The sequence below is a fragment of the Vigna umbellata genome, chromosome 5, assembly GCF_029865625.1.
Source record: "Vigna umbellata cultivar VRB3 chromosome 5, Vumbellata_1.0, whole genome shotgun sequence".
Classification (NCBI taxonomy): domain Eukaryota; kingdom Viridiplantae; phylum Streptophyta; class Magnoliopsida; order Fabales; family Fabaceae; genus Vigna; species Vigna umbellata.
In genome coordinates this window covers 2332106-2404194 of record NC_142169.1, presented here as the reverse complement: position 1 = coordinate 2404194, position 72089 = coordinate 2332106, and the positions used below count along the sequence as shown (strand labels likewise).

General features: G+C 35.1%; 4 protein-coding genes and 3 non-coding genes across 7 annotated transcripts; 1 reads left to right on the top strand and 6 right to left on the bottom strand.

The window, feature by feature from the left end:
- The first annotated feature begins 20576 nt into the window (after window positions 1-20576).
- Window positions 20577-22050, top strand: LOC124822016 (L-type lectin-domain containing receptor kinase S.4). Its single transcript, XM_047293974.2, has one exon. It carries the CDS (start codon window positions 20792-20794, stop codon window positions 21860-21862), a length of 1071 nt encoding a protein of 356 aa, XP_047149930.1. The 5' UTR covers window positions 20577-20791; the 3' UTR covers window positions 21863-22050.
- A 9015-nt stretch (window positions 22051-31065) lies between these two features.
- On the bottom strand, window positions 31066-31156 carry LOC124822018 (small nucleolar RNA snoR27). The gene has a single exon (XR_007027509.1). It is a non-coding gene; the product is annotated as a small nucleolar RNA snoR27 (small nucleolar RNA).
- Window positions 31157-31580: 424 nt separating this feature from the next.
- Window positions 31581-31670, bottom strand: LOC124822021 (small nucleolar RNA snoR27). Its single transcript, XR_007027512.1, has one exon. It is a non-coding gene; the product is annotated as a small nucleolar RNA snoR27 (small nucleolar RNA).
- Window positions 31671-31789: 119 nt separating this feature from the next.
- On the bottom strand, window positions 31790-31881 carry LOC124822019 (small nucleolar RNA snoR26). Its single transcript, XR_007027510.1, has one exon. It is a non-coding gene; the product is annotated as a small nucleolar RNA snoR26 (small nucleolar RNA).
- An 8035-nt stretch (window positions 31882-39916) lies between these two features.
- Window positions 39917-40615, bottom strand: LOC124826898 (uncharacterized). The gene has a single exon (XM_047299854.1). The coding sequence runs from the start codon at window positions 40613-40615 to the stop codon at window positions 39917-39919; it is 699 nt and encodes a 232-aa protein (XP_047155810.1).
- Window positions 40616-43561: 2946 nt separating this feature from the next.
- Window positions 43562-48101, bottom strand: LOC124826897 (chaperone protein dnaJ-like protein). Its single transcript, XM_047299853.2, has 7 exons — window positions 47899-48101; window positions 47576-47788; window positions 47024-47090; window positions 45540-45871; window positions 45283-45424; window positions 45022-45147; window positions 43562-44130 (listed from the first exon to the last, which is right to left on the bottom strand). The coding sequence occupies exons 1-7, from the start codon at window positions 47918-47920 to the stop codon at window positions 43746-43748; spliced, it is 1287 nt and encodes a 428-aa protein (XP_047155809.1). The 5' UTR covers window positions 47921-48101; the 3' UTR covers window positions 43562-43745.
- A 472-nt stretch (window positions 48102-48573) lies between these two features.
- On the bottom strand, window positions 48574-51047 carry LOC124826896 (uncharacterized). The gene is made up of 3 exons (XM_047299852.2): window positions 50267-51047; window positions 49164-49883; window positions 48574-48843 (listed from the first exon to the last, which is right to left on the bottom strand). The coding sequence occupies exons 1-3, from the start codon at window positions 50900-50902 to the stop codon at window positions 48676-48678; spliced, it is 1524 nt and encodes a 507-aa protein (XP_047155808.2). The 5' UTR covers window positions 50903-51047; the 3' UTR covers window positions 48574-48675.
- Window positions 51048-72089: the final 21042 nt, after the last annotated feature.

Below are 72089 nucleotides of genomic sequence, written 5' to 3'. Positions count from 1 at the left end.
AAGAACAAAAACAAATACAAAGAGCGCTTGAAGAAAAGCTGCATTCCATGACGCAAGGCAACATGGGGGCCGATGAAACTCCCACACCACCTCGTGTCAGCACTAGAGGATCATGCTCTGCTGTAGACCCCACTCAGTATAGCGGTCAATATGAGCTGTTGGTTGATGGGGATCCCCCACGCATTGTGGCTGTCGGACGAATGCTTGAGGAAGGGCAGACCATTCATGGTGTTGCCATATTACCCCAGCACGTACGTGTGACCATTGACGAGGTTCGGGATCCTCAGGCTCAGGTGCCAAATTGACTTTCAATCCGATTACATTGACAAAATTACCCAGATTGAAGAAAGAATCATTAGAACTATACTGGGATTTGAGGGTATTTGGTCTTCCCCCACATGTGCCAGTTTATATCACATTTTCTGATGCATTGGAGGTGATTGGGGGAGACAGGATGTTGAATATTTCCATCATTCAGCTGTGGTGCATGTAAGTTAGTCAATTTGGTCTTTCATATTACTTTTATTTACATTGTTATATAGTTTCTAACAACTTAACTTTGTTGTTTTAGGTACATGGACACAATCATTGTAGACCAAGGTCGGTCTTCCATGTATGGATTTGTTGAACCTCAGACCATTCAACCGTCTGGTAACACACTTCAAAACAGACAACATTATTTGCAAACATGGATGGATGAGTCAAAAAGATACGTATACCTTGTGCCATACATTGACGGGTAGGTGTTGTTATATGTGGTCAGCTCATTATTATAGTTTCCTTAATTAGTTGAATAACTATTTGTCCTTCGTCATAGGTCGAACTGGCAGCTGATGGTCATCATTCCCAAACAATGTAAAATTATATGGTTTTGTTCGTTGCACAGGAGGATGAAAACTGAGTTGAGAACCATGCTTCAAGGGTAAGTGTTTCTCCAAAAATGACTTTGAATTTGATGTTCACCTTCAACTTTTATGATAAAATAGTCATATTAATTATACTTTGTGTTTTCAATATGTACAGAGTTATTGGTAAATCTCGTGGTCAACTGGTTCAAATTTTGTATCCAAAGGTTGTAAGTCATTTATAGTTTCTAATTCATTTTCTATGTTATTGAATTATCTAAATTCTTAACTATTTAGTTTGTTATTTTAGTGTAACCAGCAGCTAGATTCATGGGAATGTGGCTTCTATGTGATGTGTTGGATTAAGACCATCATTCGAGCTGTCATTACAGATGACTGGAATGCGGTAATGATGTATACCTTCAATTCATTACAAATCAAATTCATCTTCAACTATATATGAAACAATAATGAATCTTTCTTGAATTTTGCAGCGCTTCAAGACTACATCGCCTATTACAGAGGACACAATTAAACAGATAAGGCAGCAGTGGACCGCTTATCTTCTGCAAAGATGGAGTTAGGAATAGTTATACTTCTTCTTGAATATTGTTTAGTTTTAGTTTAAGTTTTATGTTGATAGTTTGGTAGTGGATTGAACTCCACATTAAGTAGAACTTTGTTTATATAAAACGCATATTTATATTATTGCAAAATTGTTCTGGGACATTTTTCTGCTTTTCAGGTGTGGTTTTATTGAAAAAATAAACTAATTTTTAAAAAAAAACGCCCAGTAGACATCCGTTAGTGTACAGTCGAACGTCTATAGACGTCTGTCAGTGCACACACAGACGTCCACCCCCCAGCCCCTACCAAAAACAATTCAACCAGGTAGGCGTCCGGGAAGGGAGGAGGCGGACGTCTATATAGACGTCCGTCCTAACACAATGGACGTCTATATAGACGTCCAGTCTTGCACAACGAACGTCTATATAGACGTCCATCCTGACACAACGGACGTCTATATAGACGTCCGTCCTGTCACAACGGACGTCTATATAGACGTCCATCCTGTCACAACGGACGTCTGAGCGACGTCACCCACATAAACGTCGGGCGTACGTCGGACGTCAAAAGGCCAAAATATCGGACGTCTAAAGCCCTTTCTACACTAGTGGGGCATGAGTAGAAGGCACTTAGGGTAAGCTAGGAAGAAGAAAAGCACAACACGAAAGTGTGGCTGAGCGGTGGTATCGCAGATTGGGCTTAGGTTGCCCCTTAGCGGAACTCGAGCCCATTAGGGTCTTTTATACCCTAAGTCACGCTTTGGCCTCTATTTTCAGATTCTTCTCTACACACACACTCCTAAACACTTTTCCAAAGGTTCTCTACATTTTTCCTTTCATTCCTTTTTAGAAAATCTTCCTTCCACTCACTTTCTCACTAGTTTTCCATATAAGTTTGGGGTTGGCAGAGAGCATCATTGATGGGGCTGAGTTTTTCAAAGCACTAGAGCAAGATTTGTTTTATCAATCACTTTTGTTTTTAGAATAGGGTTTGATGTACTCAAATGGAAACTTTGTCTGTTATGATGGTTTGCTTATGATTGTTGTTTGATAAGTAATGCTTGATGATGCTTTGATATTGATTGATGTTGAGATTGTGCACATTATATGCTTATACAGGTGATTCACAAGCTTTGTGAACAAATGCATGATGTTGTGATTGTGATTATGATACTAAGCAGGATGTGTATATGTGGAATGTGAATGAGCTTATATGTGAGGTTTTGAGCTCCAGAGTTTTTGTCATTGAATGTTATTACTTTGAAAGCATGAATGATTTTGCCCAGGTTTTCTATGATTGAATCAATTGCCTTTTTGCATCATATGATCAAGGCCATTTATTGGTAACCCTTTTATTAGCCAAATGCATGATTTTAGCCCACAAAAGAGAGCACTATGTGTTCTATCCTTTGAACCCTTAGCCTTGAACATAATTTGAAAACCGTTTGTGAAAAGCTTTACCTTGAGTTAAGTAGAAAATATGTTGTGGTATTGATAAATGTTCAAGTTTGGGATTGTTGGGAAGTTATGAAAGGGAAATTGAAAGCATTGAGCTAAGAGCTAAGATCTAAGAATGTGAAAAGAAAAAGGAAAAGAAAAAAGAGAAAGATAAGATAAGAAAAAGCAAAGCTCAATGCAAAGGAAAGTTGGGAATAAGTAAGATTGATGGTGTTTATACGACTCTCTTAACTCAAGGATTTTGTGATCTAGAAAAACCAATTTTCTTCTTAGCCCAGCCACAATATAAGCCATTGAAAAGTCCTTGTGATGATGCATGCTTATGAATGTATTTGATTGTGGTTAAATGAAAGGCAAAGTCAATTCATGTAACATTGTGATAGTAAAGTGAATGAGTGATTACCTCTTATAAACTTGTGTTTGAGTGAAACACTTTATCTAGTGAGGAAAGATTCCATGAGCACATGAACATCCATACTTAGTTGATTGATCATTCATGAAAAGAAGCATTTGTTGGATACTAGGTGATTGTGTGAACACTAAAGCATGTGCATGTCTTGATTGAAGTTGTTGTCATGAGCTTAATTGAAGTACTTACTTATCTTGAAAAGAGGATTTTTAAATGGATTGAACCATTGTATTGATTGGTAGAAGATTGAGTTACATCTTGTTTGCTTGAGGACAAGCAAATTTCTAAGTTTGGGGTTGTGATAACAGTTGAAAAACTGTTACTTTTATGCTTAAAATTGATACTAAAAGCAACCTTTAACACTTAGAAACTAGCTTGAAATCATGCTTTTGTTTATATTTTTGGAAATAAGAGAGCTGGACAGGTTTATGCTTGATTTCAGTGTTTTATGCAGGTTTTAAGGTGAATTTGATGAAAGAAGTGAAGAAGGATAGAGATGGAATCAGAAAAGAACTAAAAAAGTGCAAATGAAGAGAAGCCGCAAGTACCGCTCAGCGCCAGTTTACCGTTGAGCGGCACTCATGAACTCCCGTTAGCTTCGCTGAAGGGAAGAATCAACACACGCACTTACCGCTGAGCGGTAGTTTGCCGCTGGGCGGCACTATTTTAGGCTTAGGCCCACTTTTCTGTAATATTTCGAATAGTATATAAGCTTTAGGACTTCCTAGGGTTTGTATCTTTGGTAGAGTACGAAGCAAACACTCACTTTTCCACGCCTTGGAGGAAGATCTTGGATGCTAAGGCTACCTACTCAACTTTCTAGGGTTCTATCTTTCATTCTTTCATTATTGTTCATCTAGTTTCACCATGAATATGGTGAACTAAACTTTGTATTGTTGTTGGGGAATCAATGTAATCTTTTGAAGCTCTCATTTATGGAATTTGTGTTTAAACATCTTATTTTGATATACATGCTTTCTTTCATCATTAGTTAGGGTTTTTGCTCTTTGCTCAAAGCATGCATTGTTTAACTCATTCGATGTCATGATTATTGATTTTGTCGATATGGGAACATACGGGGAAATCTAGATTCGGAGAAATTCTCCCAATAGCATATTGCCTAGGGATATGAGGGTTGGTTGCCTTTAAGCTTCTGTGCTTCAGAATTAATTATTAGGGATGCTAGGAATTGTATGAACTCGTAATTAAGGATAGGCTTTCTTGCAAGGTGATTTAGAGAGTGACATTAACATTGATGAAAAGAATGATGAATTCCTAAAATATATGAGAGTGGATAAGATGAAATTGATTACCCCAACAACATACTCATCCATCTAATTCGTTCAAGTATTTGATTTCTTCTTTTCCATTGATCAAAACTCATGCATACATGTTTAATTCTTGTCTTTTGCATTTGAAACTTATACCAATTTGTTCACAACTCTTAAATAATCAAGAAATCATATAACTAACTAGGCCGTGAGTCCTTTGGGAGAACGATACTTGGTCTTACCGAGTTTATTACTTGATACGATTCGGTCACACTTGCCGAGGGTTAAACAAGTTTTTGGCACCGTTTTTCGGTGTTCATAAATTTGTCATCAATAATGCATGAGTAATTGCTAGGGAGGCAAGACATTGTAAACTAGTGATTATGATTCGACTTTCTTTGCCGAGACATCGGGTTTAAGGTAATTTAGAAAGTGACATTAACAATTAATGAAGAAAGATGAATTCTTGAATACATGAGAGTAGATAGGATGAAATTGATAAACCCCAACAACATATTCATTCATATATTTCAAACCACGTGTTTTGTTTCTTCTTGCCCATTGATCAATACATGCATTCATATTTACTTTTCAGTATTTTGCATTTAAACCTACAATATTTTCGTCACAAGTCTTAGATAATCAACAAATCACATAATTGTCTCGGCCGTGAGTCCTTTGGGAGAACGATACTTGGTCTTACCAGGGTTATTACTTAATACGTTTCGGTTAAACTTGCCGAGGGTTTACACTTACCACGAGTCCCCGGCAACGGCACCAAAAACTTGTTGTGTGGTTTGTTGATTAGCTAAGACTTATAAAACCGATTGATTAAGATTTAAATGCAAGTACTAAAAAGTAAATATGTATGCATGGATTGATCAATGGTAAGAAGAAACAAAACACGTGAATTGAAATATATGGATGATTATGTTGTTGGGGTTTATCAATTTCATCCTTATCTACTCTGATGTATTCAGGAATTCATCTTTCTTCATTAATTGTTAATGTCACTTTCTAAATTAACTTAAACCCGATGTCTCGGCGAAGAAAGCCTAATCATAATCATTAGTTTACAATGTCTTATCTCCCTAGCAATTAATCATGCATTATAGTGAACAGAAGCTTAAAGGCAACCAACCATCATACTCCTATGTCTAGGTTTATACTACTATTGGGAGAGATTCCCCAGATCTAGATTTCCCCGTATGTGTCCATATCGACAAAATCAATGATCATGACATCGAATGAGTTAAACAATGCATGCTTTGAGCAAAGACGAAAAACCGTAACAATTAATGAAAGAGCATGTATCTTAAAGAAGATTTTGAAGAACAAATTCCATACATAAGAGTTTTAAAAGAATTACATTGATTCCCCAACAACAATAAATATTTAGTTCACCATATTCATGGTGAAACTATATGAATTACAATGAAAGAGTGAAAACATAGAACCCTAGAAAGTTGAGAAAGGAGCCTTAGCATCCAAAATCCTCCTCCAAGGGGTGAAAGAGTGTGTTTCTACATTGTCCCAGCCCAAGATACAAACCCTAGGTCAACTAAAACCTTATATAGCTTTCTAAAAATTACAGAAAAGTGGCTCAAGGCCCATTAAAATGCCTCTCAACAGTAATTACCGCTCAGTGGTAAGTGCGGGTCTTCAATTTTGCCCCTCAACTGCTGTTTTTTCCCCTCAGTGGTGATTTCGACACCTGAAAAGTGGCGCTTAATGGTAATTACCGCTCAACGCAACTTTTTCTGCACTCTGGTTGACTTTTCTGCATTCTGGTTGACTTGTTGACTTTTCTGGTTTCTGGTTGACTTTTCTGCACTCTTCTGTGCTCAAGCCTCAGAAAGAACGCCCAAGCTTCGTGCTTCTGGCGCTCAAGCGCCCCAAAAGGGACGCTCGGGCGATGAGCGACAATCTTCTACGCTTAAGCCTCCAAAAAGGACGCCCAAGTTTCAAGCACTCCTTCCTTCTGGTGCTTTTCCAAGCCTTCCTGAGCTTTATCTTCATGGCACTTCATCTCTACTTTCCATATTATCTCATTTCCTGCCAAAACAAGGTAAATTAGTCATAAAACATCAAATTCAACCTCAACTCTCTTATTCACACAACTTAACAGAAAAACATGACTCCAAGCAAGTTTCTAAGCAAAAAATGGTGCATTTAGTATCAAAATTACTTCACAGATAACAATATTTTCAACCATTATCAGTGATCAATGTAGATGATGGAGTTTTAATGCTTAAAGACCAAGATGAAGAGGTGACTTTGAATGTCTTTAATGATGAGCAACTGATTCAAGTGAAGAAGACTAATCCAAAAGCTATAGATGAAAATTTGTCAAAAACTAGTGTATCTGAACAAGCTGCTGACTCAGTCAAGGGAGGTAAAAATTGTTTCTTGTCACATGTAGAGGAAGAGGAGAAAGATATTAAAGAGAAGATAGTTCACCAAGACTTGGTGTGTGAAGATGAAGAATTCAAACCTGGCAAACAGTCAAGTACATGAACATGTTATGGGTTGTGAAGGAGATTAAAGTGAATGGAGCTATTGAGATTGAAGCTCCATATTCTAGAAGAGTCAAGAAGGTGGATCAGAAGTTGTTAAAGATAATTTGGTGTGATGAAAGCAAGAGGAACACCAACATCAAAGTTTTAAAGTGAGCATTATGGCATCAGGCTCGTGACGTTAAACAAGTGCTTGCTGGGAGACAACTCAGTGTTTTTGAAAACTTTTATTTTTGTTTGGTTTTGTGTGTTTGTTATTGTTTGATATGACTTAGCTGCATTAGGGATGTTTCTGTGGATGTATGGTTATGATGTGCATCGAGAGTTAATTATTTTAAGTGTAAGATGTTAAGCTCAACGCTGTTTGGACACTTTGGGCTTTTAAAGCTCAGCGTCATTTGGCTCAACCCATTCTTTTAACCCTAAAGGGCGCGATTTTTCCCTCATTTCTCACTCCCACATTTTCCATCCACCTAAGACCTTTGCCTAGGGTTCTCTATCACTTTCCCCTTTCATCCATTCACTCAAAATCATCATTTCCACTCCCTTTGCTTCATTCCATCCATCAAGTTTGGGGTTTTTGGTGTGTTGTTTCTAGTGTCCATAAAAGCCTTAAGTTTTCACAAGCTCTTTTTGCATTTTTTGAAAGCTTTGATTTTCACTCAATTTTTTCTTTTGAAAGCTTTGATTTTTTAATGTTTATTCATCATGTGTTGTTGAATCTGTTGGTTAAACTGTTGGAGAGGGTATATTGTTGAAAATAAATGGTGGAAGGCCCTGCATTGAAGGAGAAAAATGCCAAATGGTCATGTTTCATTTTCTAGTATAGCGCTGAGGACCCCTCTAGGGCGCTCAGTGCGGGCGTGGCTAGTGCATGGTGTTTGTTTTGTGTTGTAGTGGTTTTGATTGTGTGCAGGTGCCGCTGAGGGCCCCTGGTTTAGGGTTTAGGGTTTAGGGTTTAGGGTTTAAGGTTTAGGGTTTAGTGCTTTAAATTTAAGATGCTTATGTTTGATGTGTTATATTGAGAGTGTGAATTATGTTATGAGCAATAGAAAGCATTGTTGTAAGCACTAGTGAGTATGTGTTAAATGAATTGATATTATAGATGACTCATTAGTGGAATGTATTGTATATGTTTGTGGTGCAGGTATGGCTTCATCCTCTAGTAAGCGTATTAAGACCATTGCTTCCAAGACAGATAGAGGACAAAAGAGGAAAGAGCAAATATATTCTAACAAGTTCCTCTCGCACATGCATGAGACGCACTTTCAGATAGTGCAAAATAGGAGCTTGTTGATGGAGAGAAAGGTGGGACTAATACCTACCATGGCACCTGAGTTTGAGAGGGATCTTGGAAGAAGGCATTGGGAGAACTTAGCTTCTTATCCATCACCTGCCAACATAGTTGTGGTGAAGGAGTTTTATACGAATGCAAGGACATTCGTTGGTGCTACTTGATAACGGTTGAAAAACCGTTATTTTTATACTTAATTTTGATAATCAATCAACCCTTTTTTACTTAGAAGCTTGCTTGAACTCATGTTTTTGCTTTAGTTTTATGAATAAGAGATTTGAAGGTGAATTTAATGGTTTAGTGCTAAATTCCCTTGATTTTGTAGGCTAATTGAATTATTTGAAAGAAGAGTTAAAGTACCGACTGGTTGGAATGCACAAAAGTCAATCAGAAACCAGAAAAGTCAACCAGTCAACCAGAAAAGTCAACTAGTTAACCAAAATGCAGAAAAGTCAATCAGAGTGCAGAAAAAGTTGCGCTGAGCGGTAATTACCGCTGAGCGCCAGTTTTGAAGTACCGAAATCACCGCTGAGTGGCAAAACTACAACTGAGCGTCAATCTGAAGTATCGCACTTACCGCTGAGCGGCATTTTAATGGCCCTTAGGCCACTTTTCTGTAATTTTTAGAAAGCTATATAAGGTTTTAGTCGACCTAGGTTAGACATCTTTAGCTGAAACGAAGCATAATACACTTTATTCACCCCTGGGAAGAGGATTTTGGATTCTCAAGCTCCACTCTTCAAATTTTAGGGTTCTATCTTTCATTCTTTCATTGTTTTTCATCTAGTTTCACCATGATTATGGTGAACTAAACCTTCATTGTTGTTGGGGAACCATTGTAATCCTTTGAAGCTCTCATGTATTGAATTGATTCTTTATAATATATGCTTTCTTTCATTAATTGTTAGGGTTTTTCTTCTATACTCTATGCATGCTTTGTTTAACTCATTCAATTGCGTGATCATTGATTTTGTCGATATGGACACATACGAGGAAATCTAGAACTTGGTAAATTCTCCCAATAGTAGTATCACCCTAGACATAGGAATATGATGGTTGGTTGCCTTTAAGCTTCTATGCGAATTAATGCATGAATAATTGCTAGGGAGACAAGACATTTTAAACTAGTGATTAGGAGTAGGCTTTTTTCACCGAGACATCGGGTTTAAGGTAAATTAGAAAGTGGCATTAACATTAATGAAGAAAGATGAATTCTTGAATACATGAGAGTGGATAGGATGAATTGGTAAACCCCAACAACATAATCATTCATATTATTCATTAACTATTTTTGCATTGTTCAAGTCCATTGATTAAAACCTTGCATTCATGTTTATTTTTCATAGTTCAACAACAATATATTCGGTTACAAGTCTAAGATAATCAACAAATCACATAACTGTTTAGGCCGTGAGTCCTTTGGGAAACGATACTTGGTCTTACCATTTTTTATTACTTGATACGATTCGGTTACACTTGCCGAGGGCTAACAAGTTTTTGGCGTCGTTGTCGGGGACTCGTGGTTTAACTATTCTATTTGTGTAATTATTGATTAAGTTTGACTTTAATTTTTATCTTTTTATCTTTTTATTTTATCTTTTCATCAGTTTATCTTTTCATCTTTTCATATTTTCATCTTTTAATCTTTTTATCTTTTCTTCTTTTCATCTTTTCATCTTTTCATATTTTATATTTTTTTTTATCTTTTCATCATTTTATCTTTTTTATCTGTTTATGCTAACAAATGTTTTCTAGGGTTTTGTGCCTAATGCTTGCAGGATGCAATTTGGACAAGAATTTAACTATATGGGCACTCAATTCTACCAAGGTAATCTCAACCACTGGTGGGAACCTCACTCAAGCATGGATCAAAGTCAATTGTGGCAAGCTGCCGAAGAATTTGAGAATCAACCACAACAACAATGGCAACAACAAAGCTCTCTGGATGACGTTTTTCAACAATTTATGCAAGAATCCATCTCCACTTAGAAAAGAATTGAAGCATCATGTAAAAGGATGGAGATGGAGATTGGTCACATTCAAGCCATTATCACTGGAAGTGACAAGATTTTAGAAGAGCAAAAGATAGAGAGAAAAGAAAAAGAAGAGTTGAGTGAGGAAGATAAAGATGTAGAAAAAGAAAGAGAAGTGGTTGAGAGAAAAGAGAGAAAGAAAGTTTATGTGAAGATGAAGAAAGTGAGTGGAAAAAGAGAAAGGAAAAATAAAGTGAGAGAAAAGAAAACGAGGACGAGAAAAAAAAAAGAAAGAATCATATGAAAAACCTCTTACTCATCCAAAGAAGTATCATAGAAAAGAGGGGGATTTTGAGCGCTTTAAGGAAATCTTCAAGAAATTGGAGATTAAAGTTTCTATGATTGAGACATTGCAACAGGTTCCTGGTTTGATCAAATTCCTGAAGAAGTTCAGTAGAAAGAAGAAAAAAAGAAGATGGAACTTGAACTTTATTGGGTCAAGCTAGTGACGTTAAAAGAGCGCTTGCTGGGAGGCAACCCAGTGATTTAAGAACTTTTAATTTTTGGTTTGGTGATGTAATTTTGAACTATTGGGGTATTTTTGTTTTGGTTATAAGTTTGTTACAGGGTTTACATCTATTGATGGATGTTAGGTGGAAGAGTATCTACTAAAGGATACTATGCTATCAGACAGTTACTGATGAGTGTTGATGAAAAGTGTATACACCTATTGATGGGTGTTGGTAAGAAAGATTTGCATCTACTGAAGGGTGCTGGAGGATTTTGGGTCAGGCTCGTGACGTTAAACAAGCGCTACTTTGGAGGCTACTTTGGACAAGAATTTAACTATATGGGCACTCAATTCTACCAAGGTAATCTCAACCACTGGTGGGAACCTCACTCAAGCATGGATCAAAGTCAATTGTGGCAAGCTGCCGAAGAATTTGAGAATCAACCACAACAACAATGGCAACAACAAAGCTCTCTGGATGACGTTTTTCAACAATTTATGCAAGAATCCATCTCCACTTAGAAAAGAATTGAAGCATCATGTAAAAGGATGGAGATGGAGATTGGTCACATTCAAGCCATTATCACTGGAAGTGACAAGATTTTAGAAGAGCAAAAGATAGAGAGAAAAGAAAAAGAAGAGTTGAGTGAGGAAGATAAAGATGTAGAAAAAGAAAGAGAAGTGGTTGAGAGAAAAGAGAGAAAGAAAGTTTATGTGAAGATGAAGAAAGTGAGTGGAAAAAGAGAAAGGAAAAATAAAGTGAGAGAAAAGAAAACGAGGACGAGAAAAAAAAAAGAAAGAATCATATGAAAAACCTCTTACTCATCCAAAGAAGTATCATAGAAAAGAGGGGGATTTTGAGCGCTTTAAGGAAATCTTCAAGAAATTGGAGATTAAAGTTTCTATGATTGAGACATTGCAACAGGTTCCTGGTTTGATCAAATTCCTGAAGAAGTTCAGTAGAAAGAAGAAAGAAAGAAGATGGAACTTGAACTTTATTGGGTCAAGCTAGTGACGTTAAAAGAGCGCTTGCTGGGAGGCAACCCAGTGATTTAAGAACTTTTAATTTTTGGTTTGGTGATGTAATTTTGAACTATTGGGGTATTTTTGTTTTGGTTATAAGTTTGTTACAGGGTTTACATCTATTGATGGATGTTAGGTGGAAGAGTATCTACTAAAGGATACTATGCTATCAGACAGTTACTGATGAGTGTTGATGAAAAGTGTATACACCTATTGATGGGTGTTGGTAAGAAAGATTTGCATCTACTGAAGGGTGCTGGAGGATTTTGGGTCAGGCTCGTGACGTTAAACAAGCGCTACTTTGGAGGCTACTTTGGACAAGAATTTAACTATATGGGCACTCAATTCTACCAAGGTAATCTCAACCACTGGTGGGAACCTCACTCAAGCATGGATCAAAGTCAATTGTGGCAAGCTGCCGAAGAATTTGAGAATCAACCACAACAACAATGGCAACAACAAAGCTCTCTGGATGACGTTTTTCAACAATTTATGCAAGAATCCATCTCCACTTAGAAAAGAATTGAAGCATCATGTAAAAGGATGGAGATGGAGATTGGTCACATTCAAGCCATTATCACTGGAAGTGACAAGATTTTAGAAGAGCAAAAGATAGAGAGAAAAGAAAAAGAAGAGTTGAGTGAGGAAGATAAAGATGTAGAAAAAGAAAGAGAAGTGGTTGAGAGAAAAGAGAGAAAGAAAGTTTATGTGAAGATGAAGAAAGTGAGTGGAAAAAGAGAAAGGAAAAATAAAGTGAGAGAAAAGAAAACGAGGACGAGAAAAAAAAAAGAAAGAATCATATGAAAAACCTCTTACTCATCCAAAGAAGTATCATAGAAAAGAGGGGGATTTTGAGCGCTTTAAGGAAATCTTCAAGAAATTGGAGATTAAAGTTTCTATGATTGAGACATTGCAACAGGTTCCTGGTTTGATCAAATTCCTGAAGAAGTTCAGTAGAAAGAAGAAAAAAGAAGATGGAACTTGAACTTTATTGGGTCAAGCTAGTGACGTTAAAAGAGCGCTTGCTGGGAGGCAACCCAGTGATTTAAGAACTTTTAATTTTTGGTTTGGTGATGTAATTTTGAACTATTGGGGTATTTTTGTTTTGGTTATAAGTTTGTTACAGGGTTTACATCTATTGATGGATGTTAGGTGGAAGAGTATCTACTAAAGGATACTATGCTATCAGACAGTTACTGATGAGTGTTGATGAAAAGTGTATACACCTATTGATGGGTGTTGGTAAGAAAGATTTGCATCTACTGAAGGGTGCTGGAGGATTTTGGGTCAGGCTCGTGACGTTAAACAAGCGCTACTTTGGAGGCAACCCAGTTGATTGAATTTATTTTTGTTTGTTTGTGTTGATTTTGTTGTAGTTGCATTCTAGGGATTGAATGTTTGAGTGATGTGAGAACCTAAATACATTGAGTGAGTAATAGGCATTGGTATAAGACACCTAGGGCAAGCTAGGAAGAAGGAGAGTTGGTCCCGCAAATGCCGCTCAGCGGTAATTACCGTTGAGCGCAAACGTTGGAGAATGGGCTGACTGTTTTGTTTTAATTGGACTCAACGGGATTTGGCTCATTAGGTTTTTTTTATACCCTAAGGCGCGTTTTGGTAGGCACTTTTAGATCTCACTCCTCCCACACACTCTCAAGCACTCTCCAAAGAGTTCTCTTCACTTTTCCCTTCTTCCCCCTTCACAAAACCTCTCTTCCATTCATTTTTTGCATCAAGTTTCCATCCAAGTTTGGGGTTTGGTGAAAGCATTGCTATTAGGGGCTGATTTCTTCACATTCTTAGAGCATTCGTCACTCATCTAGCATCTCCACCCAAGTAAGTACAAGCATTTTCCATTCTAGGGTTTTGAAAGCATGAATTGGTATGAACATGGTTGTCTAAGCATGATTCTTTTGGGATTTTGATTTTTATGCATGATTAGATGAATTATTTGCTATTTGAACCGATTAAACTTCTTGATTTGGGTTTGGAACTAGGAAGAATGCATATGGATGGAGATTAGGAGCATTACCCCTGAGCGCGATTCTGGCAGAGTGGTTTTTTATGCTCTTTGGCTTGCTGGTTTGATGCACAGGTTGCACTGAGGGGTTTTGATTGCCCTCAGCGATGATAGGAATGGTTTTAGGGTGTTGTTTGTGGTTTACTAATTCTTAATGATGTGTCTTGTGGTTTTGTGAATTGTGTTTGATGTAGGGATGGCCTCCTCATTGGGCAAGAGATTCAAGACTATAGTATCCAAAAGGAAGAAGAAGGAACCAGATCGACCCTATTCCAACAATTTCCTTTCCCGCAAGCATGAGCAACACTTCCTCATTGTCCAAGATAGCATAGGAAGAGGAGCAGACACATGCCAGTATAGTTGGAGTAGCTGAAGCAACTGAAGCTCCAGCTATGGAGGAAGATAATGAGGATGATGATTTTGAAGATGCAAAAAAGAAATCCATCAGTAGATGCTATCTCAGCTCCTTATCAACCCCTACTATCATCAGGGTCTTCCTCCTCTCCTTCTTCAGCATCTTTAAAATCATCATCCTCATTATCTTCCTCCATAGGTGGAGCTTCAGCTGCTCCAACTCTACTGGCCTGTGTCTGCTCCTCTTCCATTGAATTGGTGCTAGTATGCTTAAAAGTAACAACATATCAATTTCTTTTTTGTTTTTTTTCATCTACCTTTTATTATCCTTTTCTTCTTGTTTTTCTTTTTTTCTTCCCTTTTTCACCATGTACCTTCTACCACCATTTTCTTCTTTCTTTCACTCTTCTTAACTATTTTCCAACTTGTATCATCTCCTTCTCTCCTCTGCCATCTCCCTAACTTTTGAGTCTTTTGTATCCATAAAGTGCTTGAATTTTGACCACTGAAAAATAGAGAATTAAAATTGAGTAAGAAATGAAAATATGGTTGATTTCAAATCATAAGTTGTATCATGTTCTTTAGTATCCAATCTATAATTAATATCTTTAGTTTTGACTTTTGTGTGTGCTTTTCTTTTTTACATTAGTGTTATAGTCATGTTAAGTATTATAATCAGTAATTGTTAATAATAATCGAAGTGTAATGTTAAGTCTTACATTGAGTACAAATGACAAAGTTAAACACCATATAAGAAAAAAGACGCATAAATACAAGTGGTTAGCTTGAGTTAAAGTGGTATCAATCTTATGTGGATTATGCTCATGTCATATTTTGTTAAATTTATTTCATGTTTCAAACGTGTTTCAAACGGTGTTTCTCAATTAACATTGAAGTGAAAATGTGTCAAATGATATAAACAACTCAAATGCTATTATCATGAAACACGTTTGAAATGTCAAATAATCTTAAATAAATTTAGTTAAAAAGGCTAAATCTATGCATTTTTTAAGTTAGGAACTAAATTAGACCAAAGATTTGAAGAAAGACTATTTCCAATTTTCACTAAAAGTTAAGGAACCAAAAACATATTTAACCCTTTTACATAATAACGATAAAGACATTATATTTTTTTTATTGATACATTTAACATTTTAGAACTCTTTTGGTAGGATTTAGTGAAGAAGAAAAAGTTGGGAGAATAAAGGAATATGAAAGAAGCAAAGATAGTGAGGCCAACACGATCTCTTACTTAGTTGGAGTAATTCCTTACTTAGCTAGAGTGATGTCTTGATTAATCAAAATTAACTTTGTGCTTAATCAAAATTAACTTTGTGCTTAATCAACCTTCTCCCAGCCAAATTATAAACCAAGTTTTGCCCAATGGTAACTAATTCTAGCCCAACAAGATCTATAAATAGAGAGCGTGAAAACATTGCTCATAAGCCTTGCCTAACAAGTCCAAGTTTTAACTCAATGTGTCACTTATGGAATGCTCTTCCTTTGACTTGAAATCACATATAAGAGAAAGGGGAAAGCATGAAAAGAAGGAGGAATGAAGTCGAGAAGAGGAGCTCATCCACTAGAGACACCATACATGACTTGCACCTTTATTTCTTCTTCATCCTTTTGTATAGATTTCATGTTATGAGTAGCTTAATCTTCTTTTTGTCAAAGTTATATATAATCACTAAAATCCCTTATATATTTTGATTATATTTACATACCATGTTATATTACGATGTTTAATCTTTAAGCTTATTGTTTATTGTGACTTGATCAACCATAAATTAGTTGAAGTCATAAGAGGTTAAAAATTCCTTATGAGTTATTGACATAAGATAAGATAATCAATAAATAATTTGTCTAGGAATAGAGAATAACTTGTTGATTATTAATGTGAGTTTATTTTATTGAATTGACAATAAATTGTAACTTAATAGGGTATACTTAGAGTTTTCTCTAAGACATTAAAGTATAACTTTTCTTGATAAGGATTGATGACCAAGAAGAGGAAAATCTTTATTCTAAGATTAATGAAACAAGAGAGTTGGGTGGTGAAGTCTAATCCCAACAATATCACTTTTACATATTTCTATAAGGCTAGCTTTCTCATTTTAATTTTTTTTTAAAGTATTGTAGTGTTTAATTTTAACTTTTCTTTAAGGTTTTGTATGTAATCTTACTTTTTTTTATTGTATGTCTAGGAGTATAAAGTTAGTATAGTTCTTAATATTACTTTAAATTTATATGGATTCAACACTTTTACTTACTTTTAAAATTGTACACATATCGGTCGTGTACACCTCAACCTTTAGAGGGACAAGGAAACCTTGGCTTGCATCAAGAAGCGAAGGAAACATACACCATTAATGCAGTACGAATTCACATAAGCAAAAGCACAAATCACAAAAGGATTAAGAATAAGTAAATACATTCGAAAACTCTAAAACAAGATAATCTTATATAGGAACCCTAGGCCCAACAAGCAAGAACAATCCAAGTACTATATATAGTTATTATTCACGAGGTATGTCAATAGTATCATTCATTGTAATTTTGTTATCTTACTATCAGTAATTAACTTGAGTGTCAAAGTATCTTTTTAACTGAGGTCACATCATCCATCCAAAGATAATATCTCGACATCTATAGTGAAAATGACTTATTATTTGAAGAAGGGAGAAAAAAGTGGAAGAAGAGAGAGAAGAGTGGAAACTAGAACTACCTGATACATCTCAACCTAGAGAGATATTTTGGTTACATCTTGACCCAACAAGAACAAAAATTATTAATAAAAAATTAATAAATATTAAAGTAATAATTTAAATAAAATATCATAAGTATGATTATTTTCTCTCTCCATTATATTTTAAGTTTAATTTTATAATATGAATTAACATTTTACAAAAAATAATTATCTACACTTCGGATAAATTTTCATAGTATTTCAAAAACAATACAATACTATTTATACTAGAGAAGTTTGTTAGTTGAACATTCACCTATTTTATAAAATAATTATCGATTAAGTATAGATTAATTCACATTAATGAGAAAACTTGGAATGATGATAAAAAGATAAGATGATAATAAAAGGATTGATATTGTGACCGTATATATAATCATTTTCTAGTGTATATTACTAAAAAATAAGGCAAATTTATCTTAAAACATCTAATTTCATACGAAGGGAGCTAAAACAAAAAAAAAATGTATCTAAGTTTTGTCTGAGAAATAATTCTATATGTGTGGAGTGAAGATGAAGTTTAAAGTATATCCAAATATGGGTTGTTCTGTTGCATGTGTTGGGTTGGGAAAGAAGACAAAGAAAGCACGCGTAGTAAACATGGTCATTTATTTTTGAATTTGATGGGTTAGCTGAGCTGGCATTGCCTTTGCCATTGTCACTTTCTCCATCTTTGGATGGATTCTTCCTCCACCTCACTCAATTCATAAAATCAAATTCTTCATATATTCTATCTTTTTTTTCTCCCTTCAATTTACAATTATTAGTATTTCAGTACTCACAGTATCGGACCACTTTCTTTATATTTATCTTTTACTCAACTTTTTCAATACAATCACTAAAAAAATAAGTAATTTAAAAAAAATATTTTTTAAACATTTAGTTAACCCAATTGACTAATTATCTACCAACAAATTCTTCATCTAAAGTGAAACTTATTGGTTATAGATTTGATACTACTTATAACATGATTTAATGATTGTAAGTTTTATATCTTTTTATATACCACTTAACTTTTTTATTTTGATCCAATATAGAAATCCCAAGTCATATTTAAAATTTAATATATTAGGAATATGTGAATTAATTTGCTTGTATATGGTCCCCTTTTGCATAAAGTAGGAATTCTGACTGTAACATTTGGCATTTCTCAATCACGCACAACTTTTTCTATGTTGCCATACAAAAAAGAGAAATTATCCTTTCTTAAAGAAAAGGTGGTTATCGCTTTGAGGAGAAGACAAGTATAGATACTTGTCATGAAAAAATAAAGACAAAGTATTGATACTCAAAGTGCTTGTCACATAATCTTACAAAAAAAATTTAACTTTACTGAAATTATTTCTAATGTTCAGATTATTGTTATCATTATTTTTTTTTTTGTGCATATTATACAAGGGTATAGTTATTTTACTTCGAAATTAAGATGGTAGAGTCCCTTTCAAGAACCATGTGAACTTATCTATCAAAAAATTATATTGATTTAACAATTATATTTTTCTGATATCTTTAGGAATTATATTGACTTTTTGTGTGTATTTAATTTATATAACTATTATCTCCTATTTCAAGCATATGATCATTTAAGAATGTATGGTAAATTATATTACTTAAATTGTGATATTTAATAATTTAGAAAGTAAATATTAGATATATTTTTTTACTAATCAAATTTTATTTGTGGGACACATATGAAGTAAGTAAAATTATGAGTTAAGAATAGCTTAGGTAGGGGATTTGTTTGATGTTGTCAAGTAGGGAGAACTATATATAGAGTCGAAGTTTAAAATTTTAGATGTAGCAGGTATAATTTACATGCTGTAATTGCAGTACATGCAATTATCAAATTATACAAATTGAAAAGGCATTTATTTAAAAATTTTACTAAAATTACTTTGTAATATATTACTATAATTAATTTAATTCTAATTGACCCTTAAAGCTCTTATTTGCAAACAAGTTACAATTATAGAGAGAGAGAAGTTTCAATAAAAAAATTTGTTTATAAATAAGCAAAACTTGTTATATTAATAATGCATTTATGGTTCTTAATTTTTGATTAAGAAGTAATAATATATTTGATCAAAATAGTATCATATTAATATCTGATTAAGGAGTAATAATATCTCTGTTTAAAATAGTATCATACTCTTTCTCACAATTCTATAAACAATAATATGGAACTTGTCATAAGTTACTAACCTAATAATAATTCATGTCAATGTAATGAAACACCAATATGTAAAATTTACCTCAGTGAAATATTTTTTCCTAAAATTAAATTTTACCAATTTATTTTTTTGTTTGATATATATTTAAAAAGTAGTCTTAAGGGGAATATTTATTCAGGCTTTCTTTCTTTTTATAATAAATGCTTGCGTCTTATATAGACTTTTGTTTTTCTTATAACATCTGGTAAAAAAATGTATCAATTTGTCATCATCTAATGTTGGATTAAAAAAATTTCCACAATAATGACATTTTAAAAAGACACTAGTTCTCTCAATTAAAATATGAAAAAAAAACAGAATATTACTATTAAGACCCTTAAATTTTACATGTACAATCAATTCATAAAAAAAATCACAAATTTTATTGTGGTTGGTTTAAATATGTAAGAGAAGTGCCAAAAACAGCATCTATTTGGGTACTGAAAACGACATCATGCGTGACATGGATCCTTGGATCCTTCCTATCATGTGAAGCAATTTATGCTCATCTCTCAAACATCCTTTCTTCTTAATTTCTCCTCCAAGACTCTTTTTTTCTTTTTATAATTAATGGAGTGCATTTATTATTGAGTCAGTGTGTGCTAAAACAAAAAAGTAAAATAAAATAGATGTAATTTGATAGAGTTAACCATAATGCAGGAAAAAAACACATAATTGGATGAAAGTAAAATGCGATTGTTACCATTTTAAGACTTGAAAGCAACTAGTGCCAACTATGATTTTCTTCTTCGTCTTTCTTAATCAAAAGAATTAGCATTTTTTTTTTACTTTGGAAAACGAGTGTTACTGTTCGTTGCAGAAGAATAATTGCTGTTTTTTCTTTACCAAAATTGACATATCACTGATTAAACATTTCAGAGAATGTAAGCTACAAATAGAATTTTCAACCAAATTATGACAAGATGAATAATTTTTCATTTAACTTGTATTATACAAATTTGAGTTAAATATATTTTTTAATCTTTGAATTATTTTGACATAAAATTAAAATTTATTTTTTTATATATTATTAAACTTTAAAAATAAATAAATATAAATTTTTTAACTTAATTATATTAAATTTATTTGACATATATCATTAAAATTGTTTTAATTCAGATAAAAATACATATTTGATACATAAAAAATTATATTTATTATTTTTTAAATTTAAAAACCAAAATATACGAAAATTTTAAAAAATAAATGAATGAATATCAATCTTTCATCAAAACGCATGTTTAAGTCTTCAAATTCTGAAAAAGAAAACAAGTATTATAATTTGTTTTAGAAAAATAAATAATATTTGATAGAAAAAGTTAAAAGAGCATTTATTATTATATTCCCTAGTTTGAGCTACTCCTACTACTGGGATAAAGTGAAAGTGAAGTGCACACTGCAGATGCATTTGCAGAGAACCAGTTAAACCGTATTTAATTTTCACAACCTCCAACTCCAACAACTTACCCATTATTCTTTACTTTCTTCCTCCGTCTTCTTTCTTCTCAAACCCTAGAAACAGCAAAATCCCCTTTTGATGCAAATGGGATCGACCCACCAACTCTAGAGGCGTACCCTTGCAGATTTAGCTCATGCCCACTTCAATTATGGCACCATTTTCCATTTCCCATCACTTCGCCGCCTTCGTCTTCCTCGTCTTCTTCCTCAAAACCCAAGCTTTTGATCCAGTTTCTTCCTTTTCTTTCACAGATTTTGAGAAAGACCCTGAGTTCAAGTCAAGTGTGGAGCTTTATGGCAATGCAAAAGTTATCAATGAGGGTGCTGAAGTCCTTCTTTCTGGGAATGATGGGAGAGTCATGTACAAGAAGCCCATCAAGCTTGTCCATGGTGGAGCAAGGGAATTGGTCTCATTTTCAACCTACGTTGGGTTTTCAATGTCCTTGAATAGTGGGAAGGGTAGCTTGGCTTTTGTTATGGTTCCAAGTGGTGTTGAAGGTGAGGTTTTTCGTAATAGTTCATATGGGTTTTCTTTTGGATTGAAGGAACACGATTTTAAGATTGTTGGTGTTCAGTTTAGTGTTGAGGGTAGGAATGGGAGTTCTGGTAGTTGTATTGTGTCCATTAATGTTGGTAGTTCTGTTCCTGTTAAGACAATCAATGCCTCATCTGTCATTATGGGTCTAAAAAGTGAAGGGAAATTGCATGCTTGGATTGATTATGAAGCGAGTTCAAAGCGGCTAGAAGTTAGATTGAATCACTACGGTCAATCAAGGCCATCTGATCCATTGCTTTGGCATTCAATTGACTTGTCGAATGTTTGGGGTACTGAAGAGATGTATGCAGGGTTTAGTACACTGAAAGGGAACATTTCTCAAGCATCCTTTCTCTATTCATGGAGCTTTATTGTGAGGCACTTTCCACACTGGATGCATTCTGAGCCTCTGGATCCAAAGGTCCTTTCTAAGAACGCTGAAACTCCTGCAGTGAAATCTAGGAGTGATTGCCTTTTGAGGGTTCTTGCTGCAATGATATTTGGTGCTGGATGTGGGGCATTGACTGCATTCATTGTGCTGTATTTGTGGACCATCTTTGGTAATAAACGACCAGTGGTGCCGGAGGAGTATGCAATGCAGCCTGTAGATTTTGAGTACAAGAAAGTGGACATTGTTGTAGATAAAACCATCAAAGATGCTAAGGAGTAGATCTACAGGAGGAATGTAGTTGGATGCTTGCATTGTAAATCTCTGTTTCTTGTATTCAGGTTTTGCTTTGTTGTAGTTTGATAAAAAAAACTATTTTATTTACTTGTGTTATTATCTATTTTTGAGCAAATTGAGATCCAGATCTAACTCTGTATTAAGGATTATTTGTCTTCCTTTTTTTCCCTGAATCGTGATCAAATGTCCAAATCTATCTTACTAATTTATAATATGATGTTGACACAGATTTTATTGAATGAAGATGACAAATAACTATAATCAGTCTGTATATTGAAATATTGGTTGGCTATTAGTAAAAATGTGATATCTGCTTGATGCTTGTTTACTGTAACAAATTAAAGTAAGAGAATTACTATAATGTCTATACATAGTTAATGAAGGCTGATAGTGTATGGATATATCATATATACCAATACCTTTGTTGTTGGTTTTCACAGTGATGGAAATGGATTTTTTTTATTTGAAAATATTATTTTGTAAAGTTGAATTCTTCTGTAACCCCTCCCTTTTATCTTTATTTAACATATTGTTTCCCATTTTCTATGATGAGATTAAACGTAAAAAAAAGGAAATAAACTCTGAGGAGTGAGGAGCACAGCTTCCATAAAAGGGAAAACATGGAAGGAAAGTAGAACGTTCAGAATTGGATCAATTCTTCATTTCATTACAGGTGTTTCTCATTTGTCAGGAAACTTTGTATCCCCTTTTATTGATATCTTGTGTGAAACCAATATTTAGAGGTAGCAGAAACTTGTAGCAGTATCATTGACAATTTGACATGTAGTTTGATTTGTTGTGCACTCTGCAGCCTTTCATTCATATTCAAGCAGTTAATGCTACGTAGGTCGGTTGGTGTATACTTTTTAGGCATCTATTATGTGGCTCTCTCTGCATTCAGCTCAAAATGTTTCTGCAATAAAAGGATCAACACCTGATCTGCTAATGCAGTAGATACTTGTATTAATGACTTAAAATTTATCTAGTTTAGTTATGGAATATCCTGGTACTTAAAAATGGTTCGGTTATTTTCTTGAGAGCTTTGTAGTGCTTGAGAATTATTGAGTTTTCTTGTGATGACACTCTTATTAAGGTATGTTCTTTGTAAGTCATACAATTTTTTGTGTAATAGTGATCATGGACACAGTAACAACTTGTTCTTTTTTTTTATTTATTTACCATGAATGTTTTTGTTTTCCATGATTCGATCTCATTGGATAAGTGCAGACAATAGTAACCTAACCTTGTCCTGGCTCTTATCCTTTGGTAAATTAACGAGATTGGAAATAGCTTTCCAAGTGGCTGCAATGATGAATATAATGTCTACAAGCTGAAGCTTACAAAGCCTGAAGTAAAGTTGTTTTAAATATTGTAGTTTCCTATTCCTCTGTCAACCATTTGTATTTGTAGTACATTCATAGATAATGAAATTTTCTTCATAGATGTGTAGTTTGCTTATGATTTCTCAAGTAATCTGATCAACATGTGACATTACCTGCGAAATATTGTGGTATGAAGTATACCATGCTTTAACTTTTCTTAATCTAGTAATGCTACACAGAAGTAATTTCTGATAGATTACACATCAATGATTGTGTCCTTTGCATGCATTTCGTGATAACTATTACATTTTGTAAGTGAGACGTCTCTATTGCCATCATTGTTTTCTTTTTATTTGAAACAGAGAAAGAAGAATGTCAATTATATTCTTCTCTAGAGAAAAAAAAAAAAGAAACTGCGCACCGTTTGAATATGATAAAATTTGGTGTTATTATTGCCACATGTAATTAGTTGTTTATTAGTCATTGCTTAGATGATGGCAATTGATGCTTCAGATTATTTAGCATGAAACAGTTCATTGCTCAGTCAAGGGGCATATTCACGGGCTAATTACATTTTTCCTTTTTTTGTCTCATTAGACATTTTTTATTTATGGTTTGTAGTGGGTTACGCCATTATAAGTGAAGTGACTCATCAAACCTATGCTCTACACATCACAAGGTAAACAACCCTAACCTCAATGAAAGTTGGCGCATAGACAAAAAATCAGTTTACGTCACTCCGTGGGTCAACCATATAGAAAATTAATTCTGAAAATTCTAAAAAACGATGTTAACCGAATGGTAGCTAATAGACTAAGGAACCGTTTGGTATCCTACATATCAAAGATTTGGTCAACCTTAATCAAAAGCTCATTTTGAAACCTATAAATACAGAGGTAAGGTAAGGTAAGGAGGTAAGTGATTGTATTTATTGGACATTTAAGATTTAATATTGATAATCGATCGATAACTAAAAACTAACTTGAGCTCTCACAGTGCCTTTTACATATGCCTACTCGCTCGGACTTCGACTTTATAGGAGAAGATTTGACAAGATATTGGAAGAAGAGAGATAAACTGAGATAAGTGACTATTAAAAGTGTGAAGGTGTAGTGTATATAATAGACAAAAATCACCATAAATGTTGTCAAAGATTCAAGTTTTTTTATTATAGACTTTTATGTTGAATTTGGTAGTGTCAATTTAAAACAATAATCCATTTATTTGAAAATTTTGAAAGTTTTTAAGTGTTTCGGTAGGATTGAGATCCTTAACTTAGCATTCAAAGTTGTCCGCTCCATCCTCCAATTGTGTTATCCTCTCTCTTCTCCTTGTCCTAGCCGTGAGGGAGGGTGCCTGCAAAAAACACTCCGACGCTCAAGTCAATGACTTTACGTAATAATCTTGTCATAAAGATTAGTCATCAGAGTTCAATTCCCTGTCTTTTCTGTCAGACAAATATTTATAAATTATTATAATGAGCTTACCATTAGGTCTGACTCATTAAGCACCAGTGAATGACATTATTCCTATTAATTGTCAATAAATGATAATTATTTTCATTAACTTCCCATTGATTGCTATTATTGCTCAGAATAATTTTTAGACCGGTCGATCGTTTTCTCACTGAATGGTCAGTCGCCCGGTCCTTTGGCTGACCGGGTGGTCCTACAGTACACAATACATTAAGGAAAATGACTTGTATGGATGAGCAAATTACAAGGAAATTGAAATTGAAATTGAGGAAATTTAAAAAGGTATTATTTATGGTTAGGAGTGACTCATCTTGACCTTTTATGTGGCCAACTTAGCTCAACATTTTGCTTGAGTTAACTCATCTTGATTCTTCAAATCAGGCCAATTGAGTTAGACCTTCATCTTGGGTGACTTGGCTCTATTTTCAACCCAAATCTACTTAACTTGACCTTTGACCTAGACTTACTCAACTCCACCTTCAGCTAGTGTCAAATCTTCACAAATTTTAGCCAGGATTGACTCATATCAACTTAGCTTGACTTCGACTAAAGCCAACTTGTCTTAACTTCCAATCCAGGCCAACTAGTCTCGACCTTCGATCATACCGACTCAACTCAACCTTTTGCCTAATTCGACTTCATTCGACCTTTCAACTTCGACTGATTGGGCTAAACATTTGACCCATAGTGACATGTCTCAACCTTCAACCCCTAATGGCTTGACACACCTTTGGTTGGGCTTACTAAACTGGCCTTCAGCATAGGTCTACTTAACTTGACTTTCGGCTTGTATCGACTCATCTTGAACTTCAACTAGTATCAACTCATTTTGAACTTTGACCAAGGTCAATTACTCTCGAACTTTGACCAAGATTGATTTGTCTCGACTTTCTGCTTGAGTCGACTTGGATCGTCCCTTCAACTAGGACCGATTGTGCTCGATCATCTACACGGACAAACATGACTCAACATAAGTCCACTTATGGCTCGGGTCCACTCAATTTGACCATTTCAACTCAACCTTTGACTTTGACTTACTCGTCTTAACCGTAGGCCCTATAAACTCATTTTGAACTTTGGTCAAGATCGACATCTAGACCTTCAACTCGACTGACTCGTCTCGAGCTTTAGCTAGGATTGAATCCTCTTGAACTTTGGTTAACATTGACTTATCTATACCTTCAATCAAGTCACCTCAACTAGACCTTGTGTTCGAGTCAATATTTCTTGGCCCGAGACTGAACCTTTAACCTAAGCCTAAAACACAGGAAAAACTCTAGACGGAGAAGTTGAATAAAGTTTTTAAAACTTTTCGCAAATAAGTGTATAAGCTCTTTTTCAGGGGTTAAACGGTCTACAATAAATATTATACACTTAAGTTTTCAAACAATACTTTAGGAAAGAGAACAAACAAGGCAAACTTATTTTTATATTGATTTACTCCAATAGAATTACGTCTAGTTTTCCCTTAAATACACATAAGGGATTCCACCAATCTTTAAAAAATTACAACGAGTTTTACCCCTCATGGTTTACAAACTATCTAATTTGGATAGACGGGTTTACCCACTCCTGGTTCAACACTAGTCTTCTTGACTAGACTGTTTAGCTCAACAGAACTAAACAACTAAGATGTTTTAATTCACTTCTGAGTATAGTAACACAATGAAGGTATTTTTGAAAAATAAGTAAAGATTCAAATCTCTCGAAGAGAGAATAATTTCAATAAAAAGAAATATGAAAACATGTAAAATATTTTCTTTTATAAAAGAAGCGTTAGATGATGAAAGCTTAGAAAGAGAGTAAAATTGTAAGATTCAGAGTGATATTCTTGTTGTCTTCTCTTCATCCAATCTTCTTTATATTGTCGAGAAAGATTTATTACTAAAAGATCTGACTTCGGTGAGAGTAGGTAGCCTTTTAGGTACGAAGTCAAGTGCTAGGTTGAGTCTCGGTAGAGTAATAGTGCTTTTAGCATAGATGGCATGTACAACTTGTTCAAAGCATAAATCGTTAAAGAAACATTCTGAGAATGTCTTCCTATCTCATAACGTCTTTCTAATCTGGTGCAAGACTTTTGAATAAAACTTGGTACTTTCATGATCTACACAGATAAAGAGAACAAAACACCACAGACAAAGAATTACAAAACATGCATGCCTTTAATGTTTTAAATGTTATAGACTCTTTAGGCATATTTCATGTACTAAGCGTTTAACACACAAGTTTGTTTTTTTATTAACATATCGCTTACAAGATATAGCATTTAACAAAACTTTATTTTAGACGATTTATAATTATACACGCCTTTTCATCAAACACTGATTGCTTATGTTGTTTCACACTAATTTTAACAAGCATATCTTTTAGACGTTTTAATTAATAAACATTATTTTGTTAAGTATTTATTTGTTAAACTTCAAAACAAAAGGTGTTAGAGTGTCTTGTCTCTTTAAACAATCTTTTCTTAAGAAAGTGTATTTGGCTTAACCTTCAGTTTGCATTGACTCTTCTTGATGTTCATCCTATTCTAATTCGATCATGGTCAAATTTTCTCAACCTTTAACTAAGGCTAATTAGTTTCAATCTTTGATTTGGGTTGATGAGTCCATATTTATGCCCACATTTATGCTTTAAAATTTAAAATTTAATGAGATTCTTGTGTTTAAATGATTGATTTAAAATGAATTTGTGACGATTAAATTTATTAGGTTTAAGAATTAAAGAGTCAAAAAGTTATTTTTAGCGTATAAATTATTCTTCAATGTTATAATGTTTGTTCATGAAGCTAAAATTAAAGTTTAATTGATGTAAAACATGAAAATAAGTAGTCTTAATTGCAATAGGCTTAAAATCAGATTTTGTTTAGAAAAAAAAATATACAAATGGCCAAATAGACAATATTTACTACTAAACTTTCCTAAATTTTCGTTAGGGTTGGACAAAAATAACTAATTTGTACTGTACTATAGTTAACTATACTATATTATACTTAAAAAAAACTGATCCACTTTTAATAAAAGTTCAGTATACTATTTTATGGTTTAGTTTTTAAAAACTGAACTTATAAGAGTTTCGGTTTAGTTAACCGTGAGAACTGTATCTACTCTTTTCTCTTCTCTAGTTCCAGTTCAACTGTTTCGTTTTGCCAAAAAACGTTATTTAATAGTAAAATATTAATAAAAGAAACCGTTCACATAAAAAATTAATAATGAAATTTTTAAGACAAAATTTTTTTATCACAATTTTTTATATTTTTTTAATCAATAAACATATATTACTTTTTAAATAATATTATTTTAAGTAATAAAAGTAAAATATTTTTTTTTAAATTTAATAATGATTAAGTAATAGAAATCATAAAAGAAAAAAAGACTATATAAAAAAAATAATACTTTAAATATATTATATTCTTTAACATGTTATTAAATATGTAAAAATATGTTAAAATTTTTTTTAATGATATTAAAATGTGTGTAAGCGCACATACTGAAATAATTATTTATTTTAAAAATCAACTTATTTTAAAATAAATATCAATATTATTATTTTTAAATGATAGTATTTTACAGAGTAAAACTAAAATATATTTTTAACGTTAAATTTTATTAAATGACTATATAATGAAATATCATAAAAAAATAGTAATATAACAAAAATAATTAATATTATAGAAATATCAAATGACAAAAAAATTAACAAAGGTTTATTAAGAGTAACTTTTTTAGTATCATCTTTTATTATATTATAATAATTAATTAATATTAGTTTAATTTTTACATAATAAAATATAAATAATAAATAATTGATTAATAAAACAATTTTATGAGAAAAAACTAAATATAAATAAAAAATTATTTTAAAATAAAATAAGTAGATAAAAAGATAAAATAAATTATATACACATATAAAACAAAAAATATAAATAAAAAATTAAAAAATAAATATAAAAGTAAAATAATATTCATGACAAAATAACCATAAATAAAAAGATAAAAAAATAAAATAAATAATAAAATAATTTCCATATATATATAATAATAAAAGAAATATAAATAAAATAGAAAATAATAATATCAAATAATTAAAAAGTTAATTTGTAAGACACTTATTAATAAAATAAAATAAAAATATTAAAATAAATTTCAATAAAAATATTATTGATTGTGATTAAAACGATCATAGTCAATAATGCTTGGAACCTTGTAAACCACACAAGTAATTCCTTTATTAGTATCACTACTGTATGGAATGTTGGTAATCCTCATAGATGTCCAAGGACCCCCTTAATTCCTGTGTATTTGTTTCTTGTTTCTTACTCTATTGCGACTACTATATTATACTTCTAATTAATACTACTACTTTCTAATTTCTACTTACTTTCCTTACTCTCCCATCCACGTCTTTCCTTTCTTCTTTCTTTTCCTTTCTCTTTTCATCCAATCCCAATTCTAGATACAAGAAAAGTAATGCATTTACTCCTCAAAACGTTTGCATTAAATGCACTATTGTGCTACTATTTCCCTGAAAATACATCTATTTGCCCCTTCTTTGACATACCAGTTTAATTCCTCTTTTATTGCTCACTTTCATATATAATTGATTTTATTATAATTCTTTCAAAATTTTCTATAGGTTCTTCACTTAAACTCAAACATTTTTCAAACATTAATTCTATTAGCATAATTTCTCACTTTTAATCTTGAATATTGCATATCATTCATAAGAGCCAAATATTGAAAAACAAATTCGTATTCGTTGAAAGACGACTTATCTACTTTATTGACTACTAACTTGACAATACTAAAATTACTTTGAAAAGTAGTATTAATTTGATAGCTTCAATGACAACATATCAAGAGCCAACTAGTCTCAACCTTTGGCTAAGGTCAACTAATCTCAACTGTTGGTTAAGATTGATTACCTTTGATAAAAAAGGATTAAACTTTTCGTTCAAATTGAGACTTAGACCGACTTAGCTTAATCTTTGACATTGTAGGTAAAATTGATTAAACTCTAAACAAAGGATAGATATAGTCAAGGATCAAACCACTTGACTTGAATAAAAAATCACATCAAATGACTTGAATCAAATAAAAAATCAAGATGATCTAACACATACCAAATGTCATGCCTAATTAGCCTAATAAGTTCAATTCGAATTACAAACCAAATATTTTTAAAAATATTTCAATTACTTTATTATCCAAAAACTCAATTATAAATAATTCAGATATTATGTAATTTAATTTATTATTAAAATTCTCGATTCAAACACCAGAAGTGAATTCATGTTTAGTTGAAGAGGGTTACTCCCTACACCATCCCACATTACTCCCTGCATCACCACACTTTTTTTAAATTCTAAAACTATCCTTTATATTTTAAAATATCCTACACCCCAACCTGTTGAGTTTTCTTTTTTCTTTTTTTAAATTTTTTAGTTTTTTAATTTATTATATTTTAAATTAATATATAAATATTATTTAATTTTTTTAAATTATTATTTAATTATTTCTAAATTAATTTTATTTTATTTAATAAAATAATTATTATTAATTTAATTTATGTACTATTATTTAAATAATAATTAAAATATTTTTAAAAAATTTATTAAACGGATGTCACGAATGTGCCACACCTTGAAGTTTTTCTTTTTAGATTTTAGCTTTTTAATTTATTATATTTGAAATTAATATATAAATATTATTTAATTTTTTTAAAATTATTACTTAATAATTTATAAATTAATTTTATTTTATTTAATAAAATAATTATTATTAATTTAATTTATGTATTATTATTTAAATAATAATTAAAATATTTTTAAAAAATTTATTAAAACATAGTTTTTAGTTTTTTAATTTATTATATTTTAAATTAATATATAAATATTATTTAATTTTTTTAAAATTATTATTTAAATGTTATAACAAGGCAAACTCTTAGATGAAAAGGAAAAAGCCCTTACTATTCGCAATAAGGACACACAATTCGTAAGATGGACCTGTTACGTGTACACAAATGACCGTGTTTTTGTTCCATTCGATTTCTCCCTGTTTAGAGACGAAAAGTGAGACACGTTCTGTAATCAGTTCAAACATAACCTTTCAGTACTTTTTATTCATTTCGTATTCGATTTTGAAATTACATTTTAAAAATTATCCGTTGTAACAATTCAATCCATTTCAACGTGAACAAGCCTATTAGAATAATTTCTTTTGACTGAGTTTACAAACAATTATATTTGAATTCCCACTATGAACTTTGGAACTTTAAAATAGATAAAAGTTTATCACAAACTTTTCCTATCAAAAAATATACTTGATCACAAATGTAGAGAAAATGGTGACGTTAGTATGCACGATGATTTAAAGGCACAATTCGCCAAGCAAGATCTCAGTAGATTACGATTATCTTCAGTTCTTTTGAAGAAACTACAGATAGATAACGCAGTTTTAGAACACCATCACAGATCCCATATATTTCCCATATATTTCCCAAGATGCAAACGTGCTACTGTGAAAAAACAAGGCAGACCCAACAAAATCTTAATAGAGCAAATACAAAACACAACAGAACTCTGAATCTGATATAGACAATCAATATTCAATAGCATCAAATAGCCTGAAGCAATACTTTAAAAGCTGCTGTGCAACTGTGATTTCGGCCACAACATTATGGAGTTTGTGACCCCAATTGTGACCACATCATGCAGTTATCCACAATTCCATGAAATAACAAAACCCTAACAAAATCACAATTACCACCACAATTTAAAGCTTTAGTCTGAACCCATACTAGTGAAGAAATCATACAACAATGCAACTCACTATACATACAAATGATCTTTTAAGCTCCATTATACGGATTCACATTGCATGACAAAAATCTAATAAGAACAACAATGGATCTCAGCGAGTAATGGTTATCTTCAATTCCTGAAGGAAGTTTCAGATAGATAACGCAGTTTAATTATAACATCACGGATCCATAAATCAAGCCAACTAACAAAAGAAATTAAAATAAATAAAAAAAATCAATTTTTGTGGCGTATGAATTGATAAAAAACTGATTTTTCTAGAAAAAAAAAATAGAGAGAGAGATTGAAGAAAGAGCATCTCAGAGTAATCATTCCCCATTAGTTTCTTCACTGGCAATCATAGTGCAAGGATAACATATTGGAATTGCTCATCACTGACGCTCGTAAAACAGAGACCTAACCACAACCTCTGAAGGTGATTGGAATCTAAAAGAGAGAATAGAATGTTTGATCCTCAAACTATGTTATTCAAATGAAATGGTAATGGGAATGGAGGAGGTTTCAAGTTCAACGATTTCTCTGCGGCGTGAGGGTTCTGAGAATTTAAAGAACTGCGTAGAACCTAGGGTTTTCTTGGGATGTGTTAATTTTTCCCAACTTCTTCAACAAGAAGTTATATGTATATATATATATATATATTCAATTGTAACAAAATAATTTGTCCCCAGCATTACATTACTTTATAATTGAGATACGATCTCTTAAACCAAATTTTCATTTTTAAAAATTATTTAAATTTAAATTTGACAATAAATACATAAAATTATTGACATTAACTATTATAAATTTTTTAATTTTTATGGAAACAAGTGCATACAATTTTTTTTCTCCCTAAACAAATAGACGGTGAAATAGAGATAAAATAAAATTATTAAAGCAAATAAAAAATATACTAAGAAGAAATATATTTTTGATATATGGAAAGATAATCTTCAAGATGTATTTCTTATATAACTTAATTTTTAATATAAGAATATATATTTTATCTCACTTCAACTCAAATGTTATTTATTAAAATTGAAATATTTTTTAAAATACAAAAAAAATATGTAACTTTGACAGAAATAGATTTCTAAAGATAATAATTAAATACTTTTAAAGTGTTATGCTACTTCATTCCTCTTATGTTCAAAATCCAGTTTGTTCGAGAGTAACAACTAATTTATTTTAAAATTCAATATCTAATATAATATTATAAAATTGGTTTAAATATATTTTTACCTTGCCTAAAATAAACTAATTTTAAGTTATAGTCCCTAATAATATTATGTAATATTAGATAGTTATATATTGGGAAGAAAAATTAGAATTAATTACATTTCATAATTAAACAGTGCAGTCTTTACACTAAGACCAGAGTTCAAAAACCAAAAGGCTTTAAGTACAACATTTACTACAATACTATAGAAGTACAAGTCAGAGACGAACGGTTTTACAAAACCAAAATAATCGAAAGTTCAAAAATCAAAAACTAATAACTAACATCTAAACAAACGAACGCTCTAAGGCTCGGCTTTGACCTCCACGTCTACCAGGTTTTCTTCTTCAATAACGTCCTCCAAAGTAGCCTCGCCTTCTGCTCACATCCACACGGATGATCATTGCAACGACAAGACGAACGTACAAAGACAACAGACAACACAAGGAAAAACGAAATGGTACGCTTATGTAATTTAATCCATACATCAACATATAAAATAAACATTTCAATCCACACAAACATATAGTTCAACATACAACATCATACGAAGTATATTACTAGACAGACTGTCCGGACTGTATGAATCTGTGTAGCTACAGGCGTTCTTGCACCCGGGTGATGTAGTAACTGGAATAATCTCATCAGCTGCCACCCGAGGTTAGCCCTATCCAAAGTACCCCTAAGGAATAGGACCTCCTGCCGTTCCCACACATGACCTACCCTCCTCTACGTGAGGACGAGTACTCATGGAACATCAGGATGAACAGCCAGCATTAGCATGCCCACAGTCATACTTTACAAAATTCCATATTCATCCATACATGAGTCGTTCCTCCCTGGAACGCTCGTTCAAATTCCACAACAATTATTTCATCTCATATACTGTTCTTTCATTATCATTCTTCACTTTAACCTCATTTTCGTCTTTCATTACAGTTACATAAAATAACGAACGTTCATCCCTCTTCATAACGAGGATGAACGTGAAAAACTAGACCGAGAGATTCTCGTTTCAGAACCGAATAAAACCGACACATCAGATTTACTGAACGTCATTTTCTACTCGAATCAGTTGAATGAACTGACTCTAGGAAGATCAACTCATTACTCAAAGAATAAGTTAAGTAGGAAGGCTCTTGACCGAATCCAAAATAGATAAAAACCCTCAAGACGTTTAGATGACCATACCGAGAATAATTTAATTATAAAAGCCGACTGTCAGTCAATGATCGAACGCGGTACACGGATTTACTGAAATTTGGACGAACGTTATTTTCCACCCGTTTGGTAGATTAATACTAGGACGAGCGTTTCGGTATAAGACCGAGCGCCACTCATAACGAACGCTTTGAGTCGAGACCCATCGCAGACTTGCATTCATAATAGCAAATAGAATTAAAGGTAATACAAGATGGTGAAGATAGAATTTACAAATGACTAAGTGTCCAAAGGTGTAATTATAAGCTTCTCAACTCCTTTCATAACACTCGGGTATCTACGTTCGGCCGAACGCTCAAACGTAGTACTAATACAAGAGGGCGTTCGTCCTTAACTAGGATTCTTTCCGAATGAAAGAATCCCTTACCAAATCATTTTCACTGGAAAAACCGAACGGTCAAAGACCGTCCAGTAACGTACGTACACAATCATAAGGGAAATTTCTTATCATAGTCAATATTATCAAATTTCAATTTTAACATATAGTCTCACCCATCTACAATCATACCATATTCAAATAATCATATCTTATATCATCAAATCACAGAAATCTCATACATTTCATGCATCATAACATAGCATCATAAATTTTCATATCCAATCAATTCAACGAACGCTCATGCAACACATAGTCATATAAATTAAATTAATAAGCTTCCTTTACCCGGATTTGAGACTGAATCGTTCTATACGTAAGAAGTGTGGCTCGACCAGCTAACGTTTTCCCCCTTAACAGTCACTTAACTCTATCTACAAGAAAGTTGAGGTACTTAGACTACACACTAGCATGCAGCCAAAACTTAGTTTTTCAGGGAACCTAAGAACGAACTACTAAGGGAGAAACTTACCAGTTTCAGCTTCTGAAACTGTTTGGTCCAACTTGTAGCTCACAGCTCAGAGAACGCTCCTACGGTTTCTGAAAGTTGATCGGAGAAGAGGGTGGTGAGTTACAGTAGAGAGAAGATGGGATTGTTCTAGAGAGAAGAAGGAGAATTCGAAAGATCAGGGTCTTTGGAGAAGAAGAGTGCATGCAGAGAGTGACGCGGACTTCAGAAAAATCAGTTTTGTTTAAAAACCAACGTCCGTTCTCCTGCTGACATCTGCATCCCACTTACTGATTTTCGAACCTTCCATACTCGACACCTGGCGTTAGCGCAGAGGGGTTTGGGTGCGTTTTAATTACTCTGAGCAAGTGACGTGGGGTGTATTAATTATGATTTGACAGATGGTTTGCAGTGTTAAATTTCCAAGGTCTTACATTCCCCCTAACTAAAAAAATTTTCGTCCTCGAAAATTAATACTTACCCGAAAATAAGTGGGGGTACAAGTCCTTCATAGCATTCTCCACTTCCCACGTTGAGTCGCCAGTCTTTGCGTCCCATACCATCTTCACTAGACGAACGTCTTTTCCTTTGTAGTACTTGGTGCGGCTGTCTTCCACACGAACTGGTTGCAACTCCAGCGTTCGGTCTTGGCGAAGTTGAACGTCCTCAAACTCCAATATATGAGAAGGGTTGGCTATGTACTTCCGGAGTTGGGAAACGTGGAAGACTGGGTGAAGGTTCGACAGTTGAGGTGGTAATGCCAACTCATACGCCACTGGTCCGATCTTTCTCAGAATTTGGTAAGGTCCGACAAACTTGGGGGATAGCTTCTTTGGACGAACGACTCTGCCTAATCTAGTGATCGGGTTGAGTCGAAGAAAAACATGATCTCCTGCAGCGAACTCCAAAGGTCTTCTTCTCTTATCTGCATAGGACTTCTGCCTGCTTAGGGACGTCTTCAACCTCTCTTGTATTAACTTCATCTTCTCGGTCGTTTGCTGGATAAGTTCGGGTCCAGTTAACACGTTCTCTCCTTCTTGAAACCAACAAAGCGGCGTTCGACACTTCCTACCATAAAGAGCTTCAAACGGTGTCATTCCAATGCTAGACTGAAAGCTGTTATTGTAAGTGAATTCCACTAGCGGTAAGACTTCATCCCAAGCGCCTAAGTGATCTAGGACGCACGTCCTCAGTAAGTCTTCAAGCGTCTGAATAGTCCTCTCAGATTGGCCGTCCGTCTGAGGGTGATAAGCTGAACTCATTTGCAGTCTGCTTCCCAATTCACCTTGCAAAGATTGCCAAAACCGAGATGTGAATCTCGTGTCTTGGTCAGAAATGATGCTCGAAGGGACTCCATGCAAACGAACGATCTCCTTGATATACAACTTAGCTAAGTTGGTCATCGACATCTTCAAATTGACTGCCAGGAAGTGGGCGCTCTTCGTTAGCCGATCTACGATCACCCAAATTGAATCATGATTTCTGACCGTGCGTGGTAGGTGGATCACGAAATCCATGGAAATGCTGTCCCACTTCCATTCAGGAATCTCCAACTGCTGAAGCAAACCGCCTGGTCTCTAGTGTTCAGCCTTCGCTCGTTGACAAGTCAGACATGATGCCACAAAACGAGCGACATCATTCTTCATTCCAGGCCACCAGAACGATTGTCGGAGGTCTTGATACATCTTAGTCATACCAGGGTGTATGCTAAGACGACTGTGATGCCCTTCCTCCAAAACAATCTGCTTCAGATCTCCATCGTTTGGAACGCACGTCCTACCCATGTAACGTAATAGACCGTCCGTTCCAGTATTGAATCCTTTAGCTTGATCCAAACCGAGCGTACTCAAAATCTTCACCAGTTCTTCGTCTTCTCGCTGCTTCATTTTGATCCGGTCAAAGACATTGCTAGATATTCTAAGGTTACAACATTTGATGCTGTTCGTTTCCAATTCGAACTGCAACCTTAGATCTCTAAAGCTCTCAACCAAACTGAGTTCCTTCACCATCATAACCGAGACTTGAACTGCCTTCCTTCTTAGGGCGTCCGCTACTACATTAGCCTTCCCAGGATGATACAGTGATAACAATTGAAAAACTGTTATTTTCATGCTTAAAATTGATACTAAAAGCAACCTTTATACTTAGAAATTAGCTTGAAATCATGCTTTTCTTCATATTTTCATAAATAAGAGAGTTGGATAGGTTTATGCTTGATTTCAGTGTTTTTGTGCAGGTTTTAAGGTGAATTTGGTGAAAGAAGTGAAGAAGGAGAGAGATGGAATCAGAAAAGACATCAAAAAGTGCAAAAGGAGAAGCCGCAAGTACCGCTCAGCGGCAGTTTACCGCTGAGCGGCACTCAGGAAGTCACGGGAGGTCCGCTGAGGGGCAAAATGGCCGCTGAGGGGAGAAAACTACTCACGCACTCACCGCTGAGCGGTACTTTACCGCTGAGCGGCACTTTTATGGGCTTGGACCTAATTTTCTGTAATTTACGAATAATATATAAGCTTTAGGGTTTCCTAGGGTTAGGTATCCTTGGCAGAAACGAGGCAAACACTATCTCTTCCACCCCTTTGAAGGAGGATCTTGGATGCTCAGGCTACCTCTTCACCTTTTTAGGGTTTTATCTTTCATTCTTTCATTATTGTTCATCCAGGTTCACCATGAATATGGTGAACTAAACCTTGTATGTTTGTTGGGGAATCAATGTAATCTTTTGAAGCTCTCATATATGGAATTTGTTTTTACATCTTATATTTAAGACCTATGCTTTCTTTCATCATTAGTTAGGGTTTTTCCTCTTTGCTTAATGCTTGCTTTGTTTAACTCATTCAATGCATGATCATTGATTTTGTCGATACGGGAACGTACGGGGAAGTCTAGATCCGGGGAATCTCTCCCAATATTATATTGGTTGTCGTTAAACTCCTGCACTTGATGAACTAATTATTAGGAATGCTAGGAATTGTATGAACTCGTAATTAGGGAGAAACCTTCTTGAAAGGTACTTTAGAGAGTGGCATTAACAATGATGATTTGAATGTTGAATTCCTAAAATATATGAGAGTGGATAAGATGAAATTGAACCCCAACAACATATTCATATATATATTTCATTGAAAGTGATTGTCTTTTGCTTTTGCCATTGATCAAAACCTCATGCATACATGTTTATTTTCGTCTTTTGCATAGTATAATCCAAATATTTCGTTCTTAAGTCTTAGCTAATCAACAAACCACACAACTAAACTAGGCCGTGAGTCCTTTGGGAGAACGATACTTGGTCTTACCAAGTTTATTACTTGAACGATTCGGTCATACTTGCCGATTGTAAAGCAAGTTTGTGACATCATATTTTGGTGTTCATAAATTTGTCCATCATACAACAGTTCAAACTCATAATCTTTTAAGAACTCTAACCAACGCCGCTGCCTCATGTTCAACTCCCTCTGATCAAATAAGTACTTGAGGCTATTGTGGTCACTGAAGACTTGGAATGTGGATCCGTACAAGTAATGCCTCCAAATCTTCAGTGCGAAAACGACCGCTGCCAATTCCAGGTCGTGCGTTGGATAATTTCTCTCGTGAATCTTCAATTGACGAGACGCGTACGCTACCGCTCGCTTCTCTTGCATCAGCACACAACCCAAACCTTGGTGAGAAGCATCGCAGTATACCTCGAACGGTTTGGCTGTGTCTGGAATAATCAAAACTGGAGTGCTCGTCAATTTCACTTTCAACTCCTGGAAGCTCGCTTCACACCAATCGGTCCATGCAAACGGCTGATCTTTCCGGGTCAACTGAGTTAGCGGAGCCATTATCTTAGCAAATCCTTCAATAAAACGTCTGTAGTAGCCCGCAAGCCCCACAAAGCTACGAACCTCAGTGACCGAACGGGGACTCTCCCATTCCAAAATCGCTCGTACCTTAGCTGGGTCTACCGAGATACCTCCAGCTGATACCACGTGCCCCAAAAACTGAACTTCCTTCATCCAGAACTCACATTTTGATAACTTGGCGTACAACTCCTTCTCCCTCAGTACGCCAAGTACAATTCTCAAGTGTTCCTCATGTTCGTCCTGGGTCTTGGAGTAGATGAGAATATCATCTATGAAGATGACTACAAACTTGTCCAAGTACGGCCTGAAGATGCGATTCATATATTCCATGAACACTGTTGGGGCGTTCTTTAGGGTGATACGCTCCCTAGGGTGATACGCTCGGCCTGATGAACTGCTTTTCCATCAACTCTTCAATCTGCTCCTTGAGTTCAGCTAACTCCGCAGGCGACATCCGATAAGGCTGAACAGAGATAGGAGCTGCCGTCGTCACCAAATCAATGGTGAATTCAACTTCGCGAGGAGGGGGAAGTCCAGGTATTTCTTCCGGAAAAACGTCCGGGAATTCATCCACAACCGATCGTTCCTTATTGTCACTACTGGACGATCGTTCTTGCTCCAACCTGCCGAATTTCTGATCTTCGTGCGTCATAATCAGGAAACAGTTGGCACCTTCCATGATGTCCTCCTTCAATTGACCGAGCGTTACTGACAACTCTTCTTCGTCTTCATCAGGAAATACTAATTCCTTCTTACCACAATCTATGAGAATGCGATTGGTAGCCAACCAATCCATCCCTAAAATCACTTCTAACTCTTTTAAAGGTAAACAGATCAAGTTCACCTTATAACTACGCTCCTCAACCACAATAGGACATCTAATGCATACGGTAGACGTCCTAATCTCTCCAGCCGCTGGGGTTGACACCACCAAGTCGAACTGCATCTCCCTCTCAGTTATTCCCAATTTTTCAACACACGCCTTCGAGATGAAGGAGTGAGTCGCCCCAGAATCAAACAACACACGACAAGAAATTCCATACAGCAAGCATTCACCGGTTATAAGGTTACCTGAGCTTGCTGCTTCTGCGCCCGTTATCGCATATACACGCCCAACCGCTTGGGCTCGTCCACCTCTTGGCTGATTCCTCCCAGCATTCGGTGGTCTCATCACTGCCCGTCCTCCCATATTGCACTCGCTCTTCAGATGTCCACTTCTTCTACAATGAGCGAAAGTTTTCCTCCTATCAGTTGAGGACATGACGATCGGTAGTGTGGTCCTCCACACTGGAAACAAGTCACATTTCCTTGTTGCCCAGATTGTCCGGCAGTAATTAGTGCTTGAGATCCACTCGTATTTGGACGGGCGTAAGGTGTTCTTCTCTGATTAACATTTCCTCTGGAGACGATCGGTCCCCTAACCACCTGTTGTTGCTTGAGATCCACTCTGCCATATTCTTCTCCAATACTTTGGCCCTTTCAACCATCGCAGGAAATGAGCGAATACACAGGCTAGAAATTAGCACCTTCAAATCACTCCTCAGCCCATTTTCAAACTTTCTGCATTGCCACTCCTCACTGGTAGCCATAGTGTTGAAACGAACCAAGTGCTTAAACTTGTTCGTATATTCAGGATCGGACATTCCACCTTGAACCAGTTGCAGAAACTCCACTTCCTTGGCAAAACGAACGCTGTCAGGGAAGTATTCTTCATAAAATTTGCTCCGGAATACTTCCCATGTGATGGGATTTTGGGCGTCCGTCAGGATAGCTCTCATGCTCGCCCACCAGTGGCTTGCTTCTTCAGTTAGTAGGTATTCTGTGAACGCCAACCTGTTCTCATCCGGGCATCTCTTGGCGTTGAAAATCCTCTCCATGTCTCTGAGCCACTGATCTGCCTCATCAGGGAGGCACTTCCCATTGAATTTGGCCGGATGGTGTTGTAGAAAACTCTCCAAGCTCCACTCGGATGGATGGTTAGCGTTGGAAGAGGACGCTCCTGGTGTGCCTCTGGTGGCAGCGATAATTTCCATCAACTGCCTCTGGGTCGCCTCAGAGTTGGCGCGAGCGGCCTCCAAACTCTATAGAGCAGCTGCGTTCTGCTCCATTAGTATAGTGAAATGTCGTTGTAGCCTCTCAATCACTGTTTCCAAAACCAAAATAACCGAACGTTCAAAAATCAAAAACTAATAACTAACATCTAAACAAACGAACGCTCTAAGGCTCGGCTTTGACCTCCACGTCTACCAGGTTTTCTTCTTCAATAACGTCCTCCAAAGTAGCCTCGCCTTCTGCTCACATCCACACGGATGATCATTGCAACGACAGGACGAACGTACAAAGACAACAGACAACACAAGGAAAAACGAAAGGGTAAGCTTATGTAATTTAATCCATACATCAACATATAAAATAAACATTTCAATCCACACAAACATATAGTTCAACATACAACATCATACGAAGTATATTACTAGACAGACCGTCCGGACTGTATGAATCTGTGTAGCTACAGACGTTCTTGCACCCGGGTGATGTAGTAACTGGAATAATCTCATCAGCTGCCACCCGAGGTTAGCCCTATCCAAAAGTACCCCTAAGGAATAGGACCCCCTGCCGTTCCCACACATGACCTACCCTCCTCTACGTGAGGACGAGTACTCACGGAACATCAGGATGAACAGTCAGCATTAGCATGCCCACAGTCATACTTTACAAAATTCCATATTCATCCATACATGAGTCGTTCCTCCCTGGAACGCTCGTTCAAATTCCACAACAATTATTTCATCTCATATACTGTTCTTTCATTATCATTCTTCACTTTAACCTCATTTTCGTCTTTCATTACAGTTACATAAAATAACGAACGTTCATCCCTCTTCATAACGAGGATGAACGTGAAAAACTAGACCAAGAGATTCTCGTTTCAGAACCGAATAAAACCGACACATCAGATTTACCGAACGTCATTTTCTACTCGAATCAGTTGAATGAACTGACTCTAGGAAGATCAACTCATTACTCAAAGAATAAGTTAAGTAGGAAGGCTCTTGACCGAATCCAAAATAGATAAAAACCCTCAAGACGTTTAGATGACCATACCGAGAATAATTTAATTATAAAAGCCGACTGTCAGTCAATGATCGAACGCGGTACACGGATTTACATAAATTTGGACGAACGTTATTTTCCACCCGTTTGGTAGATTAATACTAGGACGAGCGTTTCGGTATAAGACCGAGCGCCACTCATAACGAACGCTTTGAGTCGAGACCCATCGTAGACTTGCATTCATAATAGCAAATAGAATTAAAGGTAATACGAGATGGTGAAGATAGAATTTACAAATGACTAAGTGTCCAAAGGTGTAATTATAAGCTTCTCAACTCCTTTCATAACACTCGGGTATCTACGTTCGGCCGAATGCTCAAACGTAGTACTAATACAAGAGGGCGTTCGTCCTTAACTAGGATTCTTTCCGAATGAAAGAATCCCTTACCAAATCATTTTCACTGGAAAAACCGAACGGTCAAAGACCGTCTAGTAACGTACGTACACAATCATAAGGGAAATTTCTTATCATAGTCAATATTATCAAATTTCAATTTTAATATATAGTCTCACCCATCTACAATCATACCATATTCAAATAATCATATCTTATATAATCAAATCACAGAAATCTCATACATTTCATGCATCATAACATAGCATCATAAATTTTCATATCCAATCAATTCAACGAACGCTCATGCAACACATAGTCATATAAATTAAATTAAGGGTTAAATATGTTTTTAGTTCCTAAACTATTGACCGTTTCTGGTTTTCGTCCCTCTTTCAAAATAAGGTACAATTTGGTCCTCATTCTTTTCGAAACGTTCGTTTTAGTCCTCGGAATTTTGGTTTTAGTCCTCATTTGTTGCTAAATGAGGACCAAATTTTTAAACATTGTTTAATTTTCGAGGACTAAAACGAACGTTTTGAAAAAAATGAGGACCAAATTGTACCTTACTTTGAAATAGGGACGAAAACCAGAAACGGCCAATAGTTTAGGGACTAAAAACATATTTAACCCTTAAATTAATAAGCTTCCCTTACCCGGATTTGAGACTGAATCGTTCTATACGTAAGAAGTGTGGCTCGACCAGCTAACGTTTTCCCCCTTAACAGTCACTTAACTCTTCCAATCAAATCTATCTACAAGAAAGTTGAGGTACTTAGACTACACACTAGCATGCAGCCAAAACTTAGTTTTTAAGGAAACCTAAGAACGAACTACTAAGGGAGAAACTTACCAGTTTCAGCTTCTGAAACTGTTCGGTCCAACTTGTAGCTCACAGCTCAGAGAACGCTCCTACGGTTTCTGAAAGTTGATCGGAGAAGAGGGTGGTGAGTTACAGTAGTGAGAAGATGGGATTGTTCTAGAGAGAAGAAGGAGAATTCGAAAGATCAGGGTCTTTGGAGAAGAAGAGTGCATGCAGAGAGTGACGCGGACTTCAGAAAAATCAATTTTGTTTAAAAACCAACGTCGGTTCTCCTGCTGACACCTGCATCCCACTTACTGATTTTCGAACCTTCCATACTCGACACCTGGCGTTAGCGCAGAGGAGTTTGGGTGCGTTTTAATTACTCTGAGCAAGTGACGTGGGGTGTATTAATTATGATTTGACAGATGGTTTGCAGTGTTAAATTTCCAAGGTCTTACACACATATAGTCTCAAAATGAAAGTTACTGATAAATTAGATTCATAAAAGGTTGAAAGACAAAAATGTGTTCAGTATTTGCTAACTTTGATTTTTCCTTTTACAACACATGTTTTGCTGTAATTATCTCATGAAGGGCTTGTGTTTAGACTTGAAACTGCTCTTCATTACTTCCATTCCATGGAGACGAGAAAGCAAGGAATGTCACAAAGATTAGCTTTAATAAAACCAGCTAGAAATCCTACTAGGTGATGATTTTTTATGAAAAATAGAAACCAAGTACATGATTTTTATTCAATGGCAAAAACGATAAATAGTACACTGTTCATCTTCACACCTCTCAAACCCAGAAATCTGTTTCTGTATCAAACTGAACAAATAAACACAACTCATAATCTTGTAGATGGAACCTGGTGTACCCCTTAATGCTGCCAGTATGACAAGTTTCAAACATTACAACTTCAACCACTCCAGACATGGGCACAGGCCCCAGCAAAATCTTGCAGGGTAATAATCCTTAAGATACACCTCCCTGCCATATTCTATGATATAGAAACTGAAGGATTGCCGACTGTGACACATGGTTACACGAGTTACTGGCACAACTGAGATTGTGTGCCTCTCACATATGACCCTTGCAGTGGCAGGTACTTGTGCTCTTTCAGCAATTACATCAGAAGAAAACTTGTTGAGAAAATAAGAATCTGCAAAAAAGGCTGGTGTGCATTGGTGTGCCTGAGTGTTACACAATTCCACCCCTTTGGACCTATTGAAAACCTCATCTGGTACTGATGCTGCTCCACTTGTTGCATTTACTTTCCGAGTTGAAAGAGTCTTCCTGTAGCAGCGCAAACACTGGTCTTTTAGAATTGTAAATAAACGGAATCAATGTTATTCACATCAACATGACTCTCTTAAACTAGATTATATAATAGAAGTGCCGCATCTATAGTGACAGATAACATTTCTGCACAAGGATTGAGCAGTAACGCTCAAACATCAAATTGTGACACTGGCCTTGACCTCTAACTAAATTTTGGATTCACCGCTTTAAACAGTACAAAATCTTTATGATGCATACTGCACAATGGCCATTCAAGTACATATAATCCATGTTCTACAAAGTCTGTTAGTATTATTTCAATTGATTTCGTGCATTGAATCATCTTTTGTGTATTCAAAAGGTCTTCCTCAGCTTTTCCTATCTTGGGTTACCTAAACAACACTTTAGCGTTCATATCCTTCTCTTCTAACTATCAACCATACTTCCAAATCACAATAAACAGCAAAGTTTCATTTCAAAAAGTTGGAGCCAACTTTAGCTTCAAGAGGATGATTAAATTACATAAATGTTATTTTACTTGTTCTCTCTTTATATCAATATTTTACCATGTTTGAAACTCCCTTGCTTTGACAGAGCACTTGTATTTCACAAAATGAACATCACCCTTTTGGGATAAAAAAAGGTGGAGGCAGAGGGCTATGGAGCTAATAAATGCAGGATTGTCTTATTCAGCCACAGTTACAGAGAAATCATAAAACGGTTCATAATTACTGCTGATGCAGTTCATTCTACAGAGACTTTTTAATGCATATCACACTGGTTTAAATTATAACTAAAGCACGCAAATGATGACAAGGTGTGCCTGCTAAAGTAAGTAACTACTCCAGATAATATATTATTATTATGTACAAGTTTGAGTAATATTAGACAGCCAGATTGACATACCATCGAATAATAGCTATATTGCGTGCTAGAAGAGAACCACCTCCATTACATGTTACACACTTAATTAGCCCACGTGATCCACAAGTCACACAAGGAATCTTTCCCCTGCCCTTACACTTCACACATCTGCAAGAAAATGTAACTTAAATAAATGAATTACAACTATAAACTTCCACCTTGAGAGAAAGCAATTATGCCAGGGCTTTTGACTACTGCTTCAATTCAACATTGATCTATTATATGAACAAACAAATTACTCACTCTGTGTCTGAACCATCTTTATGAGCTATTAAACCCCTTCCATAACAAGTTGCACACTGAGTCATCTGATTTTCCTTATAAAATCCAGGTTCTTGGTCTGCATTGCATGTAGCACAGACTGTACTTCCTCTTCCAGCACAAACTGAATAATTTCGACAATTTTGTTAGGAGAGGTAAAAGGAAATAGTGGTGAAATAGTAGTATATGAGTGTACATATTTTATTTGTGAATCTTGGAAATCAAAATCGAGAATTCACCTGAGCATTTCTCAATAACTTCAGAATGAGGAATCTTTTGCCGCACTTCATTGTAGGGTACAAATAGAATAGGGAACTGAGATCTTAGATCCAATTCCCAAATACCAAGTTCAGGTCCATTATCTTTTCCATCAATACTGCCACCAAGGTATGGTTCAGTCTCTCTTATGATCTCTCTTTCCTCTATAAATGTATCCAGTGTTCCTACATAAACATTACAGTCTTCCACTGCATGAATCTTCCACGTTCGAGCAGGACGGCTACCCCAACAGCAACGATGACCAACATGATCAATGAGCAACTCTCGTATCTCCACTTCATCCAGAATTTTCCTAAAAGAGGATCACCCGGTAAACAAAGATTATTTGCCAATATATTATTGACCTTGAGAAGTTCATATCAGAATGGCCTTTATCAAAAGGCATGCATCTTAGACACACGTCACATGCGGAAGATACTTTTTAAATAAACAATCATAATATGCCTCACCAAAAAATGCGGTGCCAATTCCTTTACCTATTAGAGGAAAGAGTCTAAAAGTCCTTCCATTTCATATTGATTATTGTTTTAGCTTCGAGAAAAATCATACCAATTGACATTTCAGTAACTAAGAAATTAAAAGAGTAAAGATATTTCAGTAAAATTGGTCCCTAACAAATATTATTGTCTTGAAATAATTTTTTTTTCTTAATTTATGTGAAAAAACCATAAACGCCAACCAATAATAAAAGGAGGGAAGTAACATTTTAATGAAGTCATTAACGATGACAGACATTTATCTCGATGAACCCTCCTAATTTTTCTCCCCTTCAAACCCCTTTTGAGCTATTGCTATTTACTATTTTCTCAAGCACGTAAAGGGGGAGATAACCTATCTTATTTTCACTGTAAAATAGACTCTAGCATATAAATTAGTTGCTTTCTGCTGAATATGATTTCACTTATTTCCGAATGATTCCTAAAAGTGCTGCATAACACCACCACCAACATCAGATACATTTAGTTACACATTTTCAGGTAGCAAATGTACCTTCGTTTGATGCATGTTCTCTTTAATCAAAGCGACTTATAAATTAGCCCTTAAATATCAAACTCCATACATCTTTGTTTCTGTTTTCTGATCTGAAATCTTAGCTAGACCCCTCCGAACACTCAAAAAGCTAGCACCTAGAAAGCACTTTGTAACTCTACATTGTACACCATAACAATTAACAACATTATTTTATTTCCACCATCTAATTTGATTCTCCATTTTTCTGCCTCATAAAACATTGTCTACCTGTCCACACTTCTATACATTTATTTTATTTCCACCATCTAATTTCGGTAACAACAAGGTTTGAATCATTGTTATAATAAAACCCTCCATTAATTCTTTCCGACAATGAAACCAAAACATTAAACAGCTTATTGTACAGCCCAGTTCCCATATGAGAAGCTACATGAAAACACATGTTTTATGGATTTTTTTGCAGATGTTATACCTCTGGAATTGGGGTCTTGGTCCACTATAATCTCCTCCATATCCACCTTGATAGACAAGAGCTTGCTCTGCAACAGGTAATAATGTATTCAGCATCCAGGTTACAAAGGAAAAGTATCTTCTGGCAATAAACTTAAACTAGTAAATCTCCATTTGTCTAAAAATTATAATAGAAGACACTGCTAAAGAAAAACCAGAAAAATCCCTCTACCCAATCTCCAATGGCAGCCGTTGTACAATGACTATTACTTTAGAGCCCACAACTTTTTAATTATTACACAATAATGAACACATATGGCTCAAAATTTGAATGAATTAGTGGTGCAATGAAAAAGAAAATACAATATAAAAACCAAACACAAAGGTAAAAAAACAGTAAATTACAGCCACAACAGCAATGTCTTTGGGGTCTTTGCGAAAGCAACTGTGGCTACTTTAGCCGCATGTATCCCCAATTTCAAGGGTGGAAATGAAACTGCGGCTGTGACTGCAATTGAAAACCTTGGCAATCATCATAATTGAAACGAGAATCAGGAACCACAAGAGAACACACCTGTAGGATCAGGCTCAGGTGAACCAACCAAAGCCCCGTGAAGAGAAGGAGGATAGTAACCAGAAGAGGAAGCAGCAGCTGCGGATCGTATCTCATCCACACTTACCTCAGTTCCAGCCAATGAAGCAGTTGGTCTAGCAGAACCGGTTCGACCCACATACTGATACGAGCTCCATTTTCCACTGTCCGCTTCAATCGATCCACTTCTCTTATCTAATTCAAACCCAAGAAAAATTAAAAATTACCCAGAATCAGAATCGTTTCAAAAATTCAAAATCAGCCATTAAAATTGAAACTTTGCCATCAAAGAAGTGAAATTGTACCTGATAGCAGAGGCTCCTCCATGGCGGGATGGAGAGTTTAGAGTTGAGAGTTGAGAGAGGTAATTGACTTTGGTGCCTTATAATCGAGATAATAACTTTGCCATTAAGGAAATAGAATTGTGGATACACAAACACGCGAGTCAAACGGTGTTATGATTTGATCATTGTGAATGACCCTGCGGGTTAACACACCGCGTGCCCCACTTGCTGTTATACAGAAACGGAAGTTTTTGGTGTGGAAATTTATTATTTCTTCATAAATTATATATTTATTAAATTAAAATCATATTGGTTGCTCCAACTTAAAATAACTTATTAAATTAAAATAAATTTGTATTCACCACTCGATTTCAATGGTAAATAGACAGGGAAAAAAACATTGATTATGCAATCACGGCACGTGGATACAACTATTTTTTTTTTTTAAATTAAGGATCCTATTAAACACAATTTTGTATCACGATACGAAATATCTATTGTAAATCTAGGGTGTAATTTATATGTTCAAGTTATTGATTATAAACTTTAATTATATTATTATATAAGTTAGATACTTATTATAAACTTCACTACATAAACATGGTATTTTTCCAATACATTGATTTCTTTAATCAACAGAAGATTTTATTTTATATTTTCAAAATCCTTGCAAATTTCAACTCAGATCTGTTTACAGAAGCCGAAACAAAAATAATTTTTTAATCCTTTCTTGCAAGTGTCGAAACCGTGTCCAACCATGACAAGCCCCTGTTCAAATTAAAACAAAAAAATAACAATTCAATAATTTTCTTTTCTGTTTCCATCTTTTTTCTTTTCATCTCCTTCTTCCTTCCAGCCAATACATCTCAAAATACACATTTCCTTTTTCCTTCTCTTCAGTAAGTAGAATAGGCTATCTGTTAAAGCAGCTTTAGATGTCAAAGAAGCTCTCAACAGGTTTAGCGCCTGACCAAAATAGACACAATTAACATATTAAGAATTGAAAAACAAGTGTCAATGGAAGAAAAGTTGTAGAAAGTTTCATTATGACCAACTATTTGTAAAATTATTTTGTTTAAACTGACTTTAAAATAATGTAATCTAATTTTGGATAATTTCACTGTAAAAGCAAATTTGATGTAAATGTTAGTGTAGACTTTCAACCTAAAGTTACTTCGTAATAACTTCACCATATATATGATCAGATTTTCATACAATGTATGAATAAATTTCCTTATAGCAACGCCAAAGAACAAGTCTTAAGAGTGGATTGTGAGCATGATTACCTCGCGTGAGTTCTTAATTTCCACCAAATGTTCCTCAAAATCATCCAATGGCAAATGAAACTCTTGTACGAAGGAAATGCTAGAAGTAGTTGTCATTGGTGACACTTGAAGATCATCCCTCACAACAAATATACAGGGCCTCTTCATAAATCCCACGGCAGGTCCTCTTGCTCCATCAGAACATCTTGGTTCAAAAATTTTCATAGCCACTGGATCTTGTAACACGTCTTGATTCTTTGAAATCGCTTCACGTTTGATATTGGCATTCACTACCTTAGTGCCATACCAATAACTGGGACTGTCTTCTTCTGGAACATGTATTGGCTGGCATGTACAACCAAATTGATGAGGGACACATGGATTCAGTAAGGAATTGTTTGCTGATCCTATGAACCATGATGAATTAAGATCCTTCACACTTTTATACAAGTTATCAATGCTTCCAAAGGATGATTTGCCATTCATGAGGTTTATAATAGATCCAAGAGGTATGGTAAGGAAGCTGAATAGAAAATCCACAAAGTTTCCCTCTGCTTCAGCAAACAGAATCTTGTTCTGTGATTTGCTCACTGTTATCTTGACTTCTAAAGAACATTTATGGTGGCTTAGGCCAGAATCTAGTGAGAAGGAAGGGAGTGTTGGCTTAGATTCTCTGTTTGCCAAAAATACATCACTTAGAGGAGATTTGGAGGTTAATGCTTGCTTTAGTATGCTAAATATCTGAAAAAAACAAAGTGTTATACTGAAGGTAATTTCCTAATACTATCAAAGAATTATACTAAAGGAATGCTCCTCTCCATAAGGAATTGCACAAGGTTATCAATAATGCATACAAGACAGGACCCAGTTGGCATAGTTGCAACCTGAAATAATGTTACAATTATGATACCTGGAAGATAAAATAAAACAATACAATTAAGCCTAATTTATTACAAGTTTGATTAACCATATTTCTTCATAATCTAAAATTAACTCATGCATAAATTAAAAATCATTTCTTAAAGAAAATAATGATAAAGAAGTTTTCTCTAAAATAGCTATTTCACCTTTGGGGTCTCTAATAGCATATAGGTGAGCAAACATCATTATCAACATATTATTACCTCCTTCATGCCAACATTTACAGAAATTTCTTTCATCTTGTTGAAGTCTTTGTATCCAAGTTGGAGGAGTTGCTGAACAGTGTTACCTGGAGAGCTGTTCAGCACTCTCAAATCATCAAAGATCAAGAACATGGCATCCCCTTTAACAAAAACACCATTTCCCCAAGAACCCTCTTCCTTTGACTCTTCCAGCACTTTCATCTCTTTGGTCATCAACTTCCCACAGTAGCAACTTGCCCCACCAAAAGTACTCAGCAACAAATCACTGCCCTTTAAACAGTACCCACACACGAAATACTTTGTGGGCACTGTATCATCCACCTTCAGTTTCAGTCTCTGGCAAGAGGTTTCCGAAGGGTTGCGCGGAGAGAGCAGCATTTGCCGGCAGATACGGTTCCAGAAGACGTTAGTGTTGAACTTTTCCACACTCTGGTAAAGGTTGCCGATGCAACCGATCTCTAACGGTTGGTGAGGTTGGTTTTTTGACACAAGCCTGATGATGGTTCCCAGTGGAAGGGTGAGGAAACTGAAGAGAACATCAACGAAGTCTCCACTCGCTTCTGCCACAATTACACTGTTTTGTTCTTCGTCCACCCAAAATTTCAAAGGGATTGTTGCTTCTTGATTTGAAGCCATTTCTGAAACATAAAATTTCAGAAAATTAATGAAGCGAAAAGGGTTTTATGTTCTGTTCTTATTTTTGGTGAAGGGTAAAGGAATGAAGTGGAACCATGAAAAGGAAAATAATGCAAGCTTCTAACAAAGTTTCATGCTTTGGAATTCACTAAGATTGAAGGAAAGGTGTATGGGTGGGTCCACTATACGATGGAACATACCTTACCTCATTGATGCTTAAAAGGTTATGTATGACTAGTGCAAACCTGCATAATAATAAAATTATGGGTTAAATACGTTTTTAGTCTCTCAACTATCAAGCGATTTTGTTTTTCGTCCATATTTTAAACTTTTTACGTTTTGATCCCTCTCCTTAAGGAAACCATAATTTTTTATCCTCCAAAATAAATGGCGTTAAAAATTAGGTGAGGTGGATAACGTTTGGCCACGCTGGAAACTTTGAAACTCTCTCTACAACATTTAATATTTTTTAATGCAAAGTCAGTGGTCACACACGAACGTCAACACACCTCCACTAACTTGGGCTATCGCCGGCGACGTTTGTTACGGCCAGGAAGCCATTGGAGTTTCCCTTCCTTTTCTTCTAATCATTAGGGTTTCTTTCTTCTTTTTCAATCTCTGCAACGCTCATCAGGAACGATAAAGGCACCATCACTGTCCACTCCAACCAGATTCGCCGCGGGTGGCATATGGAGCCATCGGGGTGTCGTCAACGCCAGCGTCTCCTTCTTCGGTCGGTCCGCACCGGCCGTCGCAGCTTCAAGCCTCAATCCCAAAACAAAAAACAGTCAAATCTTCCGGTCAAGCTTTTCTCTCGCATCTCCCATCACCATGAACTTCACTGGCTTCAATTAGGTTGGTCTACAGTAAAGAAGATACCTCGATGTGGGAAGGTTAAGATCCAGATTAGAGGACAAAGTGTGTGCCATTTGTGAAGAGTGTCGTGTTCTTTCTGTTGAGACCGCATAACAGAAGAAAAATTAAGGTTATTAATCTAATGAATTGGTGAAAGTGTGACGTTTGAATGTGGAGAAGGAAGGTTTTGTGTTATATATATATATATATATATATAATAGAACTTTGAAGAAGGAGGTGTGGAGAATTCTGGAAAACACGACATCATGGGCGGGGTCATGAGAAATGAGCACTGAATCAGAGTATCATTTCGTTTTCCAGAATTTTCCAAAACCAGACATGTTACAGAGGATGAAACCTTTCAAGATTCCAACTTGTTGGATAAGCTTTTGATCATGTTTTCTGCATAATGAGATCCCTTCGTGTTCCAAGTCCAAATCTTAATTGCGGATATCTTATGTATCTGGTTACACTCCAATGTGTCTGCATGTAGATCAACTATAGTGTATCATGTTGGAGTAATAAATATTTTTATATATTACATATTTTGGAAATTAATTTCCGATGTATTATTATAATAATTTTTTATTTAAACAAAACCATCTGTAATACATTATATAAGTAGTCTCAATATTAAGGAACAATCTATATAGTTAACTAAAAGTCAGATTAAAAGTTATTTATAATTATTTTAACTACGCATCTATTAATTAAATTAAAAAAAGGAACTATTGAATTGAGTGAAGAAGAGGGTAGAGTTGAGAAAGAAGAGAAAATGTGGTCCAGTGTGAGGTGTGTGCAAGGCAAAGCTGTAGTGCACTTTCTCTCTCAACCAAACAAACAACAAGGCATCGTGGTTGACATAATTTCTTGGAAGTCCACCCCTTCGTTTTTCCTTGTTTTTTTTGAAAGAAAAAAGTAATTCAAGCTCGTGGTTCATAAAGCTCAATACATGTCAAGATTTAATAAACGACCTTCGATTTCAACTATAGGCTGAGACTTCTTGGTTGCTTTTGTCTGCAATTTCCCGTAATCGTACATTAAAACCTTGGTAGATGTCAAAACTGGGTCATACTTGCATGATGCTCGGAAGAAAAGGAAGGGAAACTCCGGTGACTTCTCCGGCGGCAACAAACGTTGCCGGCGACAGCCTGAATTAGTAGAGGTGTGTTGGCGTTCGTGTGTGACTAGCGTTCTGATTTTGCATTGAAAAATATTTAAAGTTGTAGAGGGAGAGTTTCAAAGTTTCCAGCATGACCAAACGTTAGCCACCTCACCTGATTTTTAACGCCGTTTATTTTGGAGGACCAAAAATTATAGTTTCCTTAAAGAGAGGGATCAAAACGTACAAAGTTTGAAATAGGGACGAAAAACAAAATCGCTTGATAGTTGAGGGAGTAAAAACATATTTAACCCTAAAATTATAATTTAAAAATAAATATAAATAATTTTTATAATTTAATTATGAATAGTTTTTATTTATTTTGTAAATAATTTTATTTATTTAGTAATTTTATTTATTTATTTAATTTTAAAAAGTAATTAAATTTTTAAAAATCTTTTAAATTTAAATAAAATGATAACCAAAGATAAAAGTAAAAAAAAATACATTATAATGATAAATTCTTTTTATATAGGTATAGGATGTAAAAATAAAATAATTTCTTTAATTAATAAATTCTTTAACTAACTGATACTAGAAACAACTCACAAATTTTTATGAATATATGTGTGTTTATTTTTTAATTTTACAACATAATTCTTTTATACGTAAGTCTATGTTTAGATTCAAGTGAGTAATTTCGTAAATAATTATTTTCAATTTTGAAAAGTTAACATTATTTCATAAATAATTTCTTTATTCATAAAAAATGTAAGAATTAAAAAAATAGAGTATTAGAATTTGTAAGTATTTTAAATTAATGAGACCAGATTATTTTAATGTTAAAATTTTTTATAAACGTGTCTCATTGTTTACAACACTTATTATCTCTTTAGAACATTTTCTCTGGACTTTTTCTTCCTTTCCTCTAAGTTTTTTAGTTCCTAAGTTATATGTCTCAACGGTAGTGAGGTTTATAATTTCATTTGATTATATTACTTTATAGAGTAAGTTAGTTTCTACTCTTTTTTACTTTGATTAGTTATTTAAGACACATGCAAGTAATCTTGTCGCATGTATCATCCAACTTTCTTTTTTATGTCTCAACGGTAGTGAGGTTTACAATTTCATTTGATTAGATTACTTTATAGAGTAAGTTAGTTTGCACTCTTTTTTACTTTGATTAGCTATTTAAGACACATGCAAGTAACCGTGTCGCATGTATCATCCAACTTTCTTTTTTAGCTCCTTGTTAATCAGTGGTCCTAATAACCTACCCTGATTATCATTCTACAATTTGAAGGTATAGATAGAGTTATCAGAACTTAAGTAAGAGTGGTTTACTTTGTTAGAGTTGTGTGAGTTTTCCAACCAGATATGGGAAACTAATAATTTCTTTAAATTCATGTTAAGGAGTATGATTGTATGTATGATAGGTTGTTAGATAATGTTGGTTGAATATGTTATCAATTGAGATGCTTGTTGAGTGATGTTTGTATATTGATGATTGAATGTTGTCCATTGATGAATATTGCTATTTATGATTGTGAATTGGTACGAGCTTGAACCTTTAATATTGTTATTTTGAAGTTTAATTAGGTACGAAACTATTGTAGAATTGAAAGTGATGAAAAGGGAGTGTTGTGTGTTAGTTTTTGTCTAAAAAGATGGGTTTTGATAGGTGAACTTTTGAAGAGATGGTTGAATGGGTATACTTGATGATTAAGGACTGTTTTTGGGTCATTTGAGATTTGTATAGTTAATTAGTTCACTAAATTATGGTTAGTAGAGTGTCAAATTTGTTGCATGTGTGTTTGGATAGTTAGGGTTGATCTAATGGACTAAGACACTAATCAAATGAGTCAATTTGTATCAAAGATGAAGGATAAACATGTTTTAAAATCAATTGTCGTGTTAAAGATGCAAATTGGATAATTTTAAATAAGTATTGAGGGCATATAGATCAAAATTTGAAGTTGTTAGACTTCTAGTGTGGCGTTCAACTGTAGGCAACAATGCTTAAACGCCAGAAAGCCAAGAGCTTTGGCACTCAGCTGCACCAAGGTGGCGATCAGGCGCCAATTTTGCGCAACAAATAACGCTTAGCAGTAAGGATGTGCCGCTCAACGTCATGGTCTTTTCCAAATTCTCTTTATTGTGCAATTCTTTTTCTTTTGTGGTTTTCTTTTAAGGTTTGTTTGACACTTAATCTTTCTATAAATGATCTCGATATACTTTTTAAAGTATGTATGTTTAAAATACTATGTAAAGTTTGAGCTAATTTTTTTTGTGTGGTAAGAAGAGAATTTCATGGGAAAAATCCTAATGTGGTGTTTAAAGTAATGTATTGATGTAGGGAGTCAATTTTTTGGAAGTTATCCTGACGCTTAAATAATCACCCTATTTCAAGTAGAGAAGGGAATTATATGGTGAGAGTAGCAGAAGGTCCTAATCTATGGTCTGATATTCTTTGGCCATAAGTGGTAGACATACTAATATTATGTGGTAACTTGGGAGGGGGGAGGGGCAGATGTTCCATCACTACAAGTGTACAATTTGCAATAGTATGATATCAACACATATATTTGGATTGGTCAAGTCTAGAATTTATTTGTATTCTTAGGTTTGTTTTGGTTTGGAAGTGAATTGTGTTATTTAATGTTTATAAGTGCATAATTTGATTATTTTTATAATATTAGTATACCCTCGTTGTGTTATTATTTGTTTGTATTTGTTGTATGACTTGAATGATCATCTAATGGGTGAAAGCAAAAGGAGATGAAAATTCTTTGGAGCAAGTCCTAATGGGTGAAAGCAAAAGGAGATGAAAATTCTTTCGAGCAAGTCTTAGGAGGCGAAAGCGCTGATGAATAGTTTTACTTAGTGTAGTTAAGATACGTTTTGGGTTGTAATATAAGAAACGTTTTGTACATAAGTAGATAGTTTTATATTAGAGTTGTATATATAAATTCGACTTATAGTTATGTTTTGGATAACTATACGGGCACTTTTATACATTACCTTTTACTTGGTTAATTGTTCTAGTTTATTGAATATGTGATATTTCATTAATAATATATAGAAATTGAAATGGAATGTTATGAAAACAAAATTTATATAAATTCTATTTTAAATAAATTTAAAATAATATTTTTGAGATCTAGAAATGAGTAAGAGTAAGAAAAAAATTTATAAAATAAACATTTAAATATTTTATTGTTAAAGGAAGTTATTTATAATTAGAATTATATTAGAAATAAATTATTTTATAAAAAAATCTATATATCTTTATAACCTTTTTATCACAACTGAAATCGTAATGGGACGACGAACCACAAAAGAACAAGTTTTAAAAAGAGGTTTAAGATTCGTCACCCTAATTTATTATGAAAAAACTAATGATCTACGAAAACTAGATTTTGGTTTAGGGAGTAAGTTATACATAGGAAAGGTATTAACACCATATTTCTTTTGTTTGGAAACAATACCTTTAATTAAACGTACAAAGTTATTATAGTTTTCAAAATATTTGATTTTCCCAAAAATAACACTATAAAGAAACAAAAATATTTTTTTTATGGGTCTAACAAAGATTGACCTTACTCCTATGTATTCTCATTAAAAAATGACAATTTAGCATAGTTTTTTATCTAGAAAAATTGTTTGGAAATTATTATGATTTTTTTAGATTTTTGAGAAATGAACCGACAATGACCGACCTTTTTTATTAAAAATATTGATATTTTTTATTTTGAAATTTTTTATATTATAGAATTATTTTAAAAAAAATGTCATAGTATGTGAATGATTCCCACAAACATAAAAAAAAGTAATGGATAGAACTATATTCCCAAATAATTTCAAAGTATTACTAGTAGTAAACACCAAATTAATTCGATATCTAATAACCAAACTTTATTTCAATTTATCCAAAGTATGGTTCCAAACTTACAAACTTTAAACAATATAGTCTTCACCACTTAACATAAGTTCGAAATTAAACTTACAAGTCTTACACAACATATTTTTCTAATACAAATTTATTCTTTTTACACAAATCTCTGAAAGTTTTTCCAAGCATGTCTCTCATAATTTCTAAGCTTTTTCAACCGCATCTGCAACATTATCTGCTCATGTATAACATAAGTTATGCGATTATAGCACACACAAATAAGAGTAAGCTAACCATAACATACAATCATTAAACTTATTTATAATATATAATTGAATAATGTATTATTACAAATTATAAACACAATTATCCCGATGTCATTAATTCATTTTTTTTCTTAACTTCTTTTAAAATATAATTAATGATTGCTTATATTCACCCCAACATTTCCTAAAATCAACAAATCATATCATCTCATCCACCTAACTCAATTATGTTCGTTCTCTAATCATAAATTGATAATAACTCATTTTCGTGTCAATATCCAAAATAAAATAAACATATTGCCAGATATCATACTCTTCTTATAATCTTATCATTCCCATAACGAGTACAAAGTCAACACAATTTCACCAATCAAAGGTTATAAATCAGCAATTTTTTTATGACGTTACATAAAAATTTGTTCTTAGTACAAGTTCCACATTCAAGATCTAAACTGGTAAATTAAATCATATTTTACCTAGAATCTTGGGTAAATATTTCAGTTCGATCTAACCATTAATAAAGTGGACATTTGAAATTTTGCATTCGTAATTCAGGAACATAAAATTGAGATCCTTAATAAACACCACTTAATTAAAAAAAAATGAACAGTCAAGATACATCAACATGTCTTAGGAACTAAATATCTAAATTTTAGGTTAATCTAACAGGTAACTAGATAGAAATTGAGATTTATACAACTCGAAACATTATTCAATTTGGGTTTTCAACTCTATAAAAAATGTGGAATTAATTCCTCTAAGTACAGGCATCCAGTTACAAATGCACGTGATCAAAATATATTTCTTGAATCATTTATCAAAATTGCCAACTCAATCTATCGGCAAAAGAAGTGGGAATTTAGATTTTTCCCGATATAAGTTAAAGATAAAAATAAGGTTTAAACCCTCGGGTTGTCCTCATATTTGTTGGGGAATCTCAAGTGGGTCAACGATTTTTAAACTGTCAAAATTGGGTCCATATATTTGTAAAATTGAGCCAATTTTGCCCTCTCCGTTAAGTTTTGACAAATGACGTAAAATTGTGGTGACGTGGTGCACTTAAAATGTTGATGTAGCAGTATTATATTACGTGGACTTTTTTTAAGGTGAACAGCTTATGTGATGGCACAAAATTCTCCTTACTTTTCTTCTTGGGAGAGCACCACAAACAACCCCTTCTCCGGGGAGGTTAAGGAGAAGGGGAGTTGGAAGACCGCAAAGGAGAGTGCTTTTTGGATTCGAGGTTTTCTCCTTATAAACTTTCGATGTGTTTTTCTCTTTCTCTTTCCATAGTTTTTTTTTTCTTTATAAAATTTTGCAATCGGTTTGGCAACTGAATTTTCATTTATTAATCAAATTATTAATAATTGAAAAAGAAGAAGAAGAAAAAAGGCGGGGAGGCATAGCTAGATAATGAACCTGCCTCTGTTCTTATTCTCATTGTGCCTTCCTTTAGATCTTAAGATTTTCCATCTGGGTCGTCTTCAATCGATGGGTTTCGAAGGAATCTCGATTGAAGTTTTGATCTTTCTTCAATTGGGTCTGCCTTTGGATCTTTGATCATCTAAATTTTTTGTGGATTTGTTTTCCAGGATTTCTTAGCCTTTGATTCATTGCTTGATGATTGTTGATGAAGGATCCGACAACATGTAGAGCCAGAGGATTTGGTTTTGTTGTTTTTTTCGATCCTGTTGTTGTTGAAATAGTCATAAAAGAGAAGCACAACATTGACAGAAGGATGGTAATTCTTGCTATTTCCCCCCTCTTAAGTCTAAAACTTGCATTTTGAGATGTACCATAATTAGCTAAATTTGTTGGATTTGCAATATCAAAAATTTCTTAGCAAGATTTTAAAATGGAGTTGTAGTTAAATCTTTATTTTCTTTTGTTATTGTTGCACTCTCCATGCATCTGTTGTAAGGATTATAGTTCTTCAACACTTTTTTATTTTCTGATCTATGGTCATCCTCAATACTGTTTCGTCTATCGCTAGGTTGAGGCAAAGAAATTTGTTTTCAGGGATGATTAGAACATACTGAGTAGAAACATGGCGAAAAATTGAAACTTGCCTCGTTTCTTGAAGTGGGGGTGAGAAATGTGCGAGTTTTGGTTGGTGGGAAGCAAGGACGAAGTTGGTGATTCCAGCATAGTTGATCCAACAGACGCCGGAGATGTAGTGGAAGTCGTTTCCCAACAACGTTGGATGACAGATTTTCCTCCGAGACAACCGCCATAGATGCTACTGAAGGTAGCCGTGCTGAGAAGCCTCTGCTTGTCAGGTGCTGATGACGCCGGAATCCACCGTCGGCGACCTCATAGAGACGATGCTGCAACAATATGTGAAGGAAAGATTAAGACTATGAATCCCTAACCTTTCCAATTAAGTTTTGTGCCATCTCATAAATTGTTCACCAAACTAAAATTTCACGTAATATAACACTGCTACATCAACATTTTAAGTGTGCACCACGTCATCACAATTTAACAACGTCTATCAAAACTTAATGGAGAGGGTAAAATTGGCTCAATTTTACAAGTGTATGGACCCAATTTTGACAGTTTAAAAAACGAAGACCCACTTGAGATTCCCCAACAAATATAAGGGCGATCCGAGGGTTTAAACCTAAAAATAAAGTGATGGTCATTCTACCCAAAATTATAATATTATTTCCTCTAACTACAATTCTCAAATTAAAGATCCTGACTGTCAAAGTGAATTTCTATGTCTTATAAACTATATATTAAATTTCCAGATTGATCTAACGGTAAACTAAGTAGCAGTTAGAGTTTTACTAAGATAGCTTCGAAAAATAAAAATAAAAAAGACATGATCAAAACATTAAATTTCAAAATTTGATTGAGTATTTACTCCTTCAATTTTATAGTTTACTTATTCAACATAATAAAATGTATTCATCACAGATTCCATACAAAATGAATATATCACAAAATAAATTAACAATAATAAAATATCACAATATAAACGTTCCGGGGAACCAAGAAGTTGAATCTGGCATAGCCGGTTAGAAAACTTCTTATGCTTCCAAAAAATGTAAGAGAGAAAGAAATATAATAAAATCCTAGGGAAACAAGAAGTTGAATCTGGCATAGCCGGTTTGACAACTTCCTATCCTTCCAAAAAAAAATGCATGAGAAAAAGAAACACAATAAAAGTCCTGGGGAAACAAGAAGTTGAATCTGGCAAAGCCGGTTAGACAACTTTTTATCCTTCCAAAAAACTGCAAGAGAAAAAGAGACACAATAAAAGTCCTCGGGAAACTTTCTGGCAAAGGCAGTTAGACAACTTCTTATCCTTCTAGAAAAAATGCAAGAGAAAAAGAAACACAATAAAAGTCCTGGGGAAACAAGAAGTTGAATCTAGCAAAGCCGGTTAGACAACTTATCCTTCCAGAAAAAATGCAATAGAAGCAGAATATCATTTTAAATCCACAAAGAGAATCACAATTTTAAACATATTCAAGAATTTAGATCATACAAACATAAAAGACTCAAGGTTAACTCCCGTTACCTGATTCCCACTCCTTCCTGGATGAAGAACACCTCTTTAGAAGCTCTTGCTACCTTCTATACAACTCAGATTCTAGTCCCAATATCTCCTTATTTTCGACGAAAGTCTTGGTCAATTTCACCCTCCTTCCTCCAAAACTTCATGTCTCACCCCTATTTATAGTTGAAGTTAGGGATACTGTAGCAATATTGTAGCTGTACTACATTTTACAGTAGTAGTACTGTAACTGTACTACATTTCACTATAGCAGTACTGTAGCTTGTACTACATTTTTCCTGTAGCAGTACTATAGCAACACATGATTCACGAGGTATTCTTATTGTAGCACTATACATATTTCACTGTAGCATTATACGTATTTTACTGTAGCATTTATACATAAAAATTTTCTATATTTGAAAAATAATCTAGCATCTTAATTACAACTATTTTCAAGGGCTTTACAATATCCCCAACAACAAAATTTTTCGCCATCGAAAATTAGCTATTTTAACAAAAGATATATGGATATTCTTTTATCATAAATTCTTCTAATTCCCAAGTCATTTCCTATGTGTCGTCATTCCAAAGTACCTTTACCGTGCGAATATTCTTTCCTCTTAGCGTTTTCATTTGAACGTCTAGTATTCGTACTGATCCAACCTCCATTGTTAAGTTCTCCTTGACCTGAATCTCATCAACTTCCAACACATGCTTTGAATCTGGAATATACTTCCTCAGTTGTGATACATGAAAAACGTTATGCAAATTTGCCAATTGAGGCGGTAGTGCTATCTCATAAGCCACTGGCCCAATCTTTTTGAGAATCTGATACGGTTCAAGAAATTTTGGTGTTAGTTTCCTCATCTTGATAGCTCTCCCAACTCCTGTTAGTTTCCTCATCTTGATAACATGATCTCCGACCTCAAATTCTAATGGTCTTCTCCTTTTGTCAGCATATGACTTTTATCTACTTTAAGTTGCCTTCATCCGATCTTGGATTAATTTTATCTTTTTTGTGGTCCGTTGTAATAACTCTGGTCCTACTGTCAATGATTCCTCATCTTGAAACCAACATAAGGGTGCTCTACATCTTCTTCCATATAAAGCTTCATATGGCGTCATACTAATACTGGAATGATAACTGTTGTTGTAAGTAAATTCTACTAATGGCAGTATCTCATTCCAACTTCCAAGATGATCCAACTCACAAGTTCTTAGCAAATCCTCCAAAGACTGAATAGTTCTTTCTGTTTGACCATCAGTCTGAGGGTGATAAGCCGAACTCATCCTCAATTGTGTTCCCAAAGCATTCTATAGTGTCTGCCAAAACCTTGAAGTAAACCTTGGATCTCTATCTGACACAATGCTTGTAGGTATGCCATGCAACCTCACTACTTCCCCGATGTATAACTCTGTCAGCTTTTCTAGGGACATACATTGATTAATGGGCAAAAAGTGAGCACTCTTGGTTAGTTTGTCAACGATAAGCCAGATAGAATCATGACCTTTTGATGATTTTGGTAAATTTCACAAAGTCTATCGAGATACTGTCCCACTTGCATTGAGGAATGTCTAACTGTTGTAACATCCCTCCTGGTTTTTTATGCTCCACTTTTACCATTTGACACACCAAGTAGGTTGCTACAAACTCTACGACATCCCTCTTCATACCATTCCACCAAAATGACTCCTTCAGGTCCTTATACATCTTTGTCATACTTGGATGTATGCTAAGACAACTTTTATGACCTTCTTCCAAAATTACACATTTCAACTCAGCCTTTGCAGGTATACACACTCTGTTCTTATATCGAAGAATGCCTCCTTTACTTATAACGAACTCCGTGGCTTGACCAGTGCCCAACAACCTGATCTTTTGCTGCAACTCTTGATCCATTGACTACTCAACCTTCACTTATTCTAAGAAGTTACTAGTGATTGCCAAATGATCACACCATATATGATCTGGGGTCAACTGCAACTCCAAGTTCATATCACGCAACATTTCAATCAGTTTTAATAACTTCACCATCAGTGTTGTTATCTAAGCCTGTCTCCTACTCAATGCATCTGCCACCACATTGGCTTTTCCTGGGTGATATAAAAGCTCAAAGTCATAGTCTTTCATATATTCCATCCATCTTCTTTGTCACATGTTCAACTCCTTTTGGTCAAACGAGTACTTTAGACTCTTATGGTCACTCAAAACTTGGAAACTTGCCTCATAGAGGTAGTGTCTCCATGTCTTTAATGCAAATACCATTGCTACAAGTTTTATGTCATGCGTTGGGTAGTTCTTCTCATGCGCCTTTGATAACAGTTGAAAAACTGTTATTTTTATGATTAAAATTGACACTAAAAGCAACTTTTACACTTAGAAACTAGCTTGAAATCATGCTTTTCTTTATATTTTTGGAAATAAGAGAGCTGGACAGGTTTATGCTTGATTTCAGTGTTTTTGTGCAGGTTTTAAGGTGAATTTGGTGAAAGAAGTGAAGAAGGAGAGAGTTGAAATCAGAAAAGACAACAAAAAGTGCAAAAAGGAGAAGCTGAAGTCACCGCTCAGCGGCAGTTTACCGCTGAGCGGCAGTTTACCGCTGAGCGGCAGTTTACCGCTGAGCGGCACTCTAGAAGTCACGTAAGGTCCGCTGAGGGGCAAAATGGCCGCTGAGGGGAGCAAACAAGTCACGCACTCACCGCTGAGCGGTATTTTACCGCTGAGCGGCACTTTAATGGGCTTGGACTTGACTTTTTGTAATTTACGAATGATATATAAGCTTTAGGGTTTCCTAGGGTTAGGCATCTTTGGCTGGAACGAAGCAAACACTCTCTCTTCCACCCCTTTGAAGGAGGATCTTGGATGCTGAGGCTTCCTCTTCACCTTTTTAGGGTTTATTCTTTCATTCTTTCATTGTAATTCATCTAGGTTCACCATGAATATGGTGAACTAAACTCTGTATGTTTGTTGGGGAATCAATGTAATGTTGTGAAACTCTCATATATGGAATCTGTTTTTACATCTTTTAATTAAGACTTATGCTTTCTTTTCATCATTAGTTAGGGTTTTTCCTCTTTGCTTAATGCTTGCATTGTTTAACTCATTCGATGCATGATTATTGGTTTTGTCGATACGGGCACGTACGGGGAAGTCTAGATCCGGGGAATTTCTCCCAATTTTATATTGGTTGTCATTAAGCTCCTGCACTTATGAACTGATCATTAGGAATGCTAGGAATTGTATGAACTCGTGATTAGGGAGAAGCCTTCTGGAAAGGTACATTAGAGAGTGGCATTAACAATGATGATTTGACTGTTGAATTCCTAAAAATATATGAGAGTGGATAAGATGAAATTGACCCCCAACAACATATTCATATCTATATTTCATTGAAAGTGTTTATCTTTTGCTTTTTGCCATTGATCAAAATTCATGCATACATGTTTATTTTCTGTCTTGCATTTTAAACCCCAAATATTTCGTTTGTAAGTCTTAGTTAATCAAGAAACCACATAACTAAACTAGGCCGTGAGTCCTTTGGGAAGAACGATACTTGGTCTAACCAAGTTTATTACTTGAACGATTCGGTCATACTTGCCGATTGAAAACAAGTTTGTGACATCATAATTTGGTGTTCATAAATTTGTTCATCAAGTTTTTGGCGCCGTTGCCGGGGACTCTGGTTTAACTGGTTAATTTGTGTGATTATTGATTATCTTTGACTTTAATTTTGAATTTCTGTTTTATTTTCTGTTTTTATTTTTTTTGGTTATTATTTTATTTTATTTTATTTTATTTTCTGTTTTTATTTTATTTTATTTTATTTTCTGCTTTTATTTTATTTTATTTTTCTGTTTTTATTTTATTTTATTTTATTTTTCTGTTTTTATTTCCTATCTTCTTATCTTTTCAATTATATCCTTTGATTTTTTTTCTCTATCTTTTTGTGCTAACAATTGTTTTTAGGGTTTTGGGCCTAATGTCTGCAGAATGCAATTTGGTCAAGAATTTAACTATATGGGCACTCAATTCTACCAAAGTAATCTCAACCACTGGTGGGAACATGACTCAAGCATGGATCAAAGCCAATTTTGGCAAGCTGCCGGACAATTTGAGAACCAACCACAACAACAATGGCAGCAACAAAGCTTTAAAATCAACAAAGGGAAGCAAGAGATCTCTTCATTTAGACAAGGCATGGAAGAATCACTGGGGCATGCATGGGACAGGTATAAAAGCCTATTACGAAAGACTCCCAAGCATGGATTTAACGAAGGAGAAGTAGTCCTAATCTTCCTTGGAGGTCTTGGTTCACAAACCAAGATGATGCTTGACGCCTCAGCTGGAGGCAATATCAAATGGAAGACTCCAGAGGAAGCCACAGAAATAATTGAAAACATGACTACTAATAAGTGGAACAGTGAAAGAGGAGCTCCTATTCAACAAAAAGGAGTTCTACAGTTGCAATCCAATGATGCCTTGATAGCTCATAACAAGTTAATAACTCAACAATTGGAGAATCTCTCAAAGATACTTGAACAATTGCCACAAGAGTTAAAGACTATTGCACAGGTACAATCCCAGTTATGCGAATTGTGTGGAGGTGACCATATCAATGGTCAATGTGCCTTTCCAGTTGAAGTCGTAGAGGATGTAAACTACATGACCAATCAGTACCGTCAAGGGAGCTACAATCAAGGGTGGAAACCACACCCAAGTATTGGTCAGGAACAAAGTGGGCAAGCTGGAAAAACTGGGCAATTTAACAAGCAACAACAACAAACCTTTCTATCAGGAAGTTTGGATGACACCCTTCAACAATTTTTGAAAAATTCTGACGCTACTCAGAAAAGCATTGAAGAATCATGTAAAAGGATGGAGATGAAGCTTCATTCCATTAGTCAGAGATTGAATGATGAGGTTAATACTGAAGTTAACCCTAAGGAGGAAGGGCAAGCCATTATCACTGAAAGTGACAAGATTCTTGATGAGAAAAAAATAGGAGGCGATGAGGAAAAGATAGAGAGAAAAGAAAAAGAAGAATTGAGTGAGAGAAATAAAGATGAAGAAAAAGAGAAAGAAATGGTTGAGAGAGAAGAGAGAAAGAAAATTTGTGTGAAAATAAAGAAGTTGAAAAGAAAAAGAAAAGGGAAGAAAAAAATAAAAGAAAAGAAAAAGAGAAAATTTAGGGAGAGAAAAAGGAAGAAAAAGAAGATGAGAGGAAAGAAGAAGAAATCATATGAAAAATCACATCCTCATCTAAAGAAGAATCATAGGAAGGAAAAGAAATTCAAGTGCTTTATGGAAATCTTCAAGAAATTGGAGATTAAAGTTCCTATGATTGAGACACTGCAACAGGTTCCTGGTTTGATCAAATTTCTAAAGAAGTTCAGTAGAAAGAAGAAGAAAAAGAAGAAGGAACATGAGCTTTATTGGGTCAAGCTAGTGACGTTAAAAGAGCGCTTGCTGGGAGGCAACCCAGTGATTTAAGAACTTTTAATTTTTGGTTTGGTGATGTAATTTTGAACTTTTGGGTATTTTTGTTTTTGTTATAAGTTTGTTACAGGGTTTACATCTACTGATGGATGTTAGGCGGAAGAGTATCTACTGAAGGATACTATGTTTGTATACACCTACTGATGGGTGTTGGTAAGAAAGATTTGCATCTACTGAAGGGTGCTGGAGGATTTTGGGTCAGGCTCGTGACGTTAAACAAGCGCTACCTGGGAGGCAACCCAGTTGATTGATTTTATCTGTATTGTTTGTTTTGATTCTGCTTTAGTTGCATGATAGGGATTGAATGTTTGAGTGATTTGAGAAATTAATTGCAGGGAGCAAGTGAGGGGCATGAGTAGAAGGCACCTAGGGTAAGCTAGGAAGAAGAAAAGCACAACACGAAAGTGCCGCTGAGCGGTACTTTACCGCTGAGCGGTACTCTCGCAGATTGGGTTTAGTTCCCCTTAGCGGGTGATGAGAGGGTCGCACCTCACACAAAAGTTGTTTGCATAAAAGAATGCAGTATAGTACTAGGAAGTGACTCCTAGGTCGTCTCTCAAGGACCAATTGTGGTTCAGTCTCAGATCAAACACATAGTGGGGGGGATTTTGAAAGATTTTTGTGAATGCAAATGACTCAATTAAAATTGGAAATGAAATAAAACCAAACAACTAGTGACTAAAAACACATGAAAGAACTAGCCTACGAGATCGAACGCTCTATGTTAGCCTAGGGAGTACTAGATCATAAACTAATTAAATACATAAACTAATTAAATGCATAAACCATAATCAGAAAAAAAAAAAAACGAAACTTCAAACAATACATCAAGCACCTTGTAGCAAATAAATCACCGAGCTTCTAAATTAAAAGAAAGAAAATACTGTATCCATTTTCTTCATTGAACATCACGCAAACTTCAATTGTAAAAGCAGCAAAATAATGATAAAAATCCAATCTCCTGTAGCAGCTTGACCGTATCCTTCAAATAAAGAAAATGCAATCCTTTTTCCTCTTTGCTTCCAACACGATGGCTGCCCTTCCTCCACGTGCTGTACCGAATTTTAAAAGCAAGGATAAATCCCTGGATGTGACCCATGTGCACCATCATTCTCCGTGCAGCACAAATGAAACAAAAGAATAAAGCACTCCAAAACTAAATTAAATCAGCGTTCACTTTCCTCCAATAAAACTTCTCCAGCAAAAATGAAAATCACCACTCAACCATAACCCTCCATCCTCCTCCTACATTCTTCTAAGCCAATAAAAAACTTTCCTCTAACCGTGTTCCTCATCCGTCTATGAAGAAAACGTAAAAAAAAACAAAAACTAACTACTAGGAGTGGCGGCTGGCTGCTGGAAGAGAAAGAAACTAAAGCTGTTGTTTTAACCTTAAAAGAAATATAAACGGTGCTCTCCACCTAATCTCCATTCAGTAAAAAGAAATGTTCAAGCCTAAGCATAGAAGCTCTACAAACAACATTCAAAAGTAAAGCCAAAAATTTGAGAAAGTGGCGTCTGCACCAGTTCCAGACCTAGAATCACCGTGCCATCTTCTCAAAGAAAGAAAATAAAACTCAATCTCCCCTACTGGATGTGAGCGCACACACCAACGCTGCCTTCTCTCCTACACGGCTGGACTACACTACTGAACAAACTGGAACAAAACTACACTACTGAAGCAACTATACTACATTACATTCTGGTGCCTACTCTACTGGAACTGCTGGACAGGAGACTAAAGCTATTAGAACTCTGGAAGAGAGCCTCTCCCGCCGGCCGTAACTCCACTCTGTAACAGCTCTCCCACATTCTTCTCTCCAGGTTGTTTTTAAACCCTCATGTGCCCACTGGATGCAGCCATTTGGATCTCCCGTGTGTCCGCGTGAAGGCTGGACCGTGGACCAGATCCAAGCCCATGATGTGCTGCTGGACGCACATCTCTGCTGTGGAGTGCTTTGCTGCCTTCCTTCCGTGATCTCTCTCTATTGCTCCATGTCACCCCTTGCCTTCAGCCAGCTGGACCTCACGTGCACAAGGGCACCTCTTCAAGTTGGACCGTGGACGTGTGTGCTTGCTCAAGCTGCTGTGCTGGATTAGGCCCTGCTGCCCATTTCTCTCCCAGCACCTCCCCAATTGAGTCCGCGTGCACCACTTCCCTTCACGTACTGCTTTCTTCCCTTGATGGACTAGGCCGTGATGTCCAGCCTTTTCCAATGCTATAGCGCCACTCTTTTAAAAACCCAAGAATTCCTTTGTCCATTGTGTGACGTGGCTTCACTCTCTGATGCTTGCTAAAATAAATTTTCCATGGGCCCAAGCCATGTGTAACCTGCTGCTGGTTCCGTGTGTCTATCATACAATTTTCAATTGGAAATTCAATATTTGCTGGCTTCTTTCCTTGTTCAAAGTGAAAATAAATTTTCACTTTTGTTTCCCATTTTAGTTTAAATTGAAAATGATGAGAAATTTCTCTTTCAGTCCCAAAATATTATCCAACAATTTCCCTACAATTAATAATGCAAATAATTAGTCTCAGATAATTCAAATTAATTAAAATAACAATTTCTGATCAAATTAAGCACAATTAGGAAAAATGGGAAAATACTGGACATTTAAGCACAATTCCCTAATTAAATTCGATACAATAAGCTAAGTGAAATTGAGAAAATATTGACTCATCAAAATAGACCACACTTAGTCTTTTGCACTCTTGGGCAAAATCAAGACGCAAATCAAGGAATAGTTCAAAGGACATCAGGGAAGTGACACAAACCCAGCACACAGAAAAACAAACACTAACTAGGACAAGAACAGAATTACACACTTCTCAAGAAATCTGGACCAAGAAAAGAAGTAGACAATATCCAACACAGAATCAATCAGAGAAAGCAGACACTCATGAAATCATCCAAGCAATTCAGTACAAGGAAAACATTCAATCAGTTCAAGAGATGAATCAAATGCAACAGAGCCTCACAGATGCACACAATCAGTGTTTCTCTCAAGTGTTTAAGGTAAATCAATGTAACTCAATGCACTCAAGAAAGCAATCACAAATAGACTTGGCAAGCCTCTAATATCAACACTCAAGCACATACGCATGTTCAAATCAAAAGGTCTTTTCATGGTTGTAATGGGGCCAAGGACAAGGGAGGATATATCTGGATAAGAAGCTACAAACCATAAGGAATAGATGAGCAATGGGGAACAAGTGTAAACACATTCAAACACACCCACGACCTCTAATTCCATCCTCTTCTTGACTCCATTATTCACAATATTTCACATTTTTTTTTATATTTTTCTCCTCTTCTTTTTTTTTTTCATCCTGTCTCTTTTCTTTTCTCTCTGTTTAGGACACAACTATAAGAGACAAGATACACAACATATTTACAAACATAAAACAAGAAGAGGAACCAACCAGCCAACTCATCAAAAACCCCAAGGAGACCACACTTGTTCCCAAAACACTTCCACAGCTCCAAAATTCCCTAAGGTTAAGGTAATCATGGTTTTTCACTTAGGGTTAGTGTATGAGCATTCGAAATAAAGAAATGGGGGAAAGTATAGGCTCAAAAAGGGTTTTCAAAGGATTAGAACAAGGTATCTTATTTGGCTAGAGAGGCTCAAGAACAAAACTGCCTTTATCACTTCCAAACATGCATATCGATCAAGAATTATCAACAAGAGTCAAGCCAAGGCATATGTGCAAGCAGTCAAGAGACATATCACACACAAAAAAGAACATAAAGTGGCTCAAATCTCACACAGGGTAATTTATGTCACAATCAAATCAACCTCTCAAACATCATAATCATCTTCCCAAGCAGAGAAAAGCAAGGATTTCAAACAAATCAGAGTATCAATGAAGTGAAAGACACATCTACAACCTAATCAAAGTCCAAAAATCAAGAGAAACATGTAAAACTGTACACAAGACACGACAAAAATAACCTAGAAAAGAAAAAAATTAACCAAGAAAACAAAAACTAACAAAGAAAAATAAAAATCTCCCCCAATAGACCACACTTAAACTACACAGTGTCCTCAATGTGTCATGAGCATAAGATCATAAATCATAACAGTCAACAGATCATGGACAAGTGCAATAAAAGTAGGGAAAGGGGGAGAAGAGAGAAAGAAAACTCCCCTGATCATGGTGGCAGTTGCCAATTTTGGACTTGTAGGGAGATGTCTTCCATCTTAGGGTTCAACCAGGAAGTTTTTAGGAAGAATTGCTTCATCCTCCAGATTTGATCTAGCAGGGAAATGTCTTCCATAGCTGGATCTAAGAAGTGATTGTTGATGAGCGGGTTCAGCTGGTGCTTATTGATGTTGAAACTGTTGTGTATGTAAGCACCTTTTTCCTCCACTGTGGGTGCATGTTGGTCAAATTCATGTGTACCTCCTGCAACATGGTTAGTGCAATGTGGCTCTACAGAAATTACATGCAGGGGTATAACACCCAATCCCAGTGTAACAGGCTGAACCTCAAATATACTCTCAGAACAAGGATCACTTTCAAATTCAGAAACAATATCAACCACAGACTCAGATTCATGTTCAGTGCATGGAGAATAAACATACGAATTTGATATCAAAAATTGGTTCTCATCATGCAGAGAGGGAGAATTAAAAACAGACTCATCAACAATATCATCATCAACATACCTCTCAACAACATATTCATCAACAACATAGTCAAAATTTGGTATGTTTACCTCCACTTCCTTGAAGATTGGTAGAGTGTGGGGAAATGAAGGTGGTCTACCTGGTTCAGGATTACTGCTTATTTCTGCCTGCTCCTCAAAATATTCATCAGTCTCCTTAGGTGCAAGGGTAGGGACATAGGATGATGGGAAAGTAGATGGCACAGTAGTAAGCTCATGACTCTTCTCCCCATCTTCTATGTTAATGCCACTATCATCATCATCTGGAATCTGAACAGTTTGAAATGGTAATTCTGAATCTTGTGACTGTTCCTCAGTGAGTTGAGTGGCCATCTGCCCTATCTGATCAGTCATACTCTGAATGACAGCTCCTATTTCTTGCTGGAACTGCATGTTCTCTTGCTGAAACTGAAGGTTCTGCATGGTCATCTGCTCCAACAACTCCTGCAATGTAGGCTCAGAAATAGAAGGCTGAGGAGCTGTTTCGGCAGAAGCATCATATTGCTGACTCTGATATTGCTGGACTGGTGGAGGCATGAAAGTACTCTGGAATGGTGGTTCTTGATATTGATGCTGTGGAGCATTATACCATCCCAAGGTAGGGTCATTCCATCCAAGACCGTTGCTGTAAGCATATTGCACAAGGGAAAATTTGCTCAGAAACTGATGCTCAAGATATCCCCAATCGGTAACGGATCTCAGAGGAAGAGAGTCTTTCCAATCCTTAGCTGCTCCTTGTAATGAATGCGGAAATGCGCTCAAGAAAATGTAATCAAGAGGGACATCTGGAGGCTTCATTGAAGAGCACATGATGTGGAGCTCCTCCAAATGTCTGTGTGGGCATTCTCCTGCAAAACCATGAAACTTAGGCAGCAAATGTATCAGTCCAGGGGTGAGATCGCAATGAAGATCATCCTCCTTAAGTGAAACCGGCTCACAAAGAGCACTCTCAGAAATTAGAGGATGAGTCATATTGTTCTCAACATAGAAATCAGCAGAATATGAATTACAATCAGAGTAACATGCAGAAGGAGAATCATAATCAGAGGCACTAGCAAAACAAGCAGTATTCACGAAATCAGAATAGGTAGACATGGAAAAAGAAAAATACTACAAATTACGAAACAAATAAAACACAACACATTTATACATGCAACACGCACACACAAAACAGAACATCACATCACATCACAACACAACACAAGACAAAACACAACACAAACACAACAAAAACCTAAGACCGAACCATTGGTCCCCGGCAACGGCGCCATTTTGATGAGAGGGTCGCACCTCACACAAAAGTTGTTTGCATAAAAGAATGCAGTATAGTACTAGGAAGTGACTCCTAGGTCGTCTCTCAAGGACCAATTGTGGTTCAGTCTCAGATCAAACAC

What these genes read in the sequence shown, in the direction of transcription:
- LOC124822016 (XM_047293974.2), top strand. Translation starts at nt 20,792, where the DNA reads ATGCCCACTTCAATTATGGCACCATTTTCCATTTCCCATCACTTCGCC.
- LOC124826898 (XM_047299854.1), bottom strand. Translation starts at nt 40,615, where the DNA reads ATGGAAATTATCGCTGCCACCAGAGGCACACCAGGAGCGTCCTCTTCC.
- LOC124826897 (XM_047299853.2), bottom strand. Translation starts at nt 47,920, where the DNA reads ATGGAGGAGCCTCTGCTATCAG. An exon ending in AGTTATTGAGAAATGCTCAG is followed by an intron (nt 45,425 to 45,539) that starts GTGAATTCTCGA and finishes GAAATTATTCAG; the next exon opens with TTTGTGCTGGAAGAGGAAGT. An exon ending in AATATAGCTATTATTCGATG is followed by an intron (nt 44,131 to 45,021) that starts GTATGTCAATCT and finishes GCGCTGCTACAG; the next exon opens with GAAGACTCTTTCAACTCGGA.
- LOC124826896 (XM_047299852.2), bottom strand. Translation starts at nt 50,902, where the DNA reads ATGGCTTCAAATCAAGAAGCAACAATCCCTTTGAAATTTTGGGTGGAC. An exon ending in TAAATGTTGGCATGAAGGAG is followed by an intron (nt 49,884 to 50,266) that starts GTAATAATATGT and finishes TGTTTTTTTCAG; the next exon opens with ATATTTAGCATACTAAAGCA. An exon ending in AAATTAAGAACTCACGCGAG is followed by an intron (nt 48,844 to 49,163) that starts GTAATCATGCTC and finishes TATTTTGGTCAG; the next exon opens with GCGCTAAACCTGTTGAGAGC.